This window comes from Populus trichocarpa, chromosome 2 (genome assembly GCF_000002775.5).
Source record: "Populus trichocarpa isolate Nisqually-1 chromosome 2, P.trichocarpa_v4.1, whole genome shotgun sequence".
In the NCBI taxonomy this organism is placed as follows: domain Eukaryota; kingdom Viridiplantae; phylum Streptophyta; class Magnoliopsida; order Malpighiales; family Salicaceae; genus Populus; species Populus trichocarpa.
Genome location: NC_037286.2, coordinates 10,604,592 through 10,657,717, shown reverse-complemented (window position 1 = coordinate 10,657,717; position 53,126 = coordinate 10,604,592). Strand labels below are relative to the sequence as shown.

At 33.1% G+C, this 53,126-nt stretch overlaps 8 protein-coding genes across 20 annotated transcripts; 2 read left to right on the top strand and 6 right to left on the bottom strand.

Annotated features, from left to right (window-relative positions):
- Positions 1–7,168: 7,168 nt before the first annotated feature.
- On the bottom strand, positions 7,169–30,175 carry LOC18096326 (uncharacterized). Of its 8 annotated transcripts, none has more exons than XM_052450447.1 (5): positions 30,138–30,175; positions 9,287–9,342; positions 8,874–8,947; positions 8,524–8,797; positions 7,169–7,466 (listed from the first exon to the last, which is right to left on the bottom strand). In XM_052450447.1, the coding sequence occupies exons 3-5, from the start codon at positions 8,943–8,945 to the stop codon at positions 7,318–7,320; spliced, it is 495 nt and encodes a 164-aa protein (XP_052306407.1). In that variant the 5' UTR covers positions 8,946–8,947; positions 9,287–9,342; positions 30,138–30,175; the 3' UTR covers positions 7,169–7,317. The 8 variants fall into 8 exon arrangements, with proteins under 8 accessions (XP_052306407.1, XP_024450117.2, XP_024450120.2 ...); XM_024594349.2 differs by lacking the exon at positions 30,138–30,175 and adding an exon at positions 9,776–9,897 and having other exon boundaries at positions 8,874–9,099; XM_024594352.2 differs by lacking the exon at positions 30,138–30,175 and adding an exon at positions 9,776–9,897.
- LOC7453940 (uncharacterized) lies at positions 11,339–30,239 on the bottom strand. 2 transcript variants are annotated; one of them, XM_052450448.1, is made up of 3 exons: positions 30,138–30,239; positions 12,626–12,899; positions 11,339–11,674 (listed from the first exon to the last, which is right to left on the bottom strand). In XM_052450448.1, exons 1-3 carry the CDS (start codon positions 30,210–30,212, stop codon positions 11,526–11,528), a joined length of 498 nt encoding a protein of 165 aa, XP_052306408.1. In that variant the 5' UTR covers positions 30,213–30,239; the 3' UTR covers positions 11,339–11,525. The 2 variants fall into 2 exon arrangements, with proteins under 2 accessions (XP_052306408.1, XP_002301255.2); XM_002301219.4 differs by lacking the exon at positions 30,138–30,239 and adding an exon at positions 12,976–13,222.
- Positions 15,543–17,843, bottom strand: LOC7453939 (malate dehydrogenase, cytoplasmic). The gene is made up of 7 exons (XM_002301218.3): positions 17,639–17,843; positions 17,231–17,389; positions 16,958–17,133; positions 16,596–16,873; positions 16,319–16,454; positions 16,104–16,215; positions 15,543–15,833 (listed from the first exon to the last, which is right to left on the bottom strand). The coding sequence occupies exons 1-7, from the start codon at positions 17,679–17,681 to the stop codon at positions 15,733–15,735; spliced, it is 1,005 nt and encodes a 334-aa protein (XP_002301254.1). The 5' UTR covers positions 17,682–17,843; the 3' UTR covers positions 15,543–15,732.
- Positions 20,856–23,857, bottom strand: LOC7453937 (malate dehydrogenase, cytoplasmic). 2 transcript variants are annotated; one of them, XM_002301216.4, is made up of 7 exons: positions 23,596–23,857; positions 22,545–22,703; positions 22,277–22,452; positions 21,825–22,102; positions 21,564–21,699; positions 21,301–21,412; positions 20,856–21,115 (listed from the first exon to the last, which is right to left on the bottom strand). In XM_002301216.4, the coding sequence occupies exons 1-7, from the start codon at positions 23,636–23,638 to the stop codon at positions 21,021–21,023; spliced, it is 999 nt and encodes a 332-aa protein (XP_002301252.1). In that variant the 5' UTR covers positions 23,639–23,857; the 3' UTR covers positions 20,856–21,020. The 2 variants fall into 2 exon arrangements, with proteins under 2 accessions (XP_002301252.1, XP_024450846.1); XM_024595078.2 differs by lacking the exon at positions 23,596–23,857 and adding an exon at positions 23,093–23,274.
- LOC7453936 (cell number regulator 6) lies at positions 24,840–27,072 on the bottom strand. The gene is made up of 5 exons (XM_024594055.2): positions 26,843–27,072; positions 26,626–26,748; positions 26,078–26,183; positions 25,719–25,981; positions 24,840–25,394 (listed from the first exon to the last, which is right to left on the bottom strand). Exons 1-5 carry the CDS (start codon positions 26,843–26,845, stop codon positions 25,146–25,148), a joined length of 744 nt encoding a protein of 247 aa, XP_024449823.1. The 5' UTR covers positions 26,846–27,072; the 3' UTR covers positions 24,840–25,145.
- Positions 28,180–30,248, bottom strand: LOC7483816 (60S ribosomal protein L15). The gene is made up of 4 exons (XM_002301214.4): positions 30,138–30,248; positions 29,512–29,678; positions 29,197–29,394; positions 28,180–28,661 (listed from the first exon to the last, which is right to left on the bottom strand). The coding sequence occupies exons 1-4, from the start codon at positions 30,139–30,141 to the stop codon at positions 28,416–28,418; spliced, it is 615 nt and encodes a 204-aa protein (XP_002301250.1). The 5' UTR covers positions 30,142–30,248; the 3' UTR covers positions 28,180–28,415.
- A 4,143-nt stretch (positions 30,249–34,391) lies between these two features.
- LOC7483815 (type III polyketide synthase A) lies at positions 34,392–35,998 on the top strand. The gene is made up of 2 exons (XM_002302475.3): positions 34,392–34,804; positions 34,911–35,998. The coding sequence occupies exons 1-2, from the start codon at positions 34,471–34,473 to the stop codon at positions 35,873–35,875; spliced, it is 1,299 nt and encodes a 432-aa protein (XP_002302511.3). The 5' UTR covers positions 34,392–34,470; the 3' UTR covers positions 35,876–35,998.
- Positions 35,999–40,010: 4,012 nt separating this feature from the next.
- LOC7453935 (E3 ubiquitin-protein ligase BRE1-like 1) lies at positions 40,011–52,782 on the top strand. Of its 4 annotated transcripts, none has more exons than XR_002980428.2 (20): positions 40,371–40,537; positions 41,518–41,679; positions 41,825–41,909; positions 42,660–42,929; positions 43,025–43,186; positions 43,588–43,781; positions 43,873–43,956; positions 44,150–44,269; positions 44,371–44,557; positions 44,648–44,808; positions 44,891–44,962; positions 47,053–47,129; positions 47,527–47,721; positions 48,260–48,332; positions 48,412–48,498; positions 49,214–49,351; positions 50,463–50,665; positions 50,734–50,899; positions 52,076–52,321; positions 52,528–52,782. XR_002980428.2 is itself a non-coding variant. In XM_024595373.2 (19 exons), exons 1-19 carry the CDS (start codon positions 40,424–40,426, stop codon positions 52,205–52,207), a joined length of 2,640 nt encoding a protein of 879 aa, XP_024451141.2. In that variant the 5' UTR covers positions 40,011–40,423; the 3' UTR covers positions 52,208–52,782. The 4 variants fall into 4 exon arrangements, 2 of the variants coding, with proteins under 2 accessions (XP_024451141.2, XP_024451140.2); XR_002980427.2 differs by having other exon boundaries at positions 52,076–52,429; XM_024595373.2 differs by having other exon boundaries at positions 40,011–40,537; positions 42,702–42,929; positions 52,076–52,782.
- The last annotated feature ends 344 nt before the right edge of the window (positions 52,783–53,126 follow it).

The window sequence follows — 53,126 nt, the reverse complement described above, 5'->3', positions numbered from 1 at the left end:
TTAGCACCAGAACCATGATGGTGTCATTGCACTGTTAAAATAAAAGCAACAAATTGCGAGTGGCCACCAAAACAACATGAACTCGTTTGAGAGTGTGGTAGCTTCTGTTTTTATGTGCTTTTTAAAAGTGTATTTGTCTTGAAAAAAAATCATATTGATGTTTTATTTTAGAATTTTTTGCTGATTTTGATATACTGATGTTAAAAATAAGAAAAAAAATCTGAAAAAATTATTTTGATATATTTTCAAGCGAATAACAATTTTGAAAAACACTTTGCACCACAATACCAAAGGCATAAGTAAAACTTGTAACATAGTATACAAAGGATAAATACTACTTTTTGTTGCAAGGATCAGGTCACACTACAATAACATATTGAATGGTCATAAATAAAAATGTAATATGAACATAACATTAAAAAAACATATTGTAGATATCTAAAGCTTAAGCATATGGATAATATAATTAACATCATATTGTATATCTATTTTTAGAATTATATCTCCCTCTTACCACCTTGTTTGTTTAGGGAGTCAACAAAAGAGTTAGCTTCCTACAGAGTGTGTTTGAAAACAATTTTATTTATTTATTTTTTATTGCAAATGAATAGATTACCACATGAGGTCCTGCATCCAAACACTACATCATTAACCAACTCAATATCAATTATAAGATGGTGAGAGAAAAAAAAAGTTATGCATGATCTTTATGTTAGAAGGAACCTGAAGGAAGATGACAATCCCGTTTATGTTCCATTTATGTTAAGAAGCAATCTGTTAATACTTTGCAAGCATTGATCAGTAACTAAATAAACATAAGTATGAAAAATTTAAATAAACAAGTTATTTGGTTACAACAAGAAAACCTTTTAAAGAACTTTTCAAAAGATAAAAAAACCATCTGAGGCAACTAAACCCAGGATAAACAATTTTCATTAGTTTAGAAGATTACAAAAAGGAGTATTTCTTACTACAAATTCTTTGTAACTATATTACCTTACTTGTGAAGACAAACACTTTATTTTGTCTTCTACTGCAGCAGCTTGCTAAAACACCTAATGATCTTCAAATTGTTGTCATTCTAATTGGAACATCCAGTTGCTAACAGTTAACACAAGAGCTCTCATTTGGAGTTTGCAGGCTCTCTAACTCTTTTACAAACAATTCTCCTCAAGAATTTTCTTCACACTTCACTCGTTTGTCAAGAGTATATGTAACGAAACTCTGTGTAGTTACTTAGCTTGTAGGGCACTCTTGCTTCACTGTAAATGTTACTCTACCCAGTGTTGCTCTCGTTGCATTTAATGTTATAGATTGTCCTTTCACACACACACACACACACACACATTTTCATGTTATAAGGACAAGAACATTATCTTCAAGCTTCCTAACCCGTTATGTTCTTAACAGACTACTATTCATGTTTTACAAAAAATATTTCTCTAATATTTATCTTCGGATAACTTGTATTTTTTTTTATATATAAAATCTATATGAACTTCCTATTCATCCAAACAAACTAGATAATTACAAAAATAATCATTTTATATCATATAAGATAAACTAGACTAATTCATTATCTAATTTGGATAAACTATCACTCTAAACAAATTCATCTTTTAACAACGCAAATAATCATTCACTAATCAAAGCCAATATTTTGACATTTACAATCTTTTTATTTGGTTGATTTTTGACAAAACATAATAAGTATGAATTAGTATGCAAGTAGTTTAGATAGTTCAATCATAAATAGATACTTTATTAAAATATACTTGCAAATACAATTGAAACTATGTTATGTAGCATGAGAATAATTAACAATATTTATGCAACAACATCCTAACAGTTTCTAACATGTTTCATGCAAAAAATTCATAACATCCTAAAAGAATAATTCATGCAATATGTTGCATCCTAACAGTTTATAATATGTTAAAAAACTATTATACATTAGATATTGTTATGCAACTATATGCATCAAGTTCAAAGTGTATCAAGTATTCAACATAAAGGTTTCTATGCTTAAAAAAATATCCTAGTTATTATAGACCAGAATATTAAATATGTGATATTCATTACTAATTAAAAATAAGTAAAATTCTAGAACAAAAAAAGAAATCTGACGAGGTGAGCTGCTGATTTGGTTGGTTGCCTGGCTTGCTTCATCTCCCTTGCATGCATCCTGTTTCCTTGTCTCCCATTTGTTTTCTCACCAATCTTATTTCTTATATTCACCAATAATAGATTGATGCTTGTTTAACATATAAGCTGAGTTAAACAAATCTGCCATTAACCTATATAATATCTTATTGCATACATGTTAGCAACTTATCAACTGTATCAATCATTTTTTCTCATTTACCAGTAAAACTATCAAACTTGTTTGCTAATACTAGTAATTATTCTGTTATAAGAGAGAGTAGAGGGTTGTTTGAGAAGTTTCGAACTGAGAGGAGGTAGATTGTTAAAGATTTAACCTTTTTTTACTAACCACGGCTTCAGATTTGATAACAGTTACAGCTGATATCTTTCCATACATCTTGATTGTTAGCTCACTGTCATGCAAGGATATTTTCATCGTGATTCCTATCCTAGTTATCAACCCTCTTAAAGGTAGACTCATTTTCTTCTCAATTGTAGCTTTTCGTATGACATCGATAAAGTGAGTGGCTAGGTCAATAAGAACATCAGTAGCATAGCATACATAAATTGAGCTTTCTTAATTGTCAGCTCAATATGTCTTGCAATATACCAGAGGTTTGTTAGCACATTTTTTGCTAACAGCATGTAAAAAGGTAACGTAGTGTTCATAAGTAGTCCATGTGCTTTGGTAGACCATTTTAGTCATGTAGAGCCAAAAAAATAGATCACCCATCTAAGTCTTGAAAGGGCTCTTATTCCTTTATAGGGAAGGCTAGGATCTATAATTTCAGGTAGCTCATATAACTTTATAACGACAAGAAGAAAGAACTCAAGAGTTTGACCTCTAACAATGAAAGTAATAGAGTGGTCATCAAGATTAAAAGATCACGATTGGTATAAAACTCCCTAACTAGTTCAACAAGTGGAGTAGGTGCTTCTTTATTTAGTTTATCCCATTGTCTTTTCATAAAGATGTCTTCTATAAACGCAAATATGGAGTCAGAAAGATCACTTACCAAAACTTCACTTTCAACCAGTACGTTCTTCTTAGAGAAGTTGTTTCTGTAAGCCATCTCAGCACTGAGAAAAGTGAAGCGGTTAGTTTTTCTAGACTGTGCTGCTGATTTAGATGAACCATCCAATTTGCCATTTTCTTCTATCATTTGAGTCTTAGAGGGTTGGACTTGAGTCTATTTAAGGGATGAGGTACCATGTTTCTTCTTATTAGAAGAACTTGAAACTGGGGTTCTAGGTTTCTTCTTGGCTTTTATTTTACAATGACCTTGCAATAAAAAAAATGCATTAGTCAAGCAATAAACCCAAAGAAATGTGTGTTGCAAATGTTGTGTATAAATGATTGTAAACACATATTCTTTTCAATAATCTCCTCAAGAAATTTCAAATCAAGATATAATATCCTTACCATTTTTATAGAAAGGTTAAATGTAAGATGGATAGGATGAATTATATTTTCATAGCTAATTTATTATTAATTAAAAAAGCCCTAAATTCAACCTAAACTCTAAACAATAATTTTATTTCAACTAAACCACACACAAATTAAATATAAAACCCATATATTTAATAGAAATCTAGTATGTTTAACTTGCCTGTAGCACTAGAAAGTGTTGGGGTGGCGAAAGCAGCGGATCTTGAAGAGAAAAATATATATCATAGGATACTTGGAGACTAAGATGAGTTCAAGTTTTTGGTGTTTTAATTAAAGGCAAAAAAACCAGTGATTGGTGGGTTTTTTTAGAGAGAGGAGGGTTGTGGACATTGATTTTTAGAGAGAGAGAGAAGTTGTGTTTGTCTATGTTTGATCTAGGACAAGATTTAAATTTCTCGACATGTCACACTTTTGAAACGCGATTTGTTAAGTTATCGTGCTTCTGAAACCCGATAATTATCTTGCCGCATTTAGAAAAAGCGATATTTAGTAAATGTCGCGTTTCAGAAGCGCGACAAAGTAAAATTATATTAATTTACCAAAAAATTTTCAAGTTGTGTTATTCCGTCAAAATTTTTAGGTTACTATGCTAATTTTAGAGAAAAAAAATCAAAACTTTTAAGATTTTCACATTATACCGTTTGCTGTCCTTCTGAAGGTCCGCATATGTCATCCATGACCGCTTTTCAGATCCTAATTGCTCCTCTCTTTTCTTTCTAATTTGGCAATTTGTTTTCTGTAATTTCAGGTTAATATCTCTGCAGAAAGCTATGGAGTCTAGTAGACTTGCTGGCCTGTTCAACAAAATGGACGTTATGTTGTCCAAGACTTCTGCGTCAAATGTCTTAAAACCCCTCAAACACCAAGAAATGAACGAATAATAATCTACAATATATAACATCCTTATATTTCTCACTCAGGTGATGAAAGGAGGATTACTCTTTATCATTTATTATTCAAATCCATGTGGAGACTGAGAAGTAAGTTTTTTTTTTGTCGGTTTGGGCATGGATGATCTTTCTAAACTTAAACCAAGAGGACAAATGATAGCAACGTGTGCTATCATTATCTAAAAAAAGACAATGATGGCGTTTATGCTAACACAAATCACCACTTCTTTCATTCAAAAAAAGAGAAATTAGTTTCGTTCTGTCACTACTGTAACCAGCAGCATCATATATGAGACAACTTCGTCTCAGCATGGGTAAGGGAAGCAATAGAGGCTTACCAGGAACCACAGTTGTATTCTTTAAAAGCTAGATGCAAGCACCATCCATGAGATTAACCAGCAATCATGTTTTAATTATGATATGGTAATTGTGCTTGCCTGCTATGTAATGAATCCAAATTTCCTGTCAAGGACAACAGAACCCGGCCGTTCCCTGCCAGTAAAAAACAAACAAACAACCACCAAACAACAGAAGCATATATAACTCCCACGAATCTTCTTACTTTTGCTGTCTCTGGGCATGAATTCACAGCTTGTACATGTAAAACGATGTCACGGTAGAAAAGGTTGCTATATTCATTAGGTTGATGACTGGTAATTAGTTTATCAGACCAATTTTTTTTTTTTTAATGATAATCGATAGCATACCAACTATTTGACTAAGAATTTCATGCTTATCCCATTATCTACGAAATAAGAATGAGATCAATTTAGTTCTAAATTATGTTTACGTGAATACATGGACAATTAACGAACATGAGATTTTAATAAGTGATAAAAAGATGGGTTTTTCAAAACATTTATATAAATGTCGGGAAAATAATAATTTAAATTTATCCCTTCTATCACTATTATCTTCGTCTCTTCTTTTCTGAGATGGTAACCAAAGCATACCTTAGAAACAATGATAAGATGTAATTCAAATCTTTATAATAAGAGTAATTTTATAATTTTATTTGCAACATATTTTTTTTTAATAAATTTATCTTTATTCTAAATTTATTAATCATACAAAAATAAATATTAAACAAAATATCTTTATTAATAATAAAATTATTTTTTACATAAATAAAATTGGTATGACATGTAATTAATCGAATATATACACTAACATATGATCCCACAAAAGTTCACCAATATCCAGTTAGGTTCCATCCTAAAATGGAAAATGGAATTATGGGAGGAAAACTCGAAGATATCATTAAATCAGGCGGATGCCACACCTGCTCTCAAGACTGGAACTGCATCTCTGTCCTTGGAAGTTCAAGATTTCTATCCCGGAAGCCCTCGAGGCAAGGCACAAAGGAAGAGATAGATGCTAACATTTATCCCCAAAACCAAACTGTCGTCATTAAGTTTCAAACTAAAGCTGAATAATCAAGATACATAGGTAGTGAAATCAATTTCCAAATTCCAGAATTATCAAGACAGAGAGCAATTAATCACAAATCCAGCATTTGAGCATCTGAAATGCCCTAGATATAGGCTCATCCTGCAGAGTACAGATAGAAAGAGGTTGGCACAGATTTGTACAGTACTTCGTTGTTGATAAGTCAGGGTCATGTCAGTGTACTAGATGAGAAGAGACAAAAAAAAAAAAAAAAGAGAGAGAGAGAGAGAAAGAAAAGAAGGTAAACACAAGGGGGTTACCAATTTTCGTACAGCTGCGCGGAGACCATGTGAAGTCTTAAAAGTCATATGGTCCCAAACCTGACACCTTTCTTTTCTGACATCCAATTCGCGTAGCAAGTATTTAAAATTACAATTACAGTAGAAGTTAGTTTTTAAATTGGTTTTTTTAGAAATTTATTAAAATAATATTTTTTATTTTTAAAATTAACACCAAACATAAAAAATATATAATTTAAAGTAAAAATAAATAAATTTTAACCCCAAGCAGGGTGATAATAATAGGATAACAAGCAATTAACAAGATGTTCCTTCGGAGGGAGAAATAAGGGAGAGTTTTATCCTGCAATTGGCTGCTTTCAAGTTTTATTCTCACCAATCCTTGTCACTGAACCAGGCAATGACCCTATTGGGTATAAAAGCAACTCCAGAAAAATAAACACCATAGCTTGGTCTCGTTATCTATCTTATAGGAGGAACATTTATAGATTAACATAAGCTATATGGGGCATCATCACAGCCATTATAGATCAACAAAAATGTTATTACGTGTTCAATATCAGAACTATTAAGTATCGTCTTCAGTGACCAAACCAGAATAGTTTTTTCCTAAACTATCATGATGCAATATCTGCAATTACGCGTGCTAAGTTTTCTGGGGGGGGGCACCGATTGCAAAACAAGCGACCATTTTTATTTCTCTAACATTTTAAAACTGAAGTTGGATGCATGCACTCAAGCTTTAAAAAGGTATAAACAACAATACACCATGCATTTGTAATAGTCCATATGTTGAAGCATATAATATGTTCATAATTTACTTGAAATGAAGTAGAATGAAATTAGGATGAAATATACAACGGCATATTCCCAGCTGGACCATCAAGATCTAATCCAATATTAAGATGAAAGCGGCAGTCGGTGGCCTAGCAAGATACAATACTCAGAAGAAAGCAATTCTGGAAGCCACCATACTATTTAACTGAAGCTAAATATGAACACTCCAAATAATGGCACATAATTTGAAATTAAGCTCAATCCTTGTCCGAGTTGAAACTGAACATGGAAAGATAAACGAGAGAGCTAACACACAGCATTTGCAAAACCATTATTGAACAGGTAAGGTTAAGTTTACAAGCCTAGTTTACTTTGGTTTGTCTGTTAAGGTTACTAAGGACCTAAGCACACCCGGGCTAATCATGTCAGCAAGCACACCTTTTTCTGAAATTAGAAGGGTCTTTTCCTTTACATAGCTTTGCAGTTTTTTTGCTTCATATTCAAGCCGTTCTTGATCTGCGCCACAGCAAACACAAGATTAAGGAACTGTCATTGAAATTTGCTGAAAGAAAAATATAGTACGGTAAGAGTCTATATCAATGATCAATCATGTTCCAGGAATCGTAGTTTCATAATCTTCATCAATCGAAGGTAGCTTTTATATGTCATTTGAGATTTAACATGCAAAGTTTCAAGCATGAGGCTAACCATAACATGTTTTCAACAGAATTTCTCCATGAAGCACAAAAAACTGATAAAAATAGTTTGTTGAGACACCTTGCAACAATTTGCATATTCTCTCTCAAAATAGAAAAAAAAGGGGGGGGAACACTCACTTGGGGTAGTAGTTTTTATCTAGTGAAGATAAGCCATCCACATTATGCAGAATGAACACTTCACAAATCACACTTGTCCAAGTACAATATACGTGTTTTTCAAGAACAAGGAAAATCATATAAATATCAGATCAAATGTCTACATATAAACCTTTTCTCATGAAGCAATAGTTCCTCCTTGAAATAGGGTTCAAAGTTCTAAAACAAGCTAGGAGCATTGGTGCAATGCATAAATTCACTCTCAATCTACTAACTCCGGAAACAGAAGAATACCCTATCTTTTGGCCCAATAGGACAAACCATATCAGTCCTCATTGAGAATAGGCAACATAAGACCTTCAAATACAAGGTTCTCAAAAAAATAAGATCTCCCAAGTGTCTTCTACATCCAATTTAAATGTCAAGCAAACCATATGTTCCTAAAGTCCCTCGTTTTCTCGGCAGAGAAACAGAACCAGAAGACAAAGAAAACCCACTTCATTATTCGCACCTCTAATTTATCAGACAAGAGCACAAATAAAAAACACCAAACCAACAAAAAACTTGATAAAACAAGTTTTACTGGGGTACGTAATAACCTTAAACTTAACTTCCAAAACATATTGCACGCGTTAAACCAAACGATTAATAATTCCACTACATTGACAAATCATCAAATTAAAACCCATCATAAACATATAATTCTCTTGCAATCAAAACCCAGTATTTTCTAATTAAAAAAACTAAAAAAAAAATACCTTTATCCAAGATAGTGTGAGCAGCATGAAATGGAATGCAAGCAAAAACATCACTTCCTGGAAACATCATCCAAGTTTTCTCTTTCTCGTCATGATTACCACAAGTCCCACAAATTTCTTTCACTAAAGGAGCAGTCCTTGATCCCGGCTTCCCAATATCCTTCATTATCGACTCAAAAGGAAACTTTATGCTCGTTTTTGTAGTCTTGGCTCTCTTCCTTAAAGCTGTCAATGCTTCTCTGTTTCCGTTCCTCTCTTTATCATTTTCAATCACCTGATAAAAATAAAACAGAGTGAATTCTTGGAAAGGATAATTTGCAAAGATATTTTTTAAAGGTTTTAAAGTGTACCTGATTTCGAGCTAATAGGAGATGCTCGGCTTCGTTTTCAAGCTCGATTATGCTTTGTTGGAATTGCTGCATTCCTTCATCCATTTTTTTGGGGGGTTATAAGAGAATATGTAAAGGCACTGGTTTAGGGTTTGAGAATTTACTCCGTGGAGGCTATGCATTCCCAGGTGAGTTTTTTTTCCCTTTTTTTTCTACTTGATTTGTGAAGTGTTCATCATGTGATGCTCTGCATAATGTGTCACTTGAGTTTTTTTCTCCATTGAGAGAGAATATGCAAATTGTTGCAAGGTGTCTCAATAAACTATTATTTTCAGTTTTTGTGCTTCATGGAGAAATTCCGTTGAAAACATGTTATGGTTAGCCTCATGATTGAAACTTTGCATGTTAAATCTCAAATGACATATAAAAGCTACCTTTGATTGATGAAGATTATGAAACTACCATAGCTCCGAAACATACTTGTAAGCCCCTATACATCAACACACTCATCATTAATTCAAAAATCACAAATTACAACCAAACCCCGCGTTTCTATTCTCCATCTAGTAGTCTCCAAAAAAATGCCAAAAAAGAAAGAAAGCAACGCCACTTAATGAGGCCATTTCATATTTCAAGTGCATGAAAAAATCAGTGATTGAATCACGAACCCTGTCTAAAACCTTCTGTTTTCGACATGGTTTAAAAAGTTAACTGAACCACATCAATCATGTAGTTCGATAAAATCATCAACAAGATCAAGTTCATCTAATTGCATGCAAAAAAAAATCAATCTCGTTTTCTAACCAAAATAAACAAACAAGATCTCAGAAACAACACAGAGCGCTGAGGATTGAAATATGAAAAGGGGTCGAAACAAAGCAGAATCTAAGAGTGTTTTTGGAAGGAGATGAATGCTTGCTCACCCATTGTTGTGGCACGAGATGTCTGAAGACGGCTCCCTCTCTTCTCCTCGAAGGCTTATTACTATGAGGCGGCATGCCCTGGTTTTTATTTATGTATCGGAAAGCTAATCCTAGCCGTGTGATTTTAATTGATTTTGGGTCATGTTGGGCTGATAACATTTCTAGGTAGGGTCTAGTGGCTCTAACTGGGGTAGTTTAATTTTTTTATTTTAAAATTTATTTATTATATCAGGTATGAAATTATAATTTTTATAATGGATATAAAAAATTTAAAACATCGACATGGTGATATAATAAATTGTATTTTAAAAGAAAATATTAAGAAGCTAATATATTAAATTAACCACAATAAATTATTTTTAACTTGCGAAAACTCTTTATTTGAAACATGAGTAAACAATAACACTATAAAATTCAAATTAAAATAAATATGGATTTTCATTTAAAAAATCTAAAAAAATAACTCCATCAAATCTAAAATGGTTTGAAATATATATATATATATAAATTCAAGATTTGGGTAATTTACCCTCAATTTAATATTATGATTAAAATAACAATGAAGAATAAATAGAAAGATATGAGATAACCCTTTAATTTTTTAAATAAGTGAAAAACCATATAGAAATCATAAAAAGAATCCAATCTTCAAATAAATAAAATATTGAAAAAAAAAAAACATGAGTTTAAAAAAATAAACATAACACTAAGCTGCGAAATAAATGTTTTTTCAACCTTACCTTAAAAAAATATTAAAATAAATAAAGATAGTGATATATTGGATAAAAATATAATTTTAAAAATAAATATCGAGCAATCAATCTAATTTAATTTAAAAAAATCTTTTAAAAAAGTTAAATCCAATAAAAAAATATAAAAAACCTGAGATATGTTTAAAACAAGTGAAAAATCCCATACAAAAAAATAAATTACATAGCCTATTATTCAATTAAATCAAATTTCAAACAATAAAATTGAAAAAACATAAGTTAAAAAAAAAAAAAAAAAAAAAAAAAAAAACACCATAACTCGGTCCCGTTATCTATGATACAGGAGGAACAATTATAGATTTAACAGAACGCTATATGGGGGCATCATCACAGCCATTATAGATCAACAAAAATGTTATACGAGTTCATATCAGAACTATTAAGTATCGTCTTCAGTGACCAAACCAGAAAAAGAGTTTTTTCCTAAACTATCATGATGCAATATCTGCACTTACGCATGCTAAGTTTTCAGATAGAAGAGAGGGGGGAAGCTGAGGGGAACACCCATTGCAAAACAAGCGAACCCATTTTTATTTCTCTAACATTTTAAAACTGAAGTTGCATGCACTCAAGCTTTAAAAAGATATCAACAACAATACACCATTCATTTTTCTTTTCAATAGTCCATGTGTTGAAGCATATAATATGTTCATAATTTACTTGATTACAAAAATCAAGTCGAATGAAATTAGGATGAAATGTACATTTGCATATTCCCAGCTGGACCATCAAGATATTAAGATGAATGCGGCAGTTGGTGGCCTAGCAAGATACAATACTCAGAAGAAAGCAATTCTGGAAGCCACCATACCATTTAACTGAAGCTAAATATGAACACTACAAATAATGGCACATAATTTGAAATAAAGCTCAATCCTTGTCCGAGTTGAAACTGAACATGGAAAAGTAAACGAGGGAGGTAACACAAAGCATTTGCAAAACAATTATTGAACAGGTAAGGTTAAGTTTACAAGCCTAGTTTACTTTGGTTTGTCTGTTAAGGTTACTAAGGACCTAAGCACACCCGGGCTAATCATGTCAGCAAGCACACCTTTTTCTGAAATTAGAAGGGTCTTTTCCTTTACATAGCTTTGCAGTTTTTTTGCTTCATATTCAAGCCGTTCTTGATCTGTGTCACAGCAAACACAAGATTAAGGAATTGTCATTGACATTTGCTGAAAGAAAAATATAGTACAGTAAAAGTCTATATCAATGATCAATCATGTTCCAAGCATGAGGCTAACCATAACATGTTTTCAACGGAATTTCTCCATGAAACACAAAAACTGAAAATAATAGTTTATTGAGATACCTTGCAACAATTTGCATATTCTCTCTCAATGGAGAAAAAAACTCAAATCAAGTGAACATCACATTATGCAGAGCATCACATGATGAACACTTCACAAATCATACTTGTCCAAGTACATTATACGTGTTTTTCAAGAACAAGGAAAATCATATAAATATCAGATCAAATGTCTACATATAAACCTTTTCTCATGAAGCAATAGTTCCTCCTTGAAATAGGGTTCAAAGTTCTAAAACAAGCTAGGAGCATTGGTGCAATGCATAAATTCACTCTCAATCAACTAACTCCGGAAACAGAAGAATACCCTATCTTTTGGCCCAATAGGACAAACCATATCAGTCCTCATTGAGAATAGGCAACATAAGACCTTCAAATACAAGGTTCTCAAAAAAATAAGATCTCCCAAGTGTCTTCTACATCCAATTTAAATGTCAAGCAAACCATATATTCCTAAAGTCCCTCGTGTTCTCGGCAGAGAAACAGAACCAGAAGACAAAGAAAACCCACTTCATTATTCGCACCTCTAATTTATCAGACAAGAGCACAAATAAAAAACACCAAACCAACGAAAAACTTGATAAAACAAGTTTTACTGGGGTACGTAATAACCTTAAACTTAACTTCCAAAACATATTGCACGCGTTAAACCAAACGATTAATAATTCCACTACATTGACAAATCATCAAATTAAAACCCATCATAAACATATAATTCTCTTGCAATCAAAACCCAGTATTTTCTAATTAAAAAAACTAAAAAAAAAATACCTTTATCCAAGATAGTGTGAGCAGCATGAAATGGAATGCAAGCAAAAACATCACTTCCTGGAAACATCATCCAAGTTTTCTCTTTCTCGTCATGATTACCACAAGTCCCACAAATTTCTTTCACTAAAGGAGCAGTCCTTGATCCCGGCTTCCCAATATCCTTCATTATCGACTCAAAAGGAAACTTTATGCTCGTTTTTGTAGTCTTGGCTCTCTTCCTTAAAGCTGTCAATGCTTCTCTGTTTCCGTTCCTCTCTTTATCATTTTCAATCACCTGATAAAAATAAAACAGAGTGAATTCTTGGAAAGGATAATTTGCAAAGATATTTTTTAAAGGTTTTAAAGTGTACCTGATTTCGAGCTAATAGGAGATGCTCGGCTTCGTTTTCGAGCTCGATTAAGCTTTGTTGGAATTGCTGCATTCCTTCGTCCATTTTTTGGGGGAGGGTTATAAGAGAATATGTAAAAGCCCTGGTTTAGGGTTTGAGAATTTAGTCGGTGGAGGCTACGCAGTGTTTGCTCAAGCGGGTGGAGGACCAGTCATATGTGCAAGACTGTCCGCGTGGGAGAAATTAGCTTGGGGTTTCGGGATTTGAAGATTAATAACAAACAGATTGTGCTTGGGATAACTTCGTTTATGTTTTTGGATACTTTTTTAAAAGTATTTTTGAAAAAAATAATAAATGATTGTTTTTTTTTAGTATTTTTTTAATGTTTTGATATGTTTATATTAAACATAAATAAAAATAAAAATATATTTATTTTGATATAGTTTTAAGTAAAAATACTATACACTACAATCTCAAACACACATAAAAACTTATTATTATTATTATTATTATAAAAAAAAAATAGTAAACATGTAGAAAAAATACAATATTTTTGGGTGTCAAAAGTATTTTAAAAAGATTTTTTGTTCAATTTGATTTTGAATTTATCGACTAATTTTTTGATTATTTATGAGTTTATATATATATATAGTGTTTGAGGTTAATTTTTAGGTTAAAAATAAGTTTTCCAGTAAAAAATAATATCACCACCAATTTTTTAATAGCTATAATAACTAAAATTTAGAAAAAAAATAGGTAATGCATCACGTGCTTATTTTTCTTTTAAAAAACTTTTTGGATTGATGAAAGGTCATCTACCCCTTAAGAACTTTTTTTTCTTAAAAAAAAAAAAACAGTTTATACACTCAAGCTTAGGCTAAAAGTCCCACTCATTTAAGCTTTTTTAAGTTTAGATTTGTTGGGCCATTTAAATTAGGCTCACGTGATTGAGTTTTTTTTTGTTTATTTATTGTTTTTCATCCTTTTATTTTTCTATAAATTTCGTTTTTTAATGGTGATTTCTTATTGAAAATTTTTATTGGCTTGTTTTTACACTTTTTAACAAATTTTTATGATGATTCCATTTTAACTTTATACAATTTATTTTCTATTTAGTTTACAAATAAAATCTCAATATTTTTATATGATATTAAGAGGCATTTTTTTTTTTTTGTAGAATTACTTAAATTTGTTTCTTGATTTTTATCAATTATTTTTAAGCATGTTTTTTTTATTAAATAAAAAATTAGCTTAAAAAAAAAGTTATTATAAACTATGAGATATATGATCCGTGTTATAAAATCAAATTTCTTAATTTATATTTATCTCTTGATTTTTCTAGCGTAATCTTTAGTTTACTTAAACGACTTTATTTATTTATTTATTAGCTTTAAGTATTTTTGTTTTATTTAATTTAATATATGCATTAACTTTTCAATTTAAAAATTAGATTTTTATGTAAAAAAAAATGTATTGAAAAAACATGCATATTTCTTTTCTTTTTTTGTATTAAAAATGAAACTTATCCTCCCATGACAAAGCAAAGGTTCAATAACTAGTCTTATGCTATTTTATTTACAGATCCTACAGATTAAGAATTTGCTTATTTTTGTGTTTTAAAATTTTTTATTTATTTCAAATTAATTTTTTATTTATGTTTCCATACCTTTTTTATGTGATGTTATTAAAAATAATTTATATATATATATATATATATATATATATATATATTATTTTAATATATTTCCTATAAAAAAACAATTTAAAAAAATATGTCTAAACACCCCCTTAGATCAAGAAGGCCCATGGCTCAATCTGTCAACACGAATTAACCACCTTCTAACTCACTTCTACATAAAAAATATATATTTGACGGGGAGTTTTAAACCATATAAATACTTATATAAATAAATTAATTATTAATATTTTTTTATATTTTTACTTCTATCTATTTTTTTTAGTATCTAATTTTTTAAAATATATTTTAAAACAAATCTCTTTTATCTAAATTAAGATATAGCAGTTACATTTTTAAAACACATATTGAAGAAATAGATAACATATATAAAAGAATAAAGACACAATTAAACATATAAATACATATTAAAAAACATATCCAATTATACAACGGTAAATTGAATCATCTACACTTATATAATTCAAGGAAGTGTTGAAATGAAAAACATAATTTCGTCAAATTAAATGGAAAAACTTGATGAAAAAACATATTAAAATATAGATATTATACAAAAACATAATAGATATAATTAAAAATGTAAAGATGTATTACAGACTTGTTTTTCACATCCTTTTCTTAGAGAAAAAAAATTCACTTATCATTTGACCCAACACCTAGAAAATTTTGGTGATTCATTGGGACGCAGCAATTTGTTTCACTGTACACCACAGCACCCACGGGAATAATAAGGAGCTTGATTTTTATTTTATTTTATTAAAAAAAAACAACAAAGCATTTAAATAATTTTTAAAAAATATAAAAATATAATTTTAATTTATTTTCAAATAAAAATCACTTTGAAAAACAATTACAGCCACACTTTAAAAAAAAAAATACCTGCTACACAGTAGAAATAATCCTTTCCATTAGATTATTATAAATGAATTACGAGCTTCGTTTCGCTGAAAAAAAATAACTGATAAGAATAGTGATTATTTTTTAAATTTTATTTTTAATATTAATGATTTAAAAATAAAAAAATTAATTTAAAAAAAAAACATGGTAAAACCGCAAAAACAAATACAGAAAGAAGAGTGCATTTATGTTTGATTGAGACATGAATAAGCCAATGACTCTTCTCTAGTTAGTTCTTTCATACTTGTATCCATCTTCTCTCTTGAGAACTCATTAATCTTGAGACCTGCCATTAAAAGAATAAGGTTTCAACAATCAGTACAGAATGACTTGACATTCTTTTGAACATCACTCATGCCTGAAATGACAAGGAGTTCTGTAGCCTGAGGTATGGAACCACATTACAGTGGTAAATGGTATTATAAAACTCAGGAGATCCAAGCTAATTTGAGCTATTATTGAATATATATATATATAGGCTAAGATCTTCGTAGCGATCTGCCAATCTTGCCAAAATCTAGCCATTCTTGTGCCAAATGATGCATACAGAACTTACCCTGCACAATTGACCATTCTCCTTTTTGGCAAGTAACAGGAAATGAGTAGATGATGTCAGGTTGGATACCATAAGAACCATCAGAATACACTCCCATGGAAACCCAAGTTCCCTGATTTAAAAATGCAAACAAAGGAAGAAAGGAAATTAATTTGGTGGGCAGCAATATAAAAAACAGGCCCCAACTTCACCATATACTAGTCCAAGGAATCTACCTTGGCAGTGCCAATAATCCAGTCATGTACATGGTCGCAAGCAGCACTTGCAGCAGACAATGCGCTTGACAGTTTCCGGGCTTTGATGATTTCAGCACCACGTTCCCGCACCGAATTGATGTACTCATAATCTATCCTGTAAAAACATTAGACCACATATCGCCTGTAGGTAATCGAGTAGAATGCGAATATAGGATGATTTCAAAACATGTATTTCAACAAAGTTTATACATCCTCGACGAAACGAGAACAGGGCAGGCGAGGAACTTCGGCCTACCAATGATCATCAGCAACAAGTTCTCTGACAGACTTCTCTCCAATGTCGGTGGTGGCAATGGCATAATTGGCATCTGGATATTGGGTTGAAGAATGATTTCCCCATATGATTACATTCTTTACATCTCTAACGTCAACATTTAGCCTCTCGGAGATGTGACTTAGGGCTCGATTATGGTCAAGTCTAGTAAGACATGTGATATTCTTAACTGGGATTGAAGGGGCGAATTCTTTCAAAATGAGTGCATTAGTGTTTGCAGGATTGGCAACCACCAGGATCTGCAAAGAAAAGCAGTAAAAGATATCACCTTTCGATTACAATGACAGCAAATTGACTGAAGTCAATTCCTTGCTTATTTTAACCTTGCAATCAGGAGCAGCGTGTTGTTCTAAAGCTGAAGCTTGAGCCTTGAAGATTGGTACGTTTTTATGCATCACATCTCTCCTTTCCATTCCTTCCTTACATGGAAAACCACCGACCATAACAGCAATGTTAACACCTTTACAAGCTTCATTGACATCCGTTGTAGCGAGAATACCTATGGAACCACAAATGCAATACACTCATGCCAAGCATTTGACGGCAGCAGCTGGTGAAATCTACATCAAACTAACCCTCAAAATTAAGAGCTATACCTTGGAGAAGAGGGAAGGCAGCATCTATTAGTTCCATTCTCACCCCTTTCAAGGACTCGGCAACAGGTTGAATGTCAAGTAAGTGCAGGATTACGGGCTGATCTGGCCCTAACATGATTCCTCTTGCAATCATTGGGGCAAGAGCATAGCCTATTTGCCCTGTCCAGGAAAATTGATAATTCGGAAGTTCAACTTTAAGTTTCTTATTCTATCGATTTGGTTTTCATAACTAATTTTCGGCTAAAAAAAAACAACATTAAGAATTTATTCATGATTGTTTTGGTAAGAATGGACAAGAATTAGGAAAATTATGAGAAGAACATTATGAAGAAAGATTTTGATGTTGTTCTCTCCTCCCTAAATCTTTCTCGACAACATTAAAGAAGATTAATAAAATCGGAAGATTACCTGCAGCCCCAGTAACCAAAATCCTGACAGCATCCTTTGGCATTGTTGCAGATCAAATGATAAAACACTCAAGCAAACAGAAAACAAAACGAATTGCTTGAGAGGGAAAAGCGGAGAAAACTGATATGGATATGATCAAAGAATCTCTCGATGGTTAAGATTCAAAGCACTGCAAGAGTTCTTTTGCAATCTCTCTAACACCCTTGGTTTGACTAGTAAAATCCGTATATATTCCCTGGTCTTTCGTTGATCGTCTAACCTGGACGAGAGGGAAGACGTGGATATAGTTTTTTGTAATGCCAAAATTGACCGAGGATACTGTATGGCTGCAAAACATAAAAATAAATAAATAAAAGAGTGATTTAATTTTATAACTTTGAGAAATCAGCCAGCAAAGTGGTGCAATATAAGCGAAGCTGAGGTTAAGTACAATCTATCTATACATGAACCTTGTCTTATAAAAAACTAGTTTTTTTCATGTTTTTTTTTTATCCCCCTGCACAAACCTCAGCCTCTACTACATTCTTAAAAAAATTCAACTTCTTACGGTTTTGCATCCACCAATTTCAAGAAATTAAGGAAACATTCACATAACAAATCAAATTACTATGACATTTATTTGGAAAAACTTTACCCATATTAAGAGAAAAATTAAAACAGATCACACATTTTGCGTGGACTATTGATTTTCATTGATTTAAAAAAAATAGAGCTTGAAAGGCCAAATTTAAAGCTCATATAAATATTCTTTCTCTTTTGTTTTTGCTAACATCATGGACTTATTTGTATAGTTAGGGGATGAACTCGTGTTCTCTTCTTTTTTTATGTCACTAACTTTCTTTTTATTAGATTCTTTCCTTGATTTAGTTGTTTGTTTTGGTTCCGAGACCTCACAATCTCGAGAAAAAGTTTTGGAGCTTGGTTAATTAATGCTCAATTTAAAAAAATAAAATAAAATTCTATTAATATAAAATAATAAGTATTAGAGGACCATAATTAAAACTAAAACAAATACAGTTGGTTGAAGTTAATAGACAAAAACAACTTAGCTAGTGAGTACAATACACACACCAACGGATGAAAAAAGTCGCCATGTGTGGCTTTTGGACACTACCTTTCTTGGTAGCCTTTGAAGTGGCACATCCTTTCTAGTGAGGCAGCGCATGTTGATGGAAAAGTGATTGTAAGGCTCTAAATTTTTTTTTTCTTTTTCTCTTTCTTTTCTCTCCTCGAGATTAGCATTGATTTGTCAAAAATTTAAAGATCTCTTGTCATTGTTTTATGTCATATTTGATCCTTATTATTTTTGCTATTTTTGTTCAAGTCATTTTTTTAAAATTGAATTTATTTTTCAATTTCATCATTCGATACTGGATTGATTAAGATTTGTGTTTCATTATTTTTTTTGATGTTGAACTCGGTTGGCTTCAGGTTTTTTTAGATCTCTTTTTTACATTGATTTTTTTTTTCAATTTTATCCTTTAATATTGGGTTTGATAAAAATTAAGTTTTGTGATTTTCTTCACTTTCCTTTCTATAGGGTTACCATGTAACCATAGTCTCATAACATAAGTTGTAGGTTTGGGGGGTTAACCCGGATTGACTCGAGATATTTTTTAGGTTGTTTTCCTAAGATACAATATTTTTCGGTTTTATCTATCAACATTAGGTTAGTTTGAGAATTGGATTTCATAGATTGTGGGTTTTGTTGGTGTTTTTTATCTTTTTTTTTTTTTCTATTTCATCCTTCTACTTTTGGTTGTTGGGAAATGGGCATCGTATTTTTTCAATTTGTTTTTTATGAGATTATCATGATCTCATGATCAAAGTCGTGGGTTGTGCATGCTAGCTCGGGTTGTTTTTTTCCTTTCGTTTTTATTTTTTCTATAATTTCATCTTTAAGCATTATCTAGGAATCAAGCTTAAGTTTTTTTTTCCTTTCAGCAAGCATTTTTTTTTTTTGCATGTCATCATGATCATTTTTTTTTTCTAAATGTGATTTATTAATTTATTGAACTTGGTTAAATCTATAATCCCAATAACATTTGTTTTTTGAACACGTTAACGATGTATTTCAAAAACATATTTCAATATGGCGTAGTCCGGGACACATAAGTAGTGTATTTTAAGAATTATCTAAAAAAAAAGAAGCAAATTTAGGCAAGAATGAGTTTAGATGTTTTTTAAACCCGGCTTCCCAACATACAAGAGCATTTTAGTATCTTATTAAAAGGGTGTTTGGGAGTATGGTAACGATTGTTTTTCAAAGTGATTTTCATTCCAAAATACATTAAAATAATTTTTTTATTTTTTAAAAATTATATTTGATATCATCACATCAAAATAATTTAAAAATATAAAAAATATATTAATTTAAAGCAAAATAAAAAATAAAAAAATTTCAAACCACCTTAAAATTCATCAACTGGGGTTGATTTGGTAATGCTTCTTTCTTGTTGTAGTTTAGGGGAAAGAATTTTGTTAAATCCGCACCACCAAGAAGAATTAGCTTGACTTGAAAATCTTATTAGAACACAATAGTAAAGGTGGCAAACATTTATTAACCAGTTCCATTTCCACCCCTTTCAAGGACTCGGCAGATCGACCATGCAAGTGCAGAATTACAGGCTGATCTGGGCCTAACACGAGCCCCCTTGCAATAATTGGAACAAGAGCATAGCCCACTTGCCCTGTCCCGGAAAATTGATGGTTCCAAAGCTGAAAATTTTTCCTCCAATAATTACCAGAACAAATAAGTTTCGAAAAAAAAAAGGAATTTTAAATTTCTTCAGGATCCCTTGGAAATTTCAATGATCATACACCACAAAGCTCTAAATCTAAGCTAAGAGTGGATTAAAATCAGGAATAGAAAGATAAATTTATCATTCTTGCTCCCACGTTTTTCTCAGCAATCAATCCGGCCATTGAAAAACTGCAATTCATAAGAGAAGCAGAGATTACCAGTAGCTCAAGTGAGCAGAATCCTGACTGCATCCTTCGTCATTGTTGCAGATCAAATAATAAAACACTGAACCAAACAGAACGCAGAATAAAATGCTAGAGAGAGACCAGTAGAGAAAGCTTATGTCCTTGAATCACAGATCCACTAATGGTTAAAATTCTCAACTGCGCCATTAATCGTGTACATGATTTTATTTTGGTCTTTGTAATGGATTATCGTGGCCTTCTTTCCATAATAGTATGTTAAGAGGATAAATTTAGAAACTGAATCAAGTATATAAAAGAATAGAACACAACTGGTAGGATAAGAGGCACCAATGTATCATTCATCGTCTGAAATTACAACGCAAAAGGGCATTTTCTTTATTCTTCATAGGTATGTTAAGAGTGATCTCCTTCATTATTCTCCTCGTACAGATGATCAATTGAGACATGAATAGGCCAACGATTTCTCCTCCACAAGCTCTTTTGCTGTTGCGTCCATCTTCGCCCTCGAGAAATCGTCAATCTTGAGTCCTGACATTGTTATGAGCAGAGGACTCAGTCTCTAATGAGATATGAATGGGATGATTTTAATTGTTCCTCTCTCAAAAATAAATTTACTACTTGTAAGTTTAGATCATTTCGCAGAAAATGTTGACAGATTAGATCCATACAAAGCGTGAAACAAATAGGAGAAAGTAAAAGGAAGTAGAGATTACCCTGCACAATGGACCATTTGCCCTTCTCGCAGGTAACTGGGAAAGAATATACAAGGCCAGGTTGAATCCCATAAGATCCATCAGAATACACCCCCATGGAAACCCATGTTCCCTTGAAAACAAGATACAAGGAGAAACAAGATAAATTAGCAAAAAGAGACCACTGGACGATTATAATTTCCTGGAAAAAAAACATCAATTTCCAGATGTGAATTCACTATAAATTTTCTAAGATCAAGAAATATCCGAGTAAGAGAATCAACCTCGGGTGTCCCAAGAACCCAATCGCGTATGTGATCACAAGCAGCGCTGGCAGCAGACAATGCACTCGATAGTTTTCTAGCTTTGATAACGGCTGCACCACGCTGCTGCACGGTGGTGATGAACTCAGCATTTAACCTAAGACAAGGAAAACTTGTTGGTGAAGCATATATATCCAAAGAATACAATGATCTGACAATATTTGGAGCATATGGAAATGATATAAGAATATTAAAGAGGGTATAAACTTCGTATTTGATTACCATTTATCATCAGAGACAAGTTCTCTGACAGGCTTCTCCCCGCTGCTGGTCTGTACAGTTGCGTGGTTGACATCTGGATACTGAGTTGAAGAATGGTTTCCCCAGATGATGACATTCTTCACATCACTAACTTGTACATCTAAGCTCTCAGATATTTGGCCTAATGCTCTGTTATGGTCAAGTCGCGTAAGACATGTGATGTTTTTCTCTGGGATTGAAGGAGCAAATTCTTTCAGGATGAGTGCATTGGTGTTAGCTGGGTTGGCGATTACCAGCACCTGCAAAAGAAAAGCAACGAAATGTGTCAACGCAGGAGAGTCAGGCGTCACTGTCTAATACCTATTTCTTCCTAAGGTCAATGCCATCTCAAACTCCTTAAATATATAACATAGAATCGAGCCCCCCAAAAAAAAAATTCTACAGCCCACAGGGCTATTCAAAGGCTTTCCCACCTTGCAATCTTCAGCAGCATGCTTCTCCAAGGCTGAAGCCTGAGCCTTGTAGATTGACACGTTTTTAGACATCACATCCTTCCTCTCCATACCTTCCTTCCGAGGAAAGCCACCGACCATGACTGCAATGTTGACACCCATGCAAGCCTCTATTGGATCCGTAGTAGCTATAACTCCTGTTGAGCAAGATACAATACAAAATTTATGAAATCTCAAAGAGAATTGAAAAACACACCTTAACTTGCACCAGAATTACAAGGTATGATACCCTTGAGCAGAGGAAAGGCAGCATCAATCAATTCCATTTTGACCCCATTCAAGGCCTCAGCTGCAGGTTCAATATCAAGCAGGTGAAGAATTACAGGCTGATCAGGGCCTAGCATGACACCTCTGGCAATCATTGGAACAATAGCATAGCCTATTTGCCCTGTGAGATGAAACTAGTGTGAGACTTGGGGGTATGTTTTTTTATTTTTTTAAAATTATTTCTGAAATTAGTATATCAAAATGATCTAAAAATACCAAAAAAATATTAATTTGAAGTAAAGAAAAAAATAAAAATAAATAATTTTTTTTAAAAGCGCTTTTAAAACGCAAAAACAAGCAGAATTAAAAATTACTTGTATAATCTAACTATGCAGAAAAAAGTAAGAATGTTCCAAAGATATACTAATTACAGCCATCTTGGCCTAAAAAGAGGCTGAATGTCCCGAGAATCAATTGTAAAGTCAGATTGCTACAAAATTTTAACTAATGACAAGAAAATAAATTGAATAAAATAAAATCCAAATGAAATATTTAATATTTGAGCCTTGCCTGCAGCACCAGTTACAAGAACCCTCACAGGTTCTTTTTCTACATTAAGGAGGTTGCACATATATCTAATTATCTTCCAAAAAAGAGCAACAATAAATGAAACAACAAGAATTTTCTGAAGCAATACAGCATGATCCATCTCTCTAGAACAACAGGTTTCCTGTTGAAATGAAGATAGAATTAACAATCCTACCTGCCAAGATATGCTTAAATATATAGTATGATGAAGAAAGAAAGAATCTACACAAACACCTCCAAAACAAGGCAAAAAAGTAAAAGACAAGGCCTATTAATTAATTAAGAATGCAAAAAAGCACTATAAAGATCTCCACAGTCTGAAGAAAACATCCACCAAGCAATCTTTCCAAGTGGTTTTGTGGGTTCCCTTTCTCCATTTGTTTTGAAATAGCACGTTAAAGAAACTCAAAACTTTGTCCACGTTGTCTTAGAAGTAAAGGCTATCAGAAAGAAAATGCTATGACAAGAGTAATAAAAAACGTTACCAGCAGCACCAGTAACCAAAACCTTAAGTGAGCTTCTGGCCATTCTGGTAAAAATAGAAAAGATAGGAGGTATAAAATTTCTGGAGAAAAAAAAATGGTGATGAAGAAAGGCCTGAGATGGTTTGGTTATATGGAAAAAGAAGATTGAGATGAGAAAGCTGGATCCATGGAGACGAAATAACCGTACGTGATGATGATATGACGCTACCTTTTAGAGATTTGCAGTTGAAAATAACATGTCACCATGAAACAAAGGTACTGACTAATTGGTTAATTGAGCCTTCGTTCATATGGTGTCTCTTCTTGATTGACACGATCGACTTCCTTTTTCTTGTTTTCTTATTTTATTTTTTATTTTATTTTTTTGAAAGTGTGTGGGAGTGTCGTGGGTACCCTGAAATTATTTTTTGTACTTATTAAAATTTTAAAAATATTTAGTTAATCAATATACTTTATAATTTTAATTTTGCATGAGTTTTCAAAACTCTTTCTTAAAATTTTGTTAAAAACATAATAATTTATAGTTTTTTTTTATTTAATTGAATAACTTTTAATCTAAAAATAAACAATTTATACTCATTACTTATTAAAACTAATTAATTAATTTTTATAAATTTAAAAATAATTAAGTAATCATTAATCGCTATCATAATCAAATTTTTTTAAAAAAAATTATCTTTATCTCATCATCCAATTCAATCATCTTATTTATAATTTACTTCTTTTATTTTTCTTTTTCCATGATAGAAAAAACAAAATAACTGACAAAAGAATATAAAATTAATGAAAAGACTAGTTAATTTTTAGATGATTTAAAATATATATATAGTTTTAGAAACTATGATCGGGTTCCACCCTGATGCTGGAGAGTCCTTCTCCCTCTCAAATTTAACTGGTCACTTAGGTACTCCTGTAGTGCCTTCTCTTCCTTGTGTGGTATTACTGTTTCTTGAATTTTTATTTTAGATTTCACTTCTTGTGATTACATTTCTTCGCTGCCTTTGTAGGAAAATGCACTTTTTATGTATATGAAAATACCTTATATAGTCCATAGTCTCTCTTTATTTTCTGTTAAGATTTTGTTTCCCAGCAATTTAAGTATATACTGTGTGTCTATGGGAGCCCAGGAGCTACGATTTAGAGAAAACTGAAGAACTGCACTTCTGAACTAACTCCAAGGACAATGTCCAACTTGCTGACTGGCATCAGTAATACAAAGGAAGAGCTCAACAATACAATCGAGATTCACTGTAGAATTCTGATCGATCATCATATATGTTACAAAGCGTCATATGAGTGAAGTCACAAAGATTAAATTAGCAAATTAAGTAACCAAATGGCTTGAGCTATGAAGTGTAGTTCAATCATTGGCATTCATAGCAAATTTTGCTGCTAGAGTAAGGGCCAAGTCCAATCACCATCATACAAATTTCCAGCTTGAATTGCTCTACTTGAAGACCCCGACAAAGGATTAATGTAAGATAACGTAATGAGAACATTATAAAAAGAATTCAGCTCTTCGTCCAATCCGTGTATGATGTACCATAATCCTACACAGGCTGTATCTCTAAACCAGTATGTTCACCATTTCCAGAAGATTGTACAGACGGAGCATCAGGTGCAGATGAAGCAGAGTCCTGGCTCTCGCCAGATTTCATCTCCTGAACGGGAGGAGGGTTAACAACAGTCATCTGCATATCAGCAGGGTCAGACAGATGGTTCCTCATCTCCCTGTGCTCCTGACACAAGGCACACCAATGCAGGCAACAGTGCACCATGCATGGATCACACGGAGAATTCTGCAACAGTTTCACAGTTGAATCGGCTTTAGAGAACAATATTAAATTTCAGGTGTTAATCAATATTTCTAAGCAGAAAAACAGAAACTGCAAAACAAAATGGCTAAATGAACAAAAATTACCTTGAACTTTGGATCAGAAATGGTTTGAGGTACTAGTCAAATAAATAATAATAATAATAATAAAGCTGAAGGGCTAAGTTCAATTTGATCCAAAATTCAGGATAATTTTTTATAATTTAGCCAAACAACGAGATATGCAGAGATGTTTATGCAAGGCATGAAATATGAAACGGAAAATCATAGTTTACAATATATCAATCACCTTGAGATGATATTTCTTCTGCAGTGATTCTCGAAAGAGGCCAGTGTAAATGCCACAAACCCACCATGCAAATAAGAGGCCCTCACAAATGAGAACTGAAGTGTTAGGATCAATACCATTGCAGAAAGCAGTGGCTGCTGCAAGTGCAATTCCACCTTCTACACACACTGCATGACCAACACATGCACTGGGCCAAGGAATATCTTCTCTCAGTTCAACATTCCTTCCAAACAACACACATGGACAAAATAATCCTGTGAAACCTACAACACATAAAATGATTCCTTACTCCATAATATATTATGAGAAAAAACAAAAAAAAATTATTACAATGGGAGCCAAAATGAAAGCATACTCACAACCATCAGTATCTTCAAGGCAGCCAAGAATCCCAGTTGTCCAATCTTCATCAGCAGGAGGCTCATACCTTTCTGGTAGATATTGTCCACATTCAATGCACTTCCTCTGTACACCAAAAAACCTGAAAGATAAATCAATAATAGAAGTACATATACTCCAGCTTCTACATCACAAAAATGCATGCAATCACTTCAAGTTTTGTTTTTCTTCCAAAAAACATGCATTTAATTCTCAGAAAATTCTAATAATAAAATTAATTTCTTTGAAAATTATGTGACAGATAGGTCTTGTATAGGAATTTAGGGCAGCCTACCTGCCTCCTCTTTCAATCACCAGAACATTATATGTAGAGTAATACTAGTCATTCCAAAACATCCATTCAAATTGAGCTATTCAAATATTATCAAGATGGGGTGGACTCATAGGATCCATTGTCACCAACCGTGAAGTTGTTGATACCATTCAAGAAAGACGAGAAACGATATTTCAGGATGAATCTAACATTGTTATATATGGCAATATGTACGAGAGAGAAAATGTACAGGACCTGAGAGACATTAATGGGCTGGTTGAGTTCTCCAGGTTCAATATCTTCCACGGGTGCTTCTTGCTCTCTTGTTAATGGCACGTACCGACGAGAACGTTTTGCATGATGATCATCTTGATCCATCTGATCATCCAATAAAATAACACCACATCATTTATATGAATAATATTCATACCATTATTTGTATATAAAAGAGAGAGGAGGAGGAGAGATGGACCATAAAAATGGAAGGATTTGAGGGTGATGGAATGAAGAAGGAAGCAGTATCTTCAATGGCTTTTCTCTGTGTTCTTGGAATGAAATCATGAAAGAGCAGAGAAGAAGGCTCAAACCTCCAATTGTTTTCGGATGGCGAGGATTGACATGGACCAAGTCCTGCTTTTCTTAGGCTTTAATAATGGTCATGGTTTTTTTCCTCTTCCTTTTTCTTTTTTTATTGCATGGCATAACTGCCCCCTTTTCTTTTTATAGGCTCACCAAAACCAAGTTTTTTTCCAAATTTTTTTTTTCTCTCTCTCTCTCTCTCTTCTTTTTTTCCTCTCAAATAAACATATATGTTATATTATCTTACAAAAACAAGTAGAAAAAAATAAAAATAAAAATAAAAGCAAGCTATTTAAATGTTAGGGGTACTTTCTGGAAAATTCTAGAATATCCTTGATAAATTCTAGAATACTCACTCCATGATTTAGCTAGACCACCTAATCAGTTTTGAGATGATCACACTCTTGGAGAGTTAGGAATGAGAGGGCGGGTAAGTCAATAATTGATTTTAGGTACGAAACATGTAAAATCGAAGGATATAATTAAAAGGTTTTCAAAGTTTAGGGGTATCATGTAAATGTGGTTCTGCTCATGTAGAGTGATGCTTTAAAAAGAAATTGTTTCTGAAATACAGGAGACATCGCTTTGAACTGTAAAGCGAGGAATTTATCATCATATCTACGGTTTAGACAAGTAAGAATTTTTTTAAAAAGAGTATTATTCATTCACTGTTATTTTTGTTAATGCTGCTTTGAACTCGCATTACAATACAACTACGATATTTTTAGTGTTACGCCTTCAACTAAAAAATCTAAATAGAAATAATTGATACTAGGTTGAAATAATTTTAAATAATGGTTAAAACTTGAAAATTTATGACCTAAATTTTTATTTTAAATTAAATTGTATAAAATTTAACATAAAATAACTTTATTAAACTCGAACAAAAAAAAAACACGATTAAATCAGCTCACTCATAACCCGAGCTATATCCTCTACTATATTCCATTAATTTTTTTATTTTATTTTATAATAAAAATATTAAAAACAATTTATATAATAAAATATTAAAAGATAAAATGAAAAAACAAATACTCAAGAAAAAAAAATGAAAACAAATAAAGAAATAAAGGGCTTAAAAAGACCAGATGACGCTGGCCAGCCCAGCATAAGCCTTTTCAAAAGTAAAACTTCTTTTTTACTATAATTTCTAGTCCACCTTAGTAGTTGCTGTGTTAAAAAGCTCACAAAATATATAAATAAAGGAAAACCACAGAGAATGAGTGACAATTTAACAAAACAAACAGGACAAGTCAAGTAGGTTGATCCAATCATCCAACAAAAAGCAACTGTAACAAAGTCGAAGATATCCAGTCTTGCAAGTGAATAAACTTGTGTACCAAAATAAGGCTCAGCAAATCCTTGCGCACTCAACAAACAGTAATAAACTATCATAATCTCTTAATCGCAAATTTTGGAAAAAAAGGACCAAGTCCGCGGATAAACAAAAGCCCCAAATACTGCAATCACCGATACCGACGGAGGGAAAGAGTTTGGTTCCTTTTCCACGTTGCCCTCCTGGAAGGCCGTGCCTTGTGATGCAAGTGTCCCCTTCCTCGGAGACCCCTGTACTTCTTTCCAGCAGATGTTAGACCACGTAGCTCTCTGTGTTTATGGACAGGATTGCAGATCCAATTGATCCTTGGATCATTGCGAATGGCATTGTGAGCAGCATCGACCAGGATAACCTCAAAATATTTGTACGTGGAATCCTGAAAATTGAAGGTTAAATCAGCTAAGTACTACGTGCAAACTTGTTTAGAGCCTGAGAAAGATGAAAGGGGAGCAAGTATTAGTGATAGACTACAAAAGTTAATCATGGCATGACCCTCTCTTACTTGCCAAGTGAAAGCTATTTCAAACACTGTCAGCTTCACGAGACAGTCATGTGCTTGCATCGAGATGGGGCCAACACAAGTTTCAAATTACAACCATACATGCTTGCATAGAAATAGGGTCAACACCAGTTTCTAAATATCTATACGTGTAATCCAGAAAGGTGAAGGTGAAAATAGCTACAGATATTAAAATGGTTACATAGTCAACGGGTTTATCATGGTATGACCCTCTTATCTCACTTGCTAAGTAAATATCACTTGGAACATTCTTAGTTCAATTGACCATCAAACATGCTTACATAGAAATAGGATCCTCGTCAAACCATTACAAACCATATTGCAACACTATTTCCTCCAATAAACGATGGAAAGTTGAAAGAAAGAGCAAAAACAAACTTGTATTACGAACCTCATTAATCCAGTATGAGTTGAGAACTTTGAGCCCACCTAATTTCCGCCCCGCACGCTCTTCAGCAACTGACCTCTTGCTACGCTGGAACTTGAGCTGGGTAACACCCTGGTTTGTTGGCTTGCCATAAACAATACCCTTCGGAACAGGCCTCTTCCTACCACCACGCCTCACACGGATTCGATAGACAACATACCCCTGAAAATCAGTATCTATGTCATCATCAAATAGAGGTGTACAATACATTGCATTATTTAGTCCAGTGACAAGAAAGCCAACTACATATATTGCATTAAGTAAAAACAAGTTTTTTACCTGTTTTGCCTTGTATCCCAAACGGCGAGCCTTGTCAGGACGAGTAGGATGAGTGACACGCACAATCGAAGGATGTTGACGGTATTCCCAGCACCTCACCCTCTGCAAGAACCTCATAACATCCGATTGCTTCTTCCTCCATAGCTCCGAAACATACTTGTAAGCCCCTATACATCACCACACTCATCATTAAACCCCACGCCCTAGAATTCAAAAATCACAAATTATAACAAAAACCCGCGTTTCTATTCTCCATCTAGTAGTCTCCAAAAAAATGCCGACACGGAAAAGAAACGAAAGCAACGCCACTTAATGAGGCCATTTCATATATCAAGCGCACGAAAAAATCAGTGATTGAATCACTAACCTAGTCTAAAACATTCTGTTTTCGACATGGTTTAACAAGTTAACTAAACCCCCTCAATCATGTAGTTCGATGATACAATCAAAAAGATCAAGTTCATCAAATTGCATGCTAAAAAAAATCAAGCTCATTTTCTAGCCAAAATAAACAAATAAGATCATCCCAGAAACAACACAGAGCGTTAAAGACTGAAACATGAAAAGGGATCGATGCAAAGCAGAATCTAACAGTGTTTTTGGAAGGAGATGAAATGCTTGCTCACCCATTGTTGTGGCACGAGATGTCTGAAGACGGCTCCCTCTCTTCTCCTCGAAGGCTTATTATTATGAGGCGGCATGCCCTAGTTTTTATTTATGTATCGGAAAGCTAATCCTAGCCGTCAGATTTTAATTGATTTTGGGTCATGTTGGGCTGGTAATTTTTCTGGGTACGGTCTAGTGGCTCCAACCAGGCGTAGTTTAATCTGGCCCTATACCTCAGTTGTTGCTAGTCCATTGTAGGCTTTGATGATTTTTAGCATTGATGTTGTATTAATAGTTATTTTTTATTTAAAAATATATTAAAATAATTTTTAAAATTTATTATTGATATTATTATATTAAATTATAATTTTTATAATGAAAAAATTTTAAAATATTAAGATGATGATATATTAGATGATATTTTTTAAACAAAAATATTAAAATGATAACACATTAAATCGACTAGAACCCACCATATTTAACCCATAAAACTCTTGATTTGGGGCATGAACATATGACAATACCATAGAATTTAAATTAAACTAAATTAGAAATCTCAATTTAAACTAACCAAATACAAGAGGCTTAAAATGAAAAAAAAAATCATTTAAAAAAATAAAAAATAGCTCAAAACCTAGAATGATGGTTTCGTGCCATGACACGACTCATACTAGTGTTTTTAAATAATAAAGAAAAATTTAAAACTATGATAATTGACCTGATTCGATCAACTAATTTTTAATTTAATAATATGATTAAAAATAATAATAAATGATAAATAAAAGATTCGAGATAACTCTTGTAGTTTTTAAAATTAGGAAAAATAATATAAAAATATATATATATATATAAAATTTGCAATCTTTAAATAAACTAAATATTGAAAGATAAATAAAAAAAAAACAAACTTAAAAAAAGAAAAAAAAAGCTGGTTTTTCACCCTCATGAAAACATTAAAAAGGCTGGTTCTTCACCTTCATGAGCAACCTCGCGTGCCTCCCGAATATGGTGGGGTGGCTCACTTCGAATGTGCTTGCAATTTTTTCCTTTTGTTATTATTTCTTTATTAGTTAAATTATCAAATCACACTTTGACCGCATTGGAGAGAGAGAGAAAAATGAAATTCCAATAAATCCCTTGGATGAAAGTTTTTGTTTTTTCCTTTTAAAAGTAATAAAGTAATTATATTATACTAAATTATGAAAAAACTAAAATATCTCTAAACAAATCTAAAATAACAAATGAACTTAATGGAAAGACTATTTTATCCCTAAAAGATAATCTTGTGATTTTTTTTCAATGAAAAAAACATCAATTCATTATTATATATAATGCATAATAAATTAAAACATATCACCAAATAGTTTCTGTTAATGGATTATGCAATTAATCACTTGATTCCTAACTTACCGAAAGAGGGGCTGCGACTCGCATCTTCACAAGGTTCTATCTAAGTTTAGATGCCTTACAGAGTATTTAGCAGTGTGGTTGTGATTGCTTTTCAAATAATTTTTTGTGCTGAAATACATGTCAATGATGTTTTTTTATTTTTTAAAAATTATTTTTAACATTAGCATATCAAAAGAATTTAAAAAATACAAAACATATTAAATTTTAATCAAAAAAAATTGAATTTTTTAAAAACACGGTTTGCTCCGCGCACCCTTATGTTCTTAATCAGCTCAAACACACATACATCACCTCCTTCCGAATTATTGTCCCGTGCAAACTCCGTCCAATCACAACGGAATGAGGCTTTTCTCGGCTTCGAACTATAATTATTCTATCTTAAACCTGGAGGATAATAACACCATTCTTCTCCATAAAATATCTCTGATCAGCAAACTTGAGTGTCATATTCTGAATCTCTGATAGAAATTGGTTTACAGTATAGTTAATGAATATATTTGATTAACTGCCAAACAAACACGGTATAACTGCCAAACGCAGCCTAAAATAAGTCACACAGTGGAGAAGTTTGTCACGGATATTCCATGATTGGTCGATGTTCATCTTTGTGCTTGAAAGTTAAAACAACAACACCAATGGACGCAGATGAATTGAGCAACTTGTATGCCAAATATATTCGAGATGGTTTTATTTTTATTTTTTTAATATCTTTTCTATTTTACCTTACAGAATTATAACATGTCAAGACCCTGTAGAAGGTAAGGCAAAGTACTAAAACTAGTTTACAGGTCAGATAAAAAATGTTTCCAGAGTAAAAATAAATAAAATGTGTGAAAACTTTTATTTTTCAATAACTTTACACTCGTGTATTTTTTTAATTTAATTTATTTTTATTTTTTCTTTCTTTGCAATAGCATTAGATATATTTTATAAAATTGTTTTGTCATATGCATGGGTGTGTACAGATTTATTTTTGCAAAAAGGATTACTATTCACCCATGCCTTATTTTTTAATTTTTTAGTAGCATCACAATAGTGTTAGTATTATTTCATAAAACTAAGCTGTATTTTTTTGCGCATGCATGAGTGTGTGGATATTTATTTTTAAACAAGAATAAAAATTATGTCGACGAGTGTCTTATTTTTAGGGATGGACGTAGAATTTTTCGCAAATGACCTAGTTGATTAGTCTCCTATATTTAGGGATGGACATTGAATTCTTCATGAGTGGCTTAGTCGATGAGTCTTCTATTATTAAGGTTAGGCATTAAATTTTTATGAATGACTTAATCGATGAGATTTCTATTTTTAGGGACGAATACTTACGTGAATAACCTAGTCGACGAGTCTTATATTTTTATGGATGGATGTCAAAAAAAAATTTCATGAGTGGCCCATTCAACAAGTCTCATATTTTTAGATACTAACATCAAATTTATTACAAATAAAGCTCAAAAAATAATTAGGATAGTCGATGACATGCGTAGAATAAATTTAGGAGAAAACACAGCTAAGATAATATTCTATTTAAAAAGATGTAATAAGGGTGATGTCTATCTTCTTTTAAACATAACTTAAGAGTTTTAGTTTTTTTTAATTACTTGGTGTCAACTCTATTTTTTCAATCCCCTCTAATTTTTGGAGATCCCAATTAATTAATATCGAGTAGCGATAAAAGTTATTTTATTTTAATAAATTTTTTTTAAAAAAAAAAATATAAGCAAAAAGCTATTATAAAAACAACTTATGAACCTGTATGGGTGAACCCCTTACCCAAAACAAAGAAGGCTATATGTGCTTGTGCTTATAAAGTCAACCTAGTATTCTTGGCTCTCTAATTTATTTTTATGAAATTTCATAGTCTGTTTATTTTTTAAAATTATAGATAGCCCCCCATCTATAATGGAAAATATAACACCGTCCACTAGTTTAACTCCAACCATTTTAGGTGGTCAAAAAGTCGAGTTTCTGACTTTTAGGATCTAAAAATCCTATTTTTAACCTAAAAATATTTAAGAAACACCTTAAGGATTTCAATAAACCCATTTTAAGTTTTAAATTAGAATTGAATTGATAAAAAATTGAAAAATCAACTCAAACTCAAACTTTTTTTAGAATTCCTATCTATTTTTTCTGACAAGATAAAGGTTTAAAAAATATCTTAATGGAATTCTTTTTATAAAATAGAATTAATTGATATTAAGATCAACTTTTTAGTCGATAAAATGTTGTCAACCAGTCACTTTCTCTTTTCCTTATGTTTTTTTTTTTTTTTTTTTGACAATTCTCTCTCTTTATAAACTAAATGCGAACAAAATAAATTTTCAAATAAAAAAATTATAATTATCAAACTAAAGGGGGCAAAAAAAAAATTAAATGGTGTTGAATGCACGTGTAAAAAAATGCATGTATTTTTGCCTCACTATAATTCTTGTTCCCTTTATTTTTAACTTTTCACAAATAATAAAATCGATTTTTTTTTTCAGAATGAAACCAAGCGAATAATTTCTAGAGAATTGAACTTTTGAAGGTGTTTCGTGGATGGACTTGAGAACTCTACCAGAATTTATGTTCTCTTATTTTCCATCTTCGTTCATGGAGATAAGCAGCTGGAAATTCATTGGTCAGATGCAATTAGTTTCACACAGAGGAACCTCTTTGTTACTGTGAAAATAATTCGTTTCACACCAGTATTGGTAGAAGTGTCAATGCCATTCCTTCAAGGTACTATAAAAATGCACATAAATGCTACTTGTTGCCTGGTGTGGTCCTGCGATTTTACAAGTCCACGAGCTTTACTTACCTGTTTTTCTCAATTTTTATACTGAAAAAGAAGGTAAGTTGGAGGTGGTTCAACGAGGAAACAATGGTCACCGTCTTGAAGCATTCATGCTTCCAACCACAAAAAGTAGAAAAATTACCAGTAGACATTTTTAATTTTTCATGCTTCTCATCTTTCACACCAACCTTTCTCCAAGAACAAGTTTATCTCTCGTTTATAATCCCCCGCGTTGTGATATTTCCTCCATTAAAATCTCTTTGTACCGAACTATCTTCTTCCTAAACCTATTGAAGATGTCTGAAAGTGACAGTAATGGGGCTTCAAAGCACTGTACCACTCCCAGTCGGCGTGCACCCACTTTAGGCAAGGCAACATTACTGGCAATCGGCAAGGCCTTCCCCAGCCAACTCATTCCTCAAGAATGCTTGGTGGAGGGCTATATACGTGACACCAAGTGCGATGATGCTTCGATTAAGGAGAAACTGGAGAGACTTTGTAAGTGAAATGGCTAAACCCATTGATGGTAGAGGAGCAATTCTAGTAGGTTCCATTGTATGGCAGGTTTTTCAAACTTTTAATTTCATTAATTTTCTTTTGCTAGGTAAAACCACTACTGTGAAGACAAGATACACAGTCATGTCCAGGGAGATACTAGACAAATACCCTGAACTTGCAACAGAGGGCACTCCGACAATCAGGCAAAGGCTCGAGATAGCGAATCCAGCAGTTGTTGAGATGGCTCTGAAAGCAAGCATGGCTTGCATAAATGAATGGGGAGGGTCGGTAGAAGATATCACCCATATTGTGTATGTTTCTTCTAGTGAGGTACGCTTGCCAGGTGGTGATCTCTACCTTGCCAGTCAGCTCGGACTAAGGAATGATGTTGGCCGTGTAATGCTTTACTTCCTAGGCTGTTATGGTGGTGTCACTGGTCTCAGAGTTGCCAAGGACATAGCTGAAAACAATCCAGGAAGCCGTGTTTTATTAACTACTTCTGAGACCACGATTCTTGGTTTTCGCCCTCCTAGCAAGGCACGCCCTTACGACCTTGTGGGGGCTGCGCTCTTTGGTGATGGAGCTGCTGCTGTGATTATCGGAGCCAACCCTGTAATAGGTAAAGAGTCTCCTTTCATGGAGCTCAACTATTCAGTTCAACAATTCTTGCCAGGTACCCAGAATGTGATCGATGGACGCCTTTCTGAAGAGGGCATACATTTCAAGCTTGGGAGGGACCTTCCTCAGAAGATTGAAGATAATATTGAAGAATTTTGCAATAAGCTCATGTCAAAGGCTGGTCTAACTGACTTCAACGAGTTGTTCTGGGCTGTCCATCCTGGTGGACCAGCAATACTTAACCGGTTAGAGAGCAAGCTCAAATTGAACGAAGAGAAGCTAGAATGCAGCAGGAGGGCTCTAATGGACTACGGAAATGTCAGCAGCAATACTATAGTCTATGTTTTGGAATATATGAGGGATGAGTTGAAGAGAGGAGGGGGAGAGTGGGGACTTGCCCTGGCTTTTGGACCAGGCATTACTTTTGAAGGCATCCTGCTTCGTAGCTTATAATTAAATCCTGCAGCTACATGACATGCATTTGGTTTTTATTTTTCATTTTCAGCATGAAGCTAGACTTATATGCTGTTTCTGAAGTAGCAAATCAAAGGAAATGAAATCTGGGAAATTTATAGAGGACTGAGCTTTTAATTTTCTTTCTATTTGAATTTTTTCATAACAGCATGTCCATGGAGATATTAACTTTCTTTTCTCAAGGGAAAGCCAACTTTTCTAGGGAAACATTGTTGGACTGATTTCTCAGTTATCATTTTACTGTGTTTTTTTCTGTAACCGACGACCCAGGGCTTGTCCTGAACGCAAGCCTCGAGGTGTATGTTACTAACATGCTTCATTGACTAGGAAAGCAAGCTTTCGGACTTGGTATTTCGGTGTTGTAAAAGGTCTATTCTTGCCTTTATTCCTTTTCCTCAGATGGATTGAACTTCGAACATGCTATGCCATTGGATGAAGTAACAGCTTTTCCTTTTTCCTTTTTTTTTTTTTATATATTTATTAAAATATCAAACTGCCTCCAAAATCATACGATAATAATAATAAATAAAAAAAAGGAATAAGCCTATACGATCAGAAAAGTAAAGTATCAAAAAACCTGAGCAATTAAATAATTATATTATGCAAAAAGATATGAAAAGACTAAGTTATTCTTCATCAATTCTAAAATATCAATGAACTATGTGAAAAATGCCAATTAGCTCTGATAGACAATTTATTTTTTAAAAAAGATAAAATAATAATTTTATTATTTTAATCTACAATAACTCAAGGTATTTTTACAGAATTCTTTCCACGGGTTTTAAGTTTTTGTTGATATAAATATTTTATTCTCATTCAATATTAATAAAAAAAAAATTATTATTAAATTTACGCTTATCATGTTAATACATAATTATCCATAAAATAATCAATAATATCACCTTAAAAAAATTTTAGTATTTGCAAAAGAAAAATGAAAATGACCCTATTTTTTTTTTAATTAGAAGGCCACTTATAATAAAAAGGAGTGATAATTATCATAAAAGCTTGTTAAAAACTCAAACTATTCGAAACAAGTAAGAAACATATATTTTTCAAATCTAAATTCAATTTTCTTATTAACATATCACTTGACTATTTTTAGTGAAAATATTTTTTAAACTAGAATCACTATTTAAGAAAAAACATTTTGTTCATCAATCCATATATATATATATAGACACACACATGCATATCAAAATAATGTGTCGCTGTTTTGTATGTGAAAGAACAAGTTGTCATGACAACCTGAATTCATGAAAATTAGGGTTGTTACAATAACTCAAATGAGAGAAAGGTAAAGTTATTATAACAGCCCTAACACGTGAAAAACAAGGGCTATTACAATATTAAAAACATATTGACTATCATGACAGCCTAAAAATGTATGAATATAGGTTTCCAAGAAGGCCATAAATGAAAGTAATTATTGGCTGTTTTTTAGCATGATAGAATGTATGAAATGGATTTGTTGAGTTATTATCATCTTATATCTCGGGTAATAGATAAGTCAAGTTAACTATGATTGTTTTATATTTTTTCCCTCAATTTTTTTTATAAAATTGATTTTTTTAATAATTTCATACTTTGGCGCTAAATTATTAGCCCTTGAGTTACGTGAATTTTTCATATTTTTTTTGTTATCTCGTGTGCGAGCTAATCAAGTTAACCCGAGTTAATTTGTATTTTTTTACTCAATGTTTCTTTTATTTAACTTCGATCTTTTTAACTAGGTTCTTCTTTTGAAAGTCTTTTTTTTTTTATCTCGATCTCATGTTGCAATTGACAGGTTAGTCGAGTTAACCTGGGTTGAATCGATTTTTTTTCCTCATTTTTTCATGGCTTTATTTTTTTTTAATTTTATCATTTTGCATTAAATTATTTTCCTTTAAGCTTTATCATTTTTTCGCTTATCTTTCTGTTTCGTTATCTCGAGAGTGAGTTGGTCAAGCTAACCTGGGTGAACATGCACTTTCATTCACAAATGTTTTTTATTTAACTTGAGCTTTTTTTTGTTAGGCCATTCTTTTGGAGGTCTTTTATTTTTTTTATCCCGATTAAATGTCGTGTGTGGCAGATTAGTCCAGTTAACCTGAGTTGACTCAAATTTTTTTCCTTGATTTTTTATGATTTTTTTTTCAATTTCATCATTTTACATTAAATTATTTGCCCTTGAGCTTTGTTATTTTTTCACTTTTCTTACTATTTGGTTATTCCGAGAGTGGGTTGGTAAAGTTAACCCATATTGACTCAAGGTTTTTTTAAATTTTTTTTAACTTTGGTTTTTTTTACTAGGTCATCCTTTATCCCGATCTTATATTGCGGGTTGTTGGCTCGTCAAGTTACTCCAAGCTAACTCAAGTTTTCTTCTTTGGTGTAGTATTTTTTTTATTTTTTTTGTTTTTATCCTTGACATTAGGTTATTAGACCTTAAACTTTACAATTTCCTTTCGTTTTTCTTTTTACGGGTTCTTTCAATCTTAATTACAGGCCGTGTTTTATTTAATTTAACTGAATTGTTTCATATTATTGTTACTTGAATATTATATTTTAACATTAATTTTTTTTTTATTACGTCTTTAGTATAGCACGAGGCACCTATATACTCAATACTCAATGTAGTCTATAGGTGTGTATAGAAGTTCAATCTTTTTTTAATATATGAACAATGAAGTACAATGTTAGAAGTCCAATCTTTTTAGTTAAAATTAGTTAATAATAATTTGTAGTTGCCCGCCTACGGAGGAGGATTGTTTACAAATAAACCTCGTATACGAACCTGCTCGCACATTCATCTAATATTTTATCAAATCAATTTGGTTTGAAATTAATTTTGCACCATAAATTATTAAATTAAGTTAAAGTTAAAGAAAAAACTAAGGCCATGTTTATTTCTTGGAATTCACTTTCTGAAAAACTACTTTCCAAACTTTCTTGTGTTTGTTTGCCATTAGAAAAGTTGGTCAACGGAAAACACTTTCCGGTCAACGGAAAACACTTTCCAGTCAACAAAAACACTTTCCGGTCAACGAAAAACACTTTCCAGTCAAAGAAAAATTTGGTTTGGTTTCCAGGAAAGTGTTTTTCCTTTTGGCTGTGTTTGTTTTCCGGAAAGTGGTTTCCGGGAAACCACTTTCCAAACTTTCCTGTGTTTGTTTGTCATTAGAAAAGTTGGTCAACGGAAAACACTTTCCAGTCAAAGGAAAATTTGGCTTGGTTTTCAGGAAAGTGTTTTCCTGGAAAATTTGGGCGGAAAACACTTTCTGGAAGTTGTGAAAAATTTAGAGATGTCATTATTTGCTGATTATATCAAATTTGATCTTCAAACTTTTGATTGCTATATATAATTTGTTTTGAATATTTATTTTTCAATTTCATCTCTTAAAATTTAATTTTTATATTAATTTTGGTCCTTATTTTTATAATTGCTATTTGTTTTTTCCTTATCATTTTTTTATTGAAATTTTTTATCTATCAAATTTGGTCCTCATTCTTTTGATTGTTACTTATTTTATTTGAAATAATTTATGAAATGTTAATTATTATTATTTTAATTTCTTCACCTTTGTTTTTTAATTTTTTAGATTTGATCTCTATTATTTTGATTATTATTTATTTTATTTGAGATAATTTATGAAATTATATTTTTTTTCAATTTCATTCTCATTCAACTTTTTAATTTGTAAGATTTGTTCCTTATTATTTTAATAAACTTGAGAAAAATAAACATTAATAAGTTATTTTCCAGTTCATTTTCCATGACATAACCAAATACTGGAAAGTGTTTTCCAACTTATTTTTCATTACACTACCAAATATCAGAAAATACTTTTTTGAAATTCACTTTTTTTTAAAAAATTATTTTCCAGTAAACAAACGGGATTAAACCTAAACCTAAGAGAAACTATGGATACGAAAAAAATAAACAGTTGATAAGTGAAAGAAGGGCAACGATACCCAAAAACATGAAGCCCCAGAATTCTCTCCCTTTTTTCACCAATCAAATTCCAGCGTTCACTTGATTCCACTCACCTTCTAGTGACTCCATCAGAGCACAGATTCCTACCGGTCGCATTTAATTCCCAAAACTACCCTTCTAACATTCACGGAATTTCACGCTCTCTTTATGCTGCTAAAAAAAGTCACAGTTACAACAAACAAGCAAATTCCTCTCCCTCTCGCACTCCAGCTGAGACCGAAGAGAGAAAGAAAAATCTCATATTTTTCCCCTTTTAATTTTTAATTATTAATAATAAAAGGAAATCAAAGAAATCCAAAGTGAGTGTAGACTCTTTGGTTAGGGTTTTTTTTTTTTTTAGTGAAAAGAAAACCAAACAACTTGGTTGGTGGCTTGAGTTAGGGTTTCGGGAAATATAGGGTGTCATCTGTTTTGAATCACGGTTTTTTGAAATTTATGCGACCTCCTGTCTGTTAATGTGAGTGAAGTTGTTGGGGTGCTGGGGCCGGGGCGGGGACGGGGGCGGGGGCGGGGGCGGGGGCGGGGAGGGAGTTTCGGGTTTTGTTTTAATGGGGAGTACAGGGGAGCCAGACAGAAAACGGCGTCACTTTAGCTCTATATCATCTCCACCTGCTGCTATGGCTAAAAAGCAGCCGTTCTCGCATTTATCCGAGGACAAAAAGGTTGGGGCTTTTTCGGAATTTTTGTTGCTCTTGTTGTGGTTTAGAGGGATCTTATGTGGGTTCTGTTTTGTTTTGTGAATCTGATGGTTTTTGTGATCTTAGTTTATCCGATTACCTGTATGTTTGATGGACTTGTAGTTAATTATGGTTTTATTGCTACTCTTGTAGCTTTTTAGTTAGGGTTATGGGCTACATCATTTGGAGAATTATGTGTTTTTGGTATGTTAAATTAGATTATGTGATTGAATCTGAGTTTTGCAGGGCTGTTTGTATTTGTTTTATCTACTTTTATAACCTTTGACTCGTTAAGCAAACTATCTTAACATTTTCTAATGTGTCACACGTCGAATTTTGATTTTTTTGGATTGTCCACAATTTGCTTCTTGCAATTTACTTGCATATCATGGTAACTGAATGAACGGATATCTAAGTCCAATGAGCATGCAATTAATCTCTTTCTAAAATCTGTACATGGGATTAATGCTATGTGGTTGTCTGGAAATGCTGCAGAAACAGCTGAAGAACATGGTAAATAATTTCTAGAATTGGGAGCTAAGTATGAGAATTGGCTTATCTGTTAATTGTTTTTAGTTATTATCTAGAGCTTCATCAGAATATATGCACAATGTATAGTCCTTTCTTTTCTATCTGTGTTTGTTGAGAATTGAAGTCTGATGGTCTGTTAATATTGTACTTGTCTTTCCTCCTCTATTTATGGTCAACTACACTTTTCCAAGCAGCATGTTCTCTCTTTATTTCCTCGAATCATTTATCTGTGAAGTTATTTAGCTCTGGTGCTTGATGGCTGTAACTACTTAGCTTCTATTTTTTAAGTTTTCTAGTGCTGGGTAATATGGCTTTTTAGAAGCCTTATATAGTACTGCACTTAGTAATTTCTATATCTATAACTTTGCCAAAATGTAATGTCACTAATGAGTAGCTTGTTTGTTGTGAACTCACGTTTTCTTTTGATGATGTAGCTTGATACCACTGTTCTTCAATACCAAAATCAAAAGCTTCAACAGAAGTTGGAGGCTCAGAAGGTTGAGCATTTTGCACTAGGAAACAGGTTCTCTCAACTGAAGGAGAAACAGCAACCATACAATTCCACATTAAACGCTGTCAACAAGTCTTGGGAAGTGGTAATTTCTTACCTTATTTTTCTTCTTATTAACTTTTCCTTTAATACTCTACTTTTGGGAATTCAAAATATAAGGTATCTCTCTGATTTATCCATACAATACCTTTTAGTAATTGGGTAAACATTGACTACGTTCTTAACAATAGTTGGTTAGTGACTTGGAAACGTGTTCCAACCGCACAAGAGAGTGGAGCAATGGGCAAGATGTCAAACATATACCAGTTACAAAAGGTGAGGAACCTGTAATCTATTACTTTTCTCTGGTTTTGTTTTTTTATCCTCAGTCTCACTAATATTTAGATAGCATGAATGCTAGCTATCCATTCCTAGCTTGTGCTTTCTTGCGATAGCAATTATGGCTAATATATATATTCTTGAGAAAATTGTATGAGGTGAATAAGAATCCACCTATTGGCACACAACATAATATAGTTCTTGAAATTTTTATTTTGTACAGGCCATACTTGGCGATTCTTGGCTTTGTATGTGTGCTTATTTTGCTCCCCTCTATTTACTTGTTTGATTACAGTAAGGAACCTTTCTTAAGTAGTCTGCCTCTTCGTTTGAAATTATTATTTTTCAACTTTAATTGTATATAATAACCATGAGTTGCTAATGGTCTTGAAAGTTGGTTTGAATTTGCAAAAAAAATTTGGCCAATTTATATGCCTTTGTCAGTAGATTGGGGTGTGTGGGTTTTGGCACAAGTATTAGGTTTTGGCACTATGCATGTGTGTGTAGGCTTTCATGGTCGCTTGTGTGGGTGGGTTTCAGCAGTATATGCGTGTGTGATTTGGTTTGGAGGGGCTTCTTTTACCAATGTATACGCTGTTTTATGCAGTTCAAAGTGAGCATGTAGGAAAAGTTGGCGCCCTTCTGGGTGGATTTGATACACGAGTTTTCTTTCACAGTGAACACAAAATTTAGTGAACTGGTGGTGTAATATTGACTGGGAATTATTGTTTTTTTTTTTTGTTAAAGCAAGGGTGTCATATAATAGGGGGTTTCTAAATTTCCTTTCAGATGAGAGCTCATCTTTTCTCAAGGATGCATTCCTTAGCCGACTTATGGAAACTGGTGCAACTGAAAGTTCCTCTTCAAATAATTGCCCTGATCAGATGGAAGTGGATATAGAAACTGCCTTTGAAAAGAATAAAAATGTTGTACATAATATAGTGGATACAATCAATGGCCTTTGGCATCTGAAGGATGGATTACATGCAGCAGTTTTGAAACAGCTTCCAGAAGATGGTAAGAGTATATTGGCACTGGTCTATGTGCTGTATTTTTCTTGGGCTATTTCCTTTAGAATTGTCTCACTTCCTATGCATTTTCTCCTTTGCTAGATGCATGTAGGCAAATGACATCTAATGAATTGGAGATGGAACTTAAGAATTTGAGGTCTGGGCTAAGTGACCTTCATTTGAAGCACAAATCACTGGCAATGGAATTGCAGAACCATCGAGACGCTGATGCAAAAAATAAAGCAGAGCTTAAGCATCTAAAAGGTAACATCATCTTAAGAGTTTGAATCCTTTAACAACCATCTGAGAGCTTCCTCTATTGAAACTAATGTAGCACATCCTTTTTAAGATATATGCATTGGTAAGTGTGCTTGCCATTTTTTTTTAAGGGCCTGTCTATTTCTATATGTTCACCAGTACACCACAGCACATTTAATTACATGTCATGTATATGTGGTCTTAGGGTTTGGCATATTGGGTGGCCGTTCTCGCTTTCTACAGTTATTGACTAATTCTGATGTGATTCTGCATTTGTTTGCTATTCATTCGCTTGGCACGAAACATTATTTGCTGGCATGTCGAATCCTTATTATTGTTTGCAGCTAATGCTTTGACTGATATGCTTTTATAAGTTTGAATGTTTTGCTTTTGCTTGTTTTCCATAGGTGAATTGGAGATTGCAGTTGCAGAACTGAAAGACAGCAACTGTAAATTGGCAACCCTTAAAGCAGAGAGAGATGCAACAAAAGGGGCATTCTTTCCAGTCTTAAACTTGGGAAGTAAGCACATTGGTGGTGATAAGGTTAGGGATAAACAAAAGGATCTGCAAGAAATGGAGTCTGCTGTCAAAGAGCTTTTAGTGAGTTTCTGACTCTTATTTTATTGGATTTGTTCTTGAGAATTTTTTGAATGGAAAGAGAAAGGCATGTTAATCAATTTGAGTTCCACAGGACCAAGCTTCTTCTCGACTACAAGAACTAAAAGATCTTCACGAAGAAAGGTTAAAAATATTACAGAAGCTATCCAATTTGCAGGTCGGTTTTTTTTTTTTTTGGGAGAGGGGGATGGGTCTTAATACCTTGTCATGGTGTCAATGCAGACCTAGTTCTCCTTCTAAATGACTATGCCTTAACTGCAGATTCACTTCTTCAGTAACGTAAATAGAATGAAATGCAGCTTTATTTATTAATAATAATAGAAGTGGAATGGGGATATTTTGGTTTACAGAACTTGTTGAAGAATGTGAAGAGTATATCTTCATCACAAGCCTACCTCTTGGTGAGAGATCAACTAGAGAAATCAAAATCAGAAGTTCTCCAATATCGGGCCTTAATTGAGAAACTTCAGGTTGTAACTGGTCGGTAGTTTCATTTATGCCTGAGTCTGCAATATTCCTTGCATGGATTAGTTGCTGATGCTGACAATATTTTCTTACCTGGAAATTACAGGTTGAGAAGGATAACCTTGTCTGGAAGGAAAGAGAATTAAATGTGAAAAATGACTTGGTTGATGTTTGTCGAAGATCTACTGCAGTTGTGGATTCTAGAATTGCTGTTTTAGGGAAAGAAATACAAAAACAGATTAATGAAAGAAACATGATTGAGACCAAGTTGGAAGAGGCATCTAGAGAGCCTGGTGTGTTTCTGCTGGATGCTTTTATGTGTCTTGTAATTCTCGCTGCTTCTTGGTCTGTGCTCAAAGCCTGATAAGTACTCTCTATTTCAGGAAGAAAAGAAATCATAGCTGAATTCAAAGCCTTGGTTTCCTCATTTCCTGAGGAAATGAGCTCTATGCAACGCCAATTAAGTAACTCCAAAGACGCTTCTTCTGATATTCATTCTTTGCGAGCTGATGGGCAGTCTCTTTCTACTGTTCTGGATAGGAAGGTGGGCACATTCTGGTGCATGCCTTTATATTCTTTTCCTTTAATTCAGTTAATGGGCACTAATATTTGTTTTTCTGAAACAGGCCAAAGAGTGTGAAAATTTGTCTGCCAGATCCACAAACCAAAACACCGAGATACATAAGTTGCAGTCTGTGGTATGTTTCCATTCTACTATGTTATTTTATTTCATTTTGTTAAAATTTTTGGGGTCTTGTTCTAATGAATGCAAAGCCATCTTTTATTCAGCCTAAGGATTGTATGACCTTGGTCATCAGGGAAGTCATATTTGAATGGAAAGAAAGCTGTTCGTAATAGTTCTGCAGGCTGTGTACTCATTGGTCACTGTTAGGGAATTCTATCATTTAAATCCTTTTATCTGACATTATCTCGACGTGCTTATTATCCTATATTGTTATAATCTTCTGACAGTCAGTTTTTTTTAGTGTTCGCTTCTAATAGGATCTCTCAAATGCCAGTTGCAAATTCTGATTTTTTTTCCTTCTCTCTCTTTTTTTAATGGGTCATAGGTCCAAGTTTTCCCTTTGATATTTTTCAATAATTTATACTTCAAGACTTCCATGGATATGCCTTCCTTTTCGTTGGTGTTGAAGAATTCCTAAATTTCAATAAAAAAAGAGAGTGAATTTTGATAACCAGATGAAAAACTTGTCCATTGTGTTCCTTTAGCTAGATGCATCAAATTTTTGCCACAAGAACGTAGGAGAGAATAGATCCATTTTAGTCCCATCTGACTTGTTTTTAGTTTGCTATTGCTTAGGGCCCGTTTTGCTTTTGAGGAAACAAATCTTTGTTCATGTGGGGTATATTATTGATGCATTTATAATTTGTATTTCTAATTGGAGCATCATTTGAACACCCAACAAGTTTGCAACGACCAATTTTGGTGGTATTTTATTGGCCGTGTAGAAAATTCTCCACTGGATTTGACCCAAGTTGTCTGCATATCTCATTATGTTCTCTTCCTCAGTTATTTTCTTGATTTCTTGTAGCACCAGATGATTACAGCGAGGATTAGATATAAATTTCAGTTAGTAGCGTTCGAGTGTCTTTGCCACAGGAGTAGATATGTCATGAATTAAGATTCTCTTCTTTATTTGCTTTGGAGGTTCTTTTCTTTAGGCAAAGTGAAGAAATTTTAAAATATATAGGCATTGTTTCCGTTTACTCTAGCTGAAGAAACTCAAACCAAATTTGTTGACTGTCTTAAGAACTGCATCCAAATGTAATTTATAATATTGCGAACCCAAAACACAAGAAATTCTTAAAAGAGTAAAGAGTAGATTATTTCCTCAATTATGTTTTCGCTTGTATAAAAATACTATGCCTCTCGGAGCATTCAACTCATCATCAACTTCAAACTTGTTCTACTGGATTAAGTATAGTTCTCTATTCCTTGTGAGCTTATCTTTTTTTTTTTTTAGGAATATTAAATTGCTAATAAATTTAAGCCTATTCTCTGAGAACTGCTCCACCAAACATATTGTAGGGCTGCAAATGAGCTGAGTCAAGCTTTGATGTGCTCAAGCTCAGATTGTCTAATTTTAGCAAGGCTCAAGCTCAGTTCGTGTTCATGACAGGCCTAAATTATGAGGCTCAAGTTTGACTTGTTTAAAATTTGTTAGTCCCAGGCTTGACTTGGCTTGGGCTTGTCTCAGTTATTTAATGAGCCTATAAATGAGCTAGGCTCAAACTTTGACATGCGTATGACTCATGTGATTGCAATATCATAAAAGTTTTATGAACTCCTTCATATAACAAATACAAATATAATTGCTAAATTTATTTCATAGAAAGAATGCTTTTTATTACATACTAAATTGGTTTATTTTATAATATCTTATTAAGTTGTTTTTCCTTTCACAAGCTTATATGTAAGCTTTTAAACAAGCTTGTTTGGAAGCCTAATTCACGAGTCTAACTGCCCTGGCTTATGAACGTTTATGAGCCAAGCTTAGCTAAGCTCAAGCGTGGCTTGTTTACATTTTGAGTGTAGAAGCTCGTTATGCCTTAACAAATGAGTTCGAACCGAGCCCTTAGTGAGCTGAGCTTCGAGCGACTCACGAGTGGCTCAGCTCATTTACAGCTCTATCATTTTGCCAAGATCTATTAGAAATTTCTCTATTAAGGGTTAGAAGAATTTATGATGGGCATTGGTTTCTAAATTTAAGGTAAGTAAACTGATATCATCTGATTTAGCAATCAAAACCCCTTCCCTTGGTTGCAGGTCCAAGATCTGAAGGAAAGTGAACTGGAGTTGAAACTGATTTTGGACATGTATCGGGGTGAATCCACTTATTCAAGGTCAGGGTCTTTCTATACATTCTGTTTCCCCGTACTAGCTATTGAATTTATAATGACTAGCTTGTTCAACTGAACTTTTAATTGATGTTCAACCAGCTACAGAGTTTAGTTTGTATATTCAGTGTGTTTGAAAGAATTTGTAGTTGCTTCACGCTGGAAATTGAAGTAAATTGAATGACTGTGCTCTGTTTAAATTTGGTATCTGACTCTCTGCAGAAGCGTATAATCATTATTTTTAAGATACAATGGCAGCTGTGGGTCTTGCTTATCATTATTGTGAAGCATTTGATTAAATTTAATTATTAGCATGTTCCAGTTTACTCCCTTATCTTGTCATTGGTGTTTAGATTATGTGAAATTATATGGTGGTTTAGAAATTTATATTCTGCAAATGTAGGGATGTCTTAGAAGCTAGGGATCTCGAATACGAGGCAAGGGCTCAAGTTCAAAGTTTTAAATCCTCTCTTGATGAGCATAATTTGGAATCACGAGTGAAGACAGCAAACAAAGCTGAGGCCAGATCCCAGCAAAGGCTAGCTGCTGCGGAAGCTGAGATTGCTGATTTGAGACAGAAATTAGAAGCTTCTAAAAGGTAAATTCATGAAGTTTTGGAACTAATTTGATCCTATTGTAGAGCCTCTATTGAAGATGCTGAAATCAATCTTTTGTTAGGTGAACTCATTTATTTTTTCTTGGATGTCCTTTTGTCAGTTCTAATTGGAGGGAAGTTCTTTATTGGCTTGAATACCACCAAGCCAAAGCTTCATTGCTTTTATTTTTATGTGTTCCTGAAGAAGATGCGCGCTATTTTCTTGTGAAGTTCTGAAATTAATTCACACGCATGCATAAACAACACAGGAAGAAGAACAAAAGAAACGTTCTCTTTTTGTGCTATTAGATAAGCAGACATTTATTTACTAGATGATCGCGGTTTCATTTGTTCAACAATTTTTCTGAACTACATTTTGTAGTTGTATTATCAAATAAGAACCTTTCCTTTGAGCAATCGTTCTTTAATCTTTATTGTTTTCAGTTAATTGGTGGGCCTAACATTTTTTTCTTACCTTGAATTCTAACATAACTAATTATTGGAGACTACTGTTTGAAAATGTTGATTCTTTGCTATTCAGGGATATGTCTAGACTTTCTGATGTCCTGAAATCAAAAAATGAAGGAAACGAGGCCTACTTATCTGAAATAGAGGTCAATTAATTTAATTGCAGGCTTTTTTTGCAATGCAATAATGCATCTGTTTAAGATTGCTTATTTGGTTTTGCTTCAGACAATTGGTCAAGCATATGATGACATGCAAACTCAAAATCAACATCTGTTGCAGCAAATCACAGAGAGAGATGACTATAACATTAAGGTGAGTGGCATATTCCGTAACCAGTCATCAGTAGATTGTTTAAGTTGCATGTGGTGTCTTTTTGCTGTTAGCGTTTAAGACCCCAGTCTATCTTTTGTGTTCTGCTTTACTGTAGGACGTGATATTGGTATTTGCATTGGCAGTTTGTATTTTGAGATTTTCATATTCATGTAAGCTTTCCAGTTTGCAAGACTTGGATTGTGAACTCTTTTTTCTAGATCTTGCTATATGAACTGGAAAATGTTTAATATCTGACCTTACATGTGGTTTGACAGTTCTAAATCTGAGCTGGATATTCTTGATTTCATAGGCATGGAGACATGTTTTACTCTACTGGTTTGTAATCTCTATAGAAACCAATTAGGTTTGATATCTGAAACTGAAAAGAGATGTACTAATAGTTTGTACCTTGTAGTAGGTTCTTTATTCCGTTGCATATTTTTGACATCTTTGCTGAGTCTCCCTCATCCTAGAACCTTTAAGGTTATGCTTAGCCAGTTGTAACACGTGACAGTGTTGAACTTGTAAACTAAACATGGTTTTACCTGCCCTGTCATGATGCAGCTCTTGTATTTATGTAAATGTATTTTTGCTTGCATTTTCTTCCTGATGTGAGAATGAATTAATCTTACAGTTCAAGTAAAGTCATTATGTTCTGTGTGACATATATGTGCTCGAGAGTATGATTTATTGGTTCATGCTATTCTTGTTTCAGCTTGTTTTAGAGGGTGTGAGAGCAAGACAAATGCATGGTTCTCTGCTCATGGACAAACAAATCATGGAAAAGGAGATTCAGCAAGCCAATATTTCCCTCAATTTATTTTATGTGAAAGCTGCAAGAATAGAAGATCAGGTATTTCTTAGAACTAGTTAGTTTGGCATATGCCTTGCATATAAGAGTATTCATGCATATCATATAGTAACCAAAGTATATATAAAATAAATGAGAAGGAAATGCAACAATTCAGTTAATGCTATCAAACTAACTTTTACAAGACATTCTCAAATAAAGAAATAGTAAGAACTTTTATGAACAATACTAAATCCTTGTGTTCTTAGTATGTGATTTAGAAAATAACTTTTAATTTGAAAATCTTATTTTTTTCAATTGATAAATAACTTATAAATATTTAATTTGTCTTTCTTTATTTTCCTTAGGTTTGTCTACTTTAGATGATGATTATTTTTTAATTTAAACAAACTTCTCTTTCAGCTATACCTTTCTTTTTTACTTTCTAAATAAAATGAACATAGATGAATATTTTCATAAAAGAATGGGATGGATATCTTGGCATCAGGTAGGCCATGCTCTATTATTCTATTCTCCATCCATATCTTTTTTTTTCCCTAGATTAAGAATTGAGGAGTGTCTTGTAAATGTTTTCACTATGTACATGGTAACGTAGCCTTGGTACTTCACTACTTCTCTTAGTATTAGATAAGGATAGGCATGTCTCCTAGTTAATGAACTAATATCAGGTTAATGATTTTTCAGTATAAACATTAGGTGATGTAGCATGGGAATAGAAATCAACTCAAAACAGAAAAGAATAGAAAATTGACGGATAAAACTAGTAGAAAAAATTGAAGTTACAACTAGAAAAATAGGTTTAGGATTTGTAGACAACCTCTTGGATGTATTCTGATTGATAATAATAACAAAAATTCCAATCCTGTAGGTCTAAATATTAAGCTAGGTAGCCTATTTATAATAGTTATAGGTCTAAATTCTAATCCTTAAAACGAAAAGGAATCCTTATTGAAAGATATAACTATTATAAAACCCAACTAGCATCAGAATTCCTATACCAAATAAGAAAAATAAAATCACCAAGGAAAATTATGTATTCTTCCAAAAGCTCTCACTAGGTTAGGTTAATTAATTGATAATAAAGGTATTTAATCTTAAGCTTAAAGTACCAAGGACATGTGTATAATCAGTATTGTATGCATCTGCTTTGCAGTCAAAATTCTGCTCAGACCAGGTTCATAAACTTGTGGAAGATAAGATTCAAAGGTCAGTTACTCTGGAAAATACACAAAAGAAATTGCTAGATATGGGAAGATCATCTAGTCAAGCAAGAGAGTCGTTGGAGGATTCACAATCTAGAGTTGAAAGAAGTCAATCTGCACTGCTGGAGCTGCGGATAGATCTGGAGAAAGAGAGGTAATGAAATAAATCCCATCCTGCTTCCTATTTGTACCAAGTGCTGACATTCACATCTTGTTTATCAGGTTTGACAAGAGGAGAATGGAAGAGGAGTTGGAAGTTGTAAGGAGAAAGGTTTCTCGTCTTCAAGCACAGACAGAGGGGTCTTCTATTGTAGAAAAACTTCAGCAGGAGCTTCAAGAATACAGGGAAATAGTTAAGTGCAGTATCTGTCTTGACAGACCTAAAGAGGTATCATGCAATCCCTGTTCTGTTATTTGTGGGATTTGGTGTCCTGTTTTCCTGTAGGAAGTTTTGATGATTGAAACTGGCCTTGCTAGTTGGATATCTGGATATTAGAAGAGGACTTGCAAAGCATTAACAAAACATTAGTTAAATATTCTTTCAACATGATGCAATGGAGAACATGCAGCATGTGGTTCTCAAACAAAATGGAACTTGCTAATGCAGCTATAACTCACTAAAATTCTCAATAAGTTTGACACACACATCATACATATAGTAAGTTTCCCATCAGGGGGGCTGAATTTTATGAAGTGATGATGTTGGATTGTAAGTTTCGGGTCCAACTTGCTTATAAAGAAAGGCAACTGGTTCACATTTACTAGCAAAATATTATTTTCAGCCTTTTTTGCTCTTACTAGAACTTAATTACTGGGTGACAATAGCAGTAGTTTCAAGCAAGGAACATTTCAATGGAAAGGATTGGCAGTGCATTTCTACTCATTTGACATGTGTAGTGCCTTGAAAGGGAAATAACGGGCTTGAAAAAGAAATAACTGAATCTTCAAGGGAGGGGTTGATGAGTTGACATAGGTGGACCTGTCAATGTATTATCTAGAAAGTGAAAGTAATTGGATTGGTGTATGACTAAAGGAATAGAAAATTGGGCAAAAAATCTATTGGTCTGAAGAGGTAAAAAAATTGTTGTCATAAAGTGGGCCCAAAACAGAAAAGAGTGGAGAAGAAGGTTCTTTGTAGCAACCCCAACAAGTTTAGGATTGAGGCTTATTGGAATTCGATGGATGTATCCTCTCTGCTGTATTTGCTTAGAGGTTCTAAAATTTTTTTGAGCAATTGATTAATTGTTTATTGTCATAGTAGGTGCTTGAGTTCCATCGGGATTCAGGATTGTTAACTAATAGGGCAAAAATGGTTCCATGTTAGAATAGTTAAGATCCCTAAAGCCAGCTATTGAATTGTTCCTAACCAAAGAAAGGAGAGATATAGATTATGTTCATCTCATAGAGATCTTTTTCACTGTTACTGTGTTTATTGAAATGGATTAATGATCCTCCAAAATCTTGTGATATGTATGTGAATCAATTATATGAATGGATCTTTCTTCAGTGTTTATCCTTTCTTATATATCACATAGCGATTCTAATTTTTTTATTTTCCCACCAGGTTGTCATAACAAAATGCTACCATTTGTTCTGCAACACTTGTGTACAGAGAATTCTGGAAAGCCGTCACCGCAAGTGTCCAGTATGTAGCATGAGTTTTGGGCATAATGACGTGAGGCTTGTTTATATCTGAGGGGGAAAGGGAATGAGGTGTACCATGTGGTTTGATCATGACACTTGTCATCAAATTCAGGTTCCAATGAGGCTGTCTGTCCTTATCAGAACCTTGACCTATGGATGCCCGGTGGTACATGCCTATTCTTATGTTAGAGAATTGTTGAGACAATCCTGATAGGAACCAGTGCAGTTCCTGTCCATATCGTCCCTGTGCAAATCATTGTAGATTTAATTCTAGGTTGATTTCATTTAGTTTCTTGACTTCGATGTATTTATGATGTTGGTTTCTTAATTAACTGTTTGGGGCCACTGGATTGTTTCGGTTTATTGTTGCAGATGATCAGAATTGAAGAAATACCATTGGTGGAAGGCCTTGGACGTTGTGCAAGCCATCTTGGCATAGCAACGAGAGTTGGTTCTTGCATTAGATGTCAGTTTTTCTCCATCTAGTGAAAATAGCTGTTATGGAACTGAATTTTTGACTGTACAGGTTTTAGAACATGCATTAGGTCGCAGAAATGTCAGTTTACATTTTTGTTTTATAAACTAATGACATTTATAATAAATAGTTTGTGCCTGATGCGTTCAGCATTGCCTCGTTTATGTACAAGCTGCTGAAAGGGAATGGGATAGGGTTTTATTTCAACGATTGTTATTTACTCAAGATGGCTTTCTTTCTGAAATTTTTTGAGCAATTGAGGGGGTGTGTTCAGTGGTGGAGGTATACCCTTTTCATGGAAAAATGAGGAGGGAAATGGATAATGGAGTTTTTGCTCAAAAAGCCAGTGAACATACGGGGTTGTTGATGTGGGAAACCGCCGTGGCCCTTGTGATAGTAAAAAGCTAAAGAACTGCCTTTTCTTTGAGAAGGCATGCTCTTGGTCTCAAATGGGTTTGGTTTTTTAAGCTTACATGAGATGGTTCGCCATGGCTTC

Coding starts and splice junctions, on each gene's coding strand:
- LOC18096326 (XM_052450446.1), bottom strand. CDS start 9,850: ATGCCGCCTCATAGTAATAAGCCTTCGAGGAGAAGAGAGGGAGCCGTC. Junction 8,940..9,775: donor ATCTCGTGCCACAACAATGG/GTGAGCAAGCAT, acceptor GAAGGAATGCAG/CAATTCCAACAAAGCATAAT. Junction 8,798..8,873: donor TCCTATTAGCTCGAAATCAG/GTACACTTTAAA, acceptor TATTTTTATCAG/GTGATTGAAAATGATAAAGA.
- LOC7483816 (XM_002301214.4), bottom strand. Junction 29,395..29,511: donor TGGGATACAAGGCAAAACAG/GTAAAAAACTTG, acceptor ACTGATTTTCAG/GGGTATGTTGTCTATCGAAT. Junction 28,662..29,196: donor ACTCATACTGGATTAATGAG/GTTCGTAATACA, acceptor TTCAATTTTCAG/GATTCCACGTACAAATATTT.
- LOC7453935 (XM_024595372.2), top strand. CDS start 40,424: ATGGGGAGTACAGGGGAGCCAGACAGAAAACGGCGTCACTTTAGCTCT. Junction 41,680..41,824: donor TCAACAAGTCTTGGGAAGTG/GTAATTTCTTAC, acceptor TCTTAACAATAG/TTGGTTAGTGACTTGGAAAC. Junction 43,782..43,872: donor CTGCTGTCAAAGAGCTTTTA/GTGAGTTTCTGA, acceptor TGAGTTCCACAG/GACCAAGCTTCTTCTCGACT.
- LOC7453936 (XM_024594055.2), bottom strand. Junction 25,982..26,077: donor CCTTGAAGATACTGATGGTT/GTGAGTATGCTT, acceptor TATGTGTTGTAG/GTTTCACAGGATTATTTTGT. Junction 25,395..25,718: donor AGAAGAAATATCATCTCAAG/GTGATTGATATA, acceptor AAACTGTTGCAG/AATTCTCCGTGTGATCCATG.
- LOC7483815 (XM_002302475.3), top strand. CDS start 34,471: ATGCTTCTCATCTTTCACACCAACCTTTCTCCAAGAACAAGTTTATCT. Junction 34,805..34,910: donor GGAGAAACTGGAGAGACTTT/GTAAGTGAAATG, acceptor TTCTTTTGCTAG/GTAAAACCACTACTGTGAAG.
- LOC7453939 (XM_002301218.3), bottom strand. CDS start 17,681: ATGCCAAAGGATGCTGTCAGGATTTTGGTTACTGGGGCTGCAG. Junction 16,874..16,957: donor ACGCTGCTCCTGATTGCAAG/GTTAAAATAAGC, acceptor TTTTCTTTGCAG/ATCCTGGTGGTTGCCAATCC. Junction 15,834..16,103: donor AGAATGGTCAATTGTGCAGG/GTAAGTTCTGTA, acceptor TTTTAATGGCAG/GTCTCAAGATTAATGAGTTC.
- LOC7453940 (XM_002301219.4), bottom strand. CDS start 13,059: ATGGACGAAGGAATGCAGCAATTCCAACAAAGCTTAATCGAGCTCGAA. Junction 12,900..12,975: donor TCCTATTAGCTCGAAATCAG/GTACACTTTAAA, acceptor TATTTTTATCAG/GTGATTGAAAATGATAAAGA. Junction 11,675..12,625: donor TCACACTATCTTGGATAAAG/GTATTTTTTTTT, acceptor GCTGTGACACAG/ATCAAGAACGGCTTGAATAT.
- LOC7453937 (XM_024595078.2), bottom strand. CDS start 23,231: ATGGATCATGCTGTATTGCTTCAGAAAATTCTTGTTGTTTCATTTATT. Junction 22,704..23,092: donor TCTTGTAACTGGTGCTGCAG/GCAAGGCTCAAA, acceptor TTCATCTCACAG/GGCAAATAGGCTATGCTATT. Junction 22,103..22,276: donor ATGCTGCTGAAGATTGCAAG/GTGGGAAAGCCT, acceptor TTTCTTTTGCAG/GTGCTGGTAATCGCCAACCC.